Consider the following 72089-nt stretch of genomic DNA (forward strand, 5'->3'; position numbering starts at 1 on the left):
GAGTCCCTGCTCGCCGTCGAACCCATACCTCCACCGTGCCCGCGTCTGCCTCTCGACGACGATGACGACGACCCTCCGCCGTCCGATCTCCTTCTGATCCAACGCTCCTCAGTCCTGCGTACCGATTCGGTAAGTTCCGTCGCTGACAAGTGGGTCCTACCCTGTCAGTTGGCCCATGACGCGCTGAAACGTTACTGGGCCAGCCCAATCCGTCTCCCCTCATTTCGGCCCATTTGCCTTCCCGCGCAAGCCCAACACATTTGAATTCAAATTTTGGAATTCAATAATTTCCTTGCAGATGCTTTTTCAAAATTAAATAGAATCAAATCTACCCAACCAAATTTGATGAATTTTATATTGTTGGAAAGCTTATGAAAAGCTCTATCCAACCACACTGGTTTCACACCAAAATGTTTTGTAGAATGAATGTGATAAAAAGAACAAGGAAGAGACTTTTTCAACTTCAAATAATTATTCAAAATAAACCAAAAATGATATTAAGTTGATTTCAACTCTCATAGCTCACATTTCACTTACACTAATTGTTTCTGCAAAAATATGGTATGGTTACTTTGAGTGATCATGACCTAGTTTAAATAAAGGACTCTATGGCTATTTTAGTCAGATGATATTGTCCAAAACTATTATGTAAATCCTATGAAGTGTTTTGCTTCATTTAAATCTTGTCCCAAGTACTTTCATATGAAGTTGTGACCCTGGTCTAAATACTCTCACATGAAATACTTGGTCATTTTAAATCATAATTAGAATTGTTAAATTGTATGAGGTATCCTACCTCATTTAAATCATTTTCCCAAATGATGATGATGAATGGTTGACTTAGGTCAACATGATTTCATGCATGATTGTATGAGGAAGTTAAATCTTAAGAAGATTCAATGAGAGGAAATTATTTCCTCAAGAACTAAATGGAAACTATCATTTACATATGTAATGAGAGGAAATTATTTTTCTTAAAGAAAGAAAACCAAATGCACCTAATATGTTATGTGTGTAATTAGAATAGTTGTGTGAAGCCATGGTGTGCTTAGTATAGCTCTTGAACTTTGTTGGGTGATTGTATCTCGTATTCATTTTTAGACGCTAGTACCGGAGAATACCAGGAAGAGGAAGGTTTCTACCAAGAAGAGGAGGAGGAGAACTTTGATCACTACCCTCACCAAGGAAAGCTAATATTCTTGCAAAGTGCAAAGCCCTTTGGGGCAAGGCACCATTAGTCTTACCTTACTTACAATGATCCCATCCCAAGTTTTTACCGTACAAGTTTTTACTTGTTTTATGAAGAAGTTACTTTTATAGTTAACTTTGGTCTAAGTTTAGTGTGTTACTAGAGTAGCAAAGTTAGTCTCAAAGCTAGCCAAGCAAGATAGCACCCCTCATGATTAGTGCTAGTGCTAATACTAAAATTGACTACTCTAGATGGGAACTTGTGTTTTGAATTGAATTTGAAACCTTGGAATGATGAGTCATTCCATTGAAAGATCTTTTGAAGGTGAATATGACTTGAATGAGATGGTGAGTTTGGACTAAAACTGATATTGGTTTGGATGCGATACCTTTCCAATTTTTGAGTACCCCCACAATACCTGATTATGGGTAGGGCTTAACTGGAAGTTTATACATCTTAGTATGGGTTCCCTCTGAACAAGCATCATAGGGGTTATGCTGAGGCTGCCTCCGTTGTATGAGAAATGATGTGAAATGAGGTGAATTGTACGGCCAAGCCCTGTGCAGTTCCCAGGTTGGCAGTTGGTCTTCACTGGGAGGCCAAGCTCATGGGGAGAGGTGCCTATACTAGAGTTTGTAAGTGAAAGGTTATGGTTGATGATCCGCTTACTGTGTTACGATGATTCGGGGTTATCCTCGACGGATGAAATCAAATGTTGTGGCACAAGTGTGCACCCTCTGCAGAGTGTAAACCTATTCGAATAGCGGTGTCCACGGTTACAGACGGTTGGAAAGGCCATACAGTTTCTGGTGTCAGATTCTTGAAAATGTTGGTGAAGTGAATGGTGAATGGTGACTTGTTTCTGAATCACAACTGAGTTGTGGGAATGACACTAATGTTCCCACTTGAGTTAGTTAGCACATGAAAGAGTCTTTAACAAATACTTGTGAACTAAAATGGGCTTTATGCAAAATAAACTAGAGCTTAGCAACCCTTACTAGAATTGTTAGCACTTACACTAGTATTAGTTTGCGAGTACTTAAAGTACTCACGGCTGTGTCCCTGGCTATTCAAATGGCCAGAGTATGAAGAGGAGCAGAACTACCAAGGAGACGACCAGCAGGACGTCTACGACAACTAGGGACTCTTCTGACATTAGACGTTGGCCTGTGGATTAGATAGTCCACTTCTGTTACGCTTCCGCCATGTAATATGTTCGTTGATCATTAGATCAACTATTTGTGTAATATTGGATCATGTGATCTCTATTTGTAAGACGACTATGGTATGTAATGAATGATGACTTATGATATTCAACTGTTATGTCTCGCAACAACAATATTCCTGGGATTGCGAGGTATGGCATAGTAGGCATCTGGACTTAAAAATCCGGGTGTTGACATGAACTATCCGATTATGCTGCCATTAGGCGGTGCAGATGTTGTCCCAGGATGTCTGACAAGAAGAAATTGTGTGTACACCTTGGTGAATGAAGCATGGCTTCGCAATTCGCATCTGCCTGAAATATGCCGATTCAGTCTGAATCGTGAAGATTGCGCCATTGGTTTCCAAACCAACGCCTTGGAGAAAACATGCAAAACAAAAAAAGATATGTACCTGGTAAAGACACCGCTTTGGTTTATCCCAAACTTCGCCAACGCCCCGAATTGGAACAAGTGTGATGTTTAATTATGAAACAGGGCATGCAGCCATTGTACCTCCTGATAGTATGTAATTTCATAGCTAATGAATGAGGCACTTGTGGTCTACTAATTACAACTGTTTTGTAAAGAGGTGGTTTATAAGTATACCCCTCTCTTCATTGATGCATTTGTGGTATACATGATGGTACTCTTAATATATGGGTGTGGCTCCTCAACACATAATGTGGGGGTATTATTGTGTTAAAGTTGAAGGCTTGATCAACACATTACTGGGTACTCCGGTTGGCTATGTTGTGATGAACACATTGTGTTCTGTTGTTCGGTGAATACAAAACTAGAACTATGGTATGCTTATGTGTAAGACCAAGCGATGGATTAGCTTGAGATGTTAAAATTCAGATTCGAACTATTTTTTGATATGGAAATTTGAAATGTATATGGTACTGTATATGATTATGAATAGCAACAAGCGACGAAAGGGCTGATGCTCCTATTCCTTGTCGGCAGGAGGACTATGTGTGCGGTGAGTTGAGCCAAATTAGAAGGCCATAGCTATGTCGATTGGTCCTTGAAGTTGTAGGGGCTAGGATTTCGGATGAGCGGAGTGGGGGAAGTTGTTGCTCACGGAACAAAAGTCCTTAAAATAATAATGTTGGTATATACAAGGTATATACTTGTACTATTTTAGTACTATAATAGGTTTATCGGGTTCATCAAAAAGAAAATTATCTCGGGTTCACAACCACGTGGGGTCAAGGTGACGGAAAGTTGGTCAATACCTCGGAATCTGTTACCACTATATCCCCGCCCCAAGTTCTAATGAGCAAGGGTGGTTATTTTTTTAAAAGGGAAATAGCGGTTCCTCTCCCCCGGAATCATGCTCCGCATCTCCACCTCCTACTAGCGTAGTACTACTGCATCTTCTCCAAAAAAAAACCTCTTCTGTCTCTTTCTCCCGTTCACCCCTCTCTCCCTTTCATTAGATTACCAACTCCAATGAAGCAGAAGCTTAAGGTTGAGGAGATTCCTGATTGCTACCACCAGTCCATGGGGTGGGGCAACCTCCACTATCCACTAGTGGAGAACATAGCCGAGCGGGCGGATATCCTCAGCACTAGTCGCCTCGCTCGAGGCATGATCGGCATGTGGCATGCCATCCGCGGAGTGAATAAGGTTCTGTTCGGTGTACTGAGCCTACTCCACTGCGACCCCGAGACATGGCCAGATGACCGCGACAATACTGTAAGAGTGTTTATTTATTTACTCATCTCGTTTCAGCTTGTTTTTTTTCAATCAACTTTTCTTACTGCCAAACATCATGCATGTATTTAGACTCAACATCATCACCTAATTTGGGAGTCATGTAAGGTTTGATGCCTTCACTATGCACATGTACTCTTTGGAATTGCTTTATTTATCCATTACATATGTGCTTCATTTCTGCACAATCCGCTCTTCATTCTATCGAATACCTTGCATGCATAGACAATTTTGAAACAAATCCTATTTGCAGGGCATTCATGCGTTGCTGATGCCATTAGACAAGCCATCAAGTCAGTTCGCTCACCCGACGACCCTGTTGTAATTGCAACTTTGTGCAGAGTCATCTTGTAAGTTTTGTAAGAGCGAGACCCTTCGAGTACACGAGGGATTCAAGCTCTTTTTGTTTGTCTTCATAACACGGTGCACTGATATGAGCCTTTTTGTAAGTTGTATTGTTTCCATCGACTACAGCACTCGATAGTTTATCTGAGGCTTGGAAAGATTTTTGATGTATTGATAACCAGCGATCCCGATGGGAGTATTAATTAATCATCAATATTGTAGCACTTAATATCGATAACCATAGCTCCCGTTAGGAGTATTAATTACCAATATTATAAGGACACGTTGCAGCCCCCGAGTATTATCGGATAGGGTTTTGACGCATAGTTTAACTGAAGTTCCCGAAGGGATTAGTAGGCAATAAGAAGCCGAAGCATTTGAGGGATAATGTAAACTGATCAGAAAGCTTTATTCATAATATTCATCTGGCTAATAAAACTCCATGTAGCGAAGACAGTGGTCGAGTTCTATGCATAAAATCATCATAAGTGTGCAACATTCCAAGGATTCCCAACATCTTTTCCCGAAGCAGGATTCTTAAGGCGATAAGCTCCACCTGGTGTTACTTCGGTGACGATGAATGGTCCTTCCCATGGGGACTCCAGCTTCAAAGATCTTTCTTGTTTCAGCCGTAGTACTAGATCACCAACGCTAAATCCTCGAGTACGGATTCTTCGACTATGATAATTTTGTAATGCTTGCTGGTACACTGCTGTCTTGGCCAGGGCAATGTCTCGGGCCTCATCAAGAAGATCGACAGCGTCCTGTAAGGCGTGAACGGAAGTTGTCTCTGTATATGCGGCATATCGAGGTGCTTCAAAGTGAACGTCGGCTGGCAAAACTGTTTCAGCTCCGTAAACATGGAAGAACGGTGTTTGTTGTGTAGACCTGTTCGGCATAGTCCACAAACTCCAGAGTACTGATGGTAGTTCTTCGACCGAAGCTCCAGCTGCACCCGTGAGGCGTTTTTTTATACCATCGCATATTAGGCCATTAATCCTTTCCACTTGTCCGTTGGTCTGAGGATGAGCAACCGAAGCAAATTTAAGCTTGATACCATTGCTTTCGCAGAATTGTTGGAATTCCTTGGAATCAAAATTAGTTCCATTGTCTATAATGATGCTATGAGGCACACCAAAATGACAAGTTATCCCTTTGAAGAATTTGACAGCGGTTTTGGTTGTCTGATTAGTGACATGTATGGCCTCAATCCATTTGGTGAATTTGTCGACTGCCACCAATAAATAAGTATGGCCACCAGGCGATGATCTTCGCAATGGACCAACTTGATCAAGTCGCCATTGTGCAAAAGGCCAGGCCAATGGTGTTGTCATCAAATCCGTGGCGGGTGCGTGAGGTTTTGGCGCAAAACATTGAGAAGGATCGCACTTCTTAACTAAGTCCCTTGCATCGGCTGCCGTTGTTGGCCAATAAAACCCTGCTCTGAAAGCTTTAACGATAAGCGCCCTGCTACTGGCGTGATGGCCACATGTCCCTTCGTGAATTTCGCGCAATAAAGCCTTTCCATCATCAATGGCGATGCACCGCTGAAAGATGTCAGGGATACTTCGTTTGTAGAGATCACCATCGACCACAGTGTATGCTTTAGATCGTCGTACGATGCGTTTTGCTTCTACTGAATCATCCGATAACCTTTGCTTCATCAGGTATGCCAAGAAAGGTTCAGTCCATAAAGGCTCAAGGAGAAGGACTTGCTGATTAGCTCCAGTAAAATTATCTTCGGCAGCTCCTAGAGGCGTAGCCCCCGTGTCAGTAGCCGATATGTCTGGAACTGTCGAATTTTTTTACTTTGATAGACCTTTTGAGTAATGACTTCATAAAAGACTCCATCTGGTATAGGAGAGCATGTCGAGCCGATATTAGCCAGAGCATCGGCTTCCTCGTTGCTGGCCCTGCCAATATGTTTAACTCGCAACCTTCAAACTTAGCTTCCATTGATTGATACATCTGGTGATAAGCTATCATGTTGTCGCTAATAGCATCACATAGTTTCATCGACTGCATGCCTTAGCCATACGCATTCCTTAGCCATACGCATTCCATGTAGTAATGCCTCGAATTCTGCTTCGTTATTTGTTGGCAACGAGAAGTTCATCCTGAGAACATATCTCATTTTGTCTCCTTGTGGCGAGATTAGCACTACCCCAGCTCTTGCACCTGAACTGCGCTTAGACCCGTCAAAATACATTGTCCAAGAGCCTGACATGTCGGGTGCTACTGGGATTTGCGACTGGATCCAATCAACCAAGAAGTGAGGAAGAACTTGAGATTTGATTGATGTTCGATTGACGTAGGTTATATCATGTGGTGCTAGCTCGATGTCCCATTGAGATACCCTGCATGTCGCTTCTGGATTGGTGAGTATATTTTTCAATGGGGCTTCGGAGACAACAACAATAGGATGTTCTATAAAGTAATGCCATAATTTCCGTGCTGCCCTCCAGACTGTGTACGCCAGCTTCTGATTGTGAGGGTACCGCTGCTTCGCGGGTGTGAGCACCTCACTAATGCAATAAACGGGGCGTTGCACACCATGTACTCTTCCTTCTTCTTCTCATTCGACAACTAGGACGGAGCTAACGACTTGAACAGTTGCAGCTATGTAAAGTAGCATTGGCTCCTTATCCCTTGGTGTTAGAAGAACCGAGGAGGTTGATAGGATTGTTTTCATTTTGTCGAAGGCGTCTTGTGCTTATGCCGTCCACTCGAATTTTTCTGATTTTTCATCAGTTGGTAGAATGGTAAGCCCTTCTCTCCTAATTTTGCGATGAACCTGCTAAGAGCTGCCAATCGTCTTGCCAATTGTTGCACTTGTTGTAGACTTCTTGGTGGATCCATATTGAGAACACCTTTAATCTTTAAGGGGTTTGCTTCTATTCCTCGTGCTGAAATAAAGTACCCGAGTACTTGGCCTCCCGGTACCCCGAAGAAACATTTCTTCGGATTCAGTTTGATTTTGTACCTGTCAAGATTATTCAAAGTTTCCCTTAAGTCGTCAATGAGCGTGGTCACGTTTCTAGTTTTGACGACGATGTCGTCAATGTAAACCTCGATATTACGACCAAGCTTGCATGCACCGCTGATAGGTTGCATCTCGTTCTTTAATCCAAAGGTCATTACATTGTAGCAGTAAACGATGTGTGGAGTTATGAACGCGGTTAATTCCTGATCCTCCTTCTTGAGCTTGATATGATTGTATCCTGAATATGCGTCGAGGAAAGAGAGGCGATCGCAACCTGTTGTAGAGTCGACTATTTGATCAATGTGAGGCAACGGGAAGTGATCGTTCGGGCAATGTTTGTTGAGACTTGTGTAGTCGATACACATGTGAAGAGCCGTTGTATCCTTTTTTGGCACCATGACTGGATTGGCTACCCACTCGGCTTCCTTGAGCTCTCGAATAAAACCAGCTTTTTGGAGCCGATTGACTTCTTCGTCGATGGCTTTTCTTTTTGGTTCTAAAATGATGCAATGTTTGCTGCACCGGTTTGGCTTTGGGGTCAACATTAAGGGCGTGCTCAGCAAGTTCTCTAGGAATACCTGGCATGTCGGATCGTTCCCATGCAAATATTTCCCAGTGCTCACGGAGAACCTCGATGAGCACGCTTTCTATGCAGTAGTAAGGTATGCCGATATGTTGACCATTTTCTTCGGGTCAGAGGGGTGCATTTGATGCTTCTTTGCTTCCTTCGCGACATCGAACTTGTCGGGTCTGGTGTTTCGATTATTGGCAGGTGGTTGTGTATGATCAGTAATTGCATCGATTGCGTTGAGCTCCTCTCTGACTCCAAACTTGGAAGCGATCTTCTAAAATTCCATGTCGCAATTATCAGAATGAGAAAAGCTCCCATGAATGGTTAGTGTTGTCCCATTGTTGCCTGGCATCTTTAACTTCAAATATGCATAATGACGAATCGCCATAAACTTAGCGAATGTTGGCCTGCCAAGGATAGCGTGTGATGAGGACATCTCTATGATAGATACAACCAATACTCCTACAACCACATCTCAGGTACATTCGTTACTAGGAATCCTTCCTGATATATATGAGAATATGATGCTGCCTAAATCAAATGTATTTATATTATTTAGGAATAGATCTAGCATGGACGCCAAGCATTGGATTAGGAACGTGCATGGAGATGGCAGCAGACCTGCAAGGATTCAGGATGGCGTTGCAAGCGAGGATTTCAGAACATTGAAGCCACCATAGTGAAGCAATGATGATTGGATGAATTATACAAGTTACTCCATCATAAAATTCGTCCAAAGAGTTATTTATGGTGCTGCGTCACCTTATTTAATGGGCCAGGCCCATGTATTTTCGGATTAGGTATTTTAGGGTATTTTAAGAGGCCATATAAGTGGAGGAAGGCCCATTTAGGGGTGTTTTTGGCCAACCCTAGCTGGTTGGACGAAAATCCCTTGACTTCCCCCATATATATCCCTCTGTAGCCGTCATTAGAACTTGGATTTTGATTAGATTAAAAGTTAGCCATTGCTGCAACTCTCGTGTACTTCTTTTGAGGCCAACGCCCAGAACAAGACCGACTATTCAGAATCCCACCATTATCAATAAAGCTTTCATCTATATCCGCAATATTCTGATTGCATTATTAGTTCTTACTTGTTCTCGATTTCAGGTAGGAATTAAGACCCTCGCTGGTCAGGCTGATCGTGCTTCCGCAAGATCAGTAACTCCCGGAGATTGTCCTAGCGATTGCATTGGCGCACGAGCTTTGCACGTGTAGTCGGATCGTCAAGCACGAACTCCACCAACAAATCGAATTATCCACGTCTCATCGAAAGATCGGCCACCTTTGCCCTATCAAGTGGTATCAGATTTCAGGTTGCTCGGTGAGATTTACAGTTTTCCTAGTGTAGATTTGTTTTACCTATAACCCAGAAAAAGCCCCACAAAAAGAAGTTAGATTAGATCATCCGTCCCATAGCCCCTGCCAAGCCATTGCATGATCTTTTCAGTTTTTGCTTTTTGAGTCTTCGTCTGCAATCGTCGTGTCGCGTGCTGGTCTTAGCGTCAAGAGTCGTTAGAGTTTCGAGTTCTGGTCATAGTAGTCACGTCGCCGCCGCACCATCTCCGCTTGCAGTCCTCGCCATATCACCGCCACCATACACTTCCGCCACATCTGCCATCAACTCCTTGTTGTGCCTCTTTGGTTCCCATCATAGTAGGGTCTTTCTTGATCTTTGTTTCTGAGTTTTTCCGGGTTTTAGATCCGTTTTCTTGGTCAATTTCGCATTTTCCGTCGGAATTCTGATAGCAGTCTAGCTGCAAAAAAAAAAAAAAAAAAAAAAAAAAAAAAAAAAAATCGAAAAAAAAAAAAAAATTCTGGGCGCCCGACCATAGAGACCTCTATGGTCTAGCGCCAAGGGGTAGATTCCGCAAAAAAAAAAAAATCGAAAAAAAAAAAATTTCTGGGCGCCCGACCATAGAGACCTCTATGGTCTAGCGCCAAGGGGTAGATTCCAAAAAAAAAAAAAAAAAATCCGAAAAAAAAAAAAAAAAAAATCTGGGCGCCCTACCATAGAGACCTCTAGGGTCAAGCGCCAAGATTGAGTCCAAAAAAAAAAAAAAAAAAAAAACCTGGGCGCCTTACCATAGGTGCCTCTATCCTCCAGTGCCAGTTTCGCTGCCTCTTGTATCTTGTGCCGCGTCGTGATCTCGTTGGTGATTTAGGATCGCGTCTCTAATACGATCTAGCCTAGGACCAGCACAGTACCTTCGTTGAGCGTTTACTCAATTTGCATCGCTGATTTGATTACTGTGCCACCATATCACTATACTTTGCCTTCCCAGAGCTCCACAGATATCTCCACGTGCACTGTGTCGACCCCTGGTAATCGCTTTGGCAATCTTTGGAGAAGCTGATCTTTGCTAGTTGCCATATCGCCTTCCTCCTGTTTGGTAAGAACTTGTAAGAGCTTTGTATTTTGCTTGAAGAATTGCGCGTGAACCACCATATTCCGTAGTTTGTAGGCATATACATTTGTGCTTTTTGGGTACTAACCATGACAGGAATTGAGGAGCAAGCCATCGACCCGAGTACCATGACGTCTACGGAGCTGCATGTGCAACCATTTACAGGAGATCATGATCAGGTTATATCTTTACCAGTTTATGAGGGTAGATATAATACAGATGCTTATTTTGATTGGGAGTTTGAGGTTGACAATATTTTTGGATGCCATGATTTTAATGAACATGACAAAGTAAGAATTGCCGCCCAAACTTTTATTGATCTTGCTTCCGTTTGGTGGGACTGGAATTATAAAGAAAATATTGATAATACACCTACTACTTGGGTAGATTTAAAATCTGTTTTGAGATGTAAATTTGTGCCTCTTTTTCATCAACGTGAAATGATCCGCAAACTTAAACGGTTAGAACAAGGTAGTAACACCTTGCATGTTTACTATCAGGATTTTCAATTTTACATGTACCGTTGTGATATAAAGGAATTTGAGGAAAGTACTAGAAACATGTTTTTCAACGGCTTAAACCCTGATATTAAGGTTATGTTTAAGTATATTCCTCGTTCTACTATGGGTATATATGTTCGCGCTTGTGCTTTTGAGAAACACATACAGGAAAACACGGTGGACCATTTCAACTCTTTCAAGTCATGCACACTAGCACCGGTTGTTTCTTCCAACGTTCCACGCATGAATATTGTTGTGCGAGTCGCCCAGCCACAGACTTGTGACACGTCGCTGCGAACATCTTCTAAGTCGGATTTACAAGGTAAAAATAAAGGTACTGATTTCATCCCTCCACATGAGATTGATGAATGCAATGTTGATATTAATATACCATGTGTTGAGTTCGTTGATGATTTGGCCACACCGCCTATATTAGAGGTTCATACTACTGATTTGCAAGTACCATGTGATCATACCACTGAGATTGATGTTGTTGTGAGCGCAATTAGTCATGTTTTCAATTCTTCCTTGACTATGTGTGCGTCCACTGAAATTGTTAATGCTGAAATGGATTCTTCTAGTGATTTAAATACACCCACTGAATTGCATGCTACAATACCAAATGTTTTGGATGCTTCTTTTGCGGACATTCATGCATCTATCAATTCGAGTGCCCCAAATGAGTTACATGCTAAGAGAGATTTTGGGTTGGGTGTACCAATTGATCACTTTAATATGTCTTGGAATATGAGTGCACCCACTGAAAATATCATTGCTAGGACTAGCAATCTTTTTGTTGACTCTAGTTATGATAGACCTACAGATTTGTGTGTACCATGTGCTGTTTTTCGTTCCTCTATTGATATGAGTGTACCAACGGAGACTTTTGTTTCCAAGGATGACCATGTGTTAGGACATTGTGGAACTGATATACCAACTATATTGAGTACACCTACTGTACAAGTTAATTCTTCCATATCTATGAGTGTACAAACTGAAATTTTTGCTCCTGATAATGCACCTTGTGACTTGAACATTGACTCTAGTATGGATCATATAAAACTGGTTATGAACAATGAAGTGTTGGCTAAGATTTCTCATGTTAATTCTTTATTTTCTGTTGTGATGGATCCACCTATATCCTTGTCACATGCTAGAAACAAGATTGCTGAATTAAAATGTTTAAACAGTGTCTATGCCCCTGTTTTTACTTTTAATTTGGTTGGGTGGTATGACATAGCGGATATTTTTATGGTGCATAGGATTTGCATCATGTGTGATGATTCTTCTAATTCCAATAAAACTGAATTTGTAAATATGCTTTGTCATTTTGATATGACCTCCAATGTTGGTATTCATTCTATGCCAAATAACTTGCTGCAAAATTGTTTAATTCAACATTGTGTGGCTAGTAAATTTGAGACCTTACAGTTTGGTTTACCAACTTTGGGATGGTTTAATGATGAGCATTATCATTTGAAAGGAGTTAATATGTGCTTCACTTATATCTGCAAATTGAGTTGTGATAAATGTTTAATGGAGACTAATAAGCTTCTACGCTACTACAATACTGGAATATGTACAAACTTAAATGGGAAACATGAGAGATCTGTTAAAACGGATGACATATACATATACCATGCATATACCTTGTCTCTTTTGTTAGCATGTTTACAGAATAAACATCGCCGAGGACGGCTTTTCTTTCAAGAAAGGGAGGATGATGAGGACATGATTACCTGCGATTTGAAGGCATATCTTGGTGAAAAAGATGAGACTACGTCGAGGACGACTTCAATTCAAGTAGGGGAGGATGATGAGGACATCTCTATGATAGATACAACCAATACTCCTACAACCACATCTCAGGTACATTCGTTACTAGGAATCCTTCCTGATATATATGAGAATATGATGCTGCCTAAATCAAATGTATTTATATTATTTAGGAATAGATCTAGCATGGACGCCAAGCATTGGATTAGGAACGTGCATGGAGATGGCAGCAGACCTGCAAGGATTCAGGATGGCGTTGCAAGCGAGGATTTCATAACATTGAAGCCACCATAGTGAAGCAATGATGATTGGATGAATTATACAAGTTACTCCATCATAAAATTCGTCCAAAGAGTTATTTATGGTGCTGCGTCACCTTATTTAATGGGCCAGGCCCATGTATTTTCGGATTAGGTATTTTAGGGTATTTTAAGAGGCCATATAAGTGGAGGAAGGCCCATTTAGGGGTGTTTTTGGCCAACCCTAGCTGGTTGGACGAAAATCCCTTGACTTCCCCCATATATATCCCTCTGTAGCCGTCATTAGAACTTGGATTTTGATTAGATTAAAAGTTAGCCATTGCTGCAACTCTCGTGTACTTCTTTTGAGGCCAACGCCCAGAACAAGACCGACTATTCAGAATCCCACCATTATCAATAAAGCTTTCATCTATATCCGCAATATTCTGATTGCATTATTAGTTCTTACTTGTTCTCGATTTCAGGTAGGAATTAAGACCCTCGCTGGTCAGGCTGATCGTGCTTCCGCAAGATCAGTAACTCCCGGAGATTGTCCTAGCGATTGCATTGGCGCACGAGCTTTGCACGTGTAGTCGGATCGTCAAGCACGAACTCCACCAACAAATCGAATTATCCACGTCTCATCGAAAGATCGGCCACCTTTGCCCTATCAGCGTGGTACTGCAATTCCCAATCAACTACCCCGAACTCTAGCTTCTCCTTTCTGAAATTGCTTGGAGCCCTGAAGATGACATCTAGTGAAATCTTACCGAGGGGGTAAGCGGGTCTGGTTGGGATGATTCCATGGAAACTAGTATCAGATTCTTTCAACATATCAGCACATAATCCCATTGCTTTCATCGTGCTTGCAAACAAAAGATTCAAGGACTAAGGCAGCGTGACCGGGCCTGGGAACGGCTATTGGGTGATCTGATTTGCTAAACAGGATGCTCTAGTTAGACCAATCGATGTAATCGGGTACCTCTGCCATAGCTACCACTGCAATTTTTATTTCTCGTGAAAACTTCTTGGCTTCTCTCTTTGATGAACTGGTCTTATGAATCATGTTCACTTGACCTCCAGATGCAGGGTAAACTTCGGTTGGTATGTAGATATCTTCGCCTTGTGTATACTGTTGCAGGTAGTTATAAGCTACAGTGCTCTTTCCTGCCGAGCGGGCTCTTGCCTCTGACTCAGCTCTTAACTCATCGCAGAACTGCTGGATGTCGATGAACTGCCGACAATCTCTGGGTAGATGAGAGGTCTTTTCAACGTCATCCTTTGGGTCGATATAAGAGTCCATATAACATGGTGCGTCGAGCTGCTCCGTGGCCAATAGATAAGGCTTCCGGAGACGATTCTTGCTGAATTGCGGATTGCAACAGCCCTTCTCGCACTGTCGGGGGCGTCTTGCGGCTCGTTCTTCTTCCTCACGGAGTAGACTCCTTTGCCTCTTCTGTTGCTCCTCTCTGCTACCGAAGCGACTTCTGCCTTTGCCGCTGTTTTTTCATGAACCTACCGAATCTGCCAGCAGACCGATGGTTTCCGGACCCGAAGTCCTTAGGCTTGACGCGTTTAAACTACGAAGTCGGAGAAATCCTTTGGGGTCAATGATGAAGTGAACTCCTCCAAGGTTGTATCCATATCGCCGCGTAATTCTGAAGAGACCGGGTGCGAGTCCTCAACATACGGTGCGTATTCAAAGGATCCACAACGAACCGAGGTTCTTGGACTTGAAGGTGTTGGTGAAGTCAACACGAACGCTGCTGACGTGACATGGTGATGAGGACATCCCATCTGTTGATACAACCGTTGTACCTACAGCCACACAAATACAAGGACCAATCACTAGAGCTCGTGCCAAGCAACTTAACTATCAGGTACTTTCGTTTCTTGGAACTATTCCTCATATATATGAGAATATGATGCTGCCTAAATCAGATGTGTTTGTTACTCTTAGGAATGATGGTCCAAGCATGGATGAGGAGGACAAGCATTGGAGCATGATCACACATGGAGGAGATGGCAGCAAGCAGTTGAGGATTGAAGATGACGCCGCAAGTGGAGATTTCAGAACATTGAAGCCACCATAATGGAGCAATGATGCTTGGACGAATTCTACAAGTTTCCCCATCATAAAATTTGTCCAAAGAGTTATTAATGGTGCTGCGTCACCTTATTTAATGGGCCAGGCCTATGTATTTTCGGATTAGGCATTTTAGGGGATTTTAAGAGGCCATATAAGTGGAGGAAGGCCCATTTAGGGGTGTTTTTGGCCAACCCTAGCTGGTTGGACGAAAATCCCTTCACTTCCCCCATATATATCCCTCTGTAGCCATCATTAGAACTTGGATTTTGATTAGATTAAAAGTTAGCCAATTGCTGCAACTTCGTGTACTTCTTTTGAGGCCAACGCCCAGAACAAGACCGACTATTCGGAATTCCACCATTATCAATCAAGCTTTCATCTTTATTCGCAATATTCTGATTGCATCTTTAGTTCTTACTTGTTCTCGATTTCAGGTAGGAATTAAGACCCTTGCTGGTCAGGCTGATCGTGCTCCCGCAAGATCAGTAACTCCCGGAGATTGTCCTAGCGATTGCATTGGCGCACGAGCTTTGCACGTGTAGTCGGATCGTCAAGCACGAACTCCACCAACAAATTGATTTATCCCCATCTCATCGAAAGATCGGACACCTTTGCCCTATCACATGGACTACCGATGACATGCCTTGTGCTGACAGATTTCCCACAGACGGCGCCAATTTTCGTGGGTACTCCTCGGCAATGCCCACCTTGAGGGGCTTAGGGTTGACGGAATCCTGCAGGTTAACACGAGACATCGGATACCAAACAAACGGAGAGAGAGATTTACCCAGGTTCGGGGCCCTCGATGAGGTAAAACCCTTACTTCCTGCTTGTCTGATCTTGATTATTGTGAGTATCGGGTTACAACGGTGATGAGGTCTAAGACCCCGTGTGTGGCCCGATCTCGCGGATTGACTTCGAAACCAAGGGGGAAGATGGGAAAACGCGAGGAACACGAAGAACACGGCGATGAACACGAGGAACTCCGAGACTCACGCACACACACACCCCGATACACCCGATGCTTACCTCCGTGGCTCGATGGACCACGCCAATAGAATCTCCGAGGAAGAGACACGCGGTAGAATTCCCCGGGGAGAGATTGGGATTGGAGAAGAAGAGCTTGGTGAGGGAGAGAGAGTATCTTGTACTAGAATCTCACTCAACAAGTTCCAAATCAACAACCAAGGTGCCTTGATTACAGAGGGATGATACCCAAGGGAGACTAAGCTCAAATTTAGGTTTGAGTTCAAAACAAGTCTAAAGAGCTAATGAGGGGTTCCAGCTACTTATATAGTCATACATGGCCAGCAAGGGCGAACAGGTACGCGAATGGATAAGTTAAGGCAGTTTGGTGGGGCATTCTCGTCAGGTCCGGTTTGGGGCCGGTCTGACCGGGCCTGGGACCGGGCTGTCCGGTTTGGGGCCGGTCCGACCGGACCTGTGACCGGGCCGTCCGGTCATGGGTCCGGTCGACCGGGCGCAAACCGGAAACCGCGGTTTCCGGTCCTGGGTCCGGTCGTCGTCCGGTACGAGGGAGCTGGCCCGGTTTGCGCCCGGTCGACCGGGCCTATGACCGGGGCGTCCGGTTGTAGGTCCGGTCTGACCGGGTCCTGGACCGGCCAGCGTCCGTCACTTCCTTGGAGTGCTTCGTGCGACGTCGGCTTCGGCTTCATGATCATCTCCATGTCCAGTTGCTTCTCTCCGTCCCTTGACCTTGGCGTCTTCTCCTCTCCGTGGTCTTGACGCGCCTTGTACCTAATGACACATAGCACGTCGGCATGAGGTAGCAATCCATCCAAAGGGGTACCAAGATCAAGGGTGGTGAGGAGCGAGTTCACCTCATCATGAAGAGCTTTGACTCGGGCTCGTGTCATCGGTCCACTTGGGGGACTTGTTGGTCTTGGTGTAGCAACGTCGGTGACCGGGGCTACATCATCTCCCCCCCCTTGGGAAAGAGTCGTCCTCGACTCTTGCACCTCCTCATCTCCATGATAGGGTGACAAGTCCGAGACGTTGAACGTGTTGCTCACCAAGTACTTGGATGTTGGTATGTCGATGACGTAAGCGTTGTCATTGATGCGCTTGAGGACCTTGAAGGGGCCATCTCCTCTTGGCTTGAGCTTGGAGTTGCGCTCATGGGGAAACCGGTCCTTCCGGAGGTGGATCCAAACGAGGTCTCCCTCTTCGAATATCCTTGCCTTCTTCTTGGCGTTGATGTGGTTGGCTTGACGAAGAACATGTGCTTGTATGGTTGCCCTTGTCTCTTCATGTAGTTTCTTGACGGCGGCGGCGCGCTTGTCGAACTCCATGTTGATGCGCTCGTGGAGGGGAAGCGGAAGTATGTCGAGTGCCGTGTAAGGTTCGAAGCCGTAGACGACCATGAAGGGGCTCCTTGATGTAGTCTTGTGCTTGGCGCGGTTGTAGGCGAACTCGGCGTGAGGAAGGCACTCCTCCCATGACCTCAAGTTTTTCTTCACGAGGACCCGTAGGAGGGTGGAGAGGCTTCGATTGACCACTTCCGTTTGGCCGTCCGTTTGCGGGTGCGATGATGATGAGAACAAGAGCTTGACTCCAAACTTCGCCATGATCGACTTCCAAAGATAGCTCATGAACTTGACGTCTCGATCCGACACAATGCTTTGCGGTACTCCATGTAGGCGAACGATTTCCCTGAAAAACAATGAAGCAATGTGTGAAGCATCGTCGCTCTTATGGCAAGGTATGAAATGAGCCATCTTAGAGAATCTATCCACTACAACAAATATGGAATCATGACCATGCTTAGTGCGAGGCAAGCCTAGAACGAAATCCATGCTAATATCTGTCCATGGTGCAAAAGGAATAGGCAATGGCATGTAGAGACCATAAGGGTTGGAGGTAGACTTAGCTTGTAAGCATGTTGTGCACCGACGGCAAAGGCGCTCCACATCTCGCTTCATCTTTGGCCAATAGTAGTGGGTTGAGAGCATGGCATATGTCTTGTCACGGCCAAAGTGGCCCATAAGACCTCCTCCATGAGACTCTTGCAAAAGCAATTTTCGAAGCGAAGACGCGGGAATGCAAACCTTGTTGGCTTTGAACAAATAGCCATCATGCAAATAGAAATCATCTACTCCTCGCTCAACGGAGCACTTCTCAAAAATGGAAGCAAAGAAAGAATCGGAAGGATAGAGTTCTTTGATCTCTTCAAGTCCCAAAACATGAAAATCCAAACGAGTTAGCAAAAGGGTGTTTTTGCGGGAAAGAGCATCCGCCACAACATTGTCCTTGCCCTTCTTGTATTTTATCACATATGGGAAGGACTCAATGAACTCGACCCATTTTGCATGTCGTTTGTTCAAGTTGTGTTGGCTTTTCAAATACTTCAAGGACTCATGGTCGGAATGAATGATAAACTCTTTTGGCCAAAGATAGTGTTGCCAAACTTCAAGAACACGAACCAAAGCGTAGAGCTCCTTGTCATATATAGGATAGTTGAGGCGTGCGCCATCTAACTTCTCACTATAGTATGCCACGGGTGATGTAGCCCCGGTCACCGACGTAGCTACACCAAGACCAACAAGTCCCCCAAGTGGACCGATGACACGAGCCCGAGTGAAAGCTCTTCATGATGAGGTGAACTCGCTCCTCACCACCCTTGATCTTGGTACTCCTTTGGATGGATTGCTACCTCATGCCGACGTGTTATGTGTCATTAGGTACAAGGAGCATCAAAAGCACGAAGAGGAGGACACACCATGGTCAAGAGGAGGAGAGGAGCAGCTGGACGCGAAGATGGACCTGGAGCTGGACTGGAAGTCGCCCGAAGAGCGCAAGGAAGAGAAGATGGTCGGCCGGTCCAGAACCCGGTCTGACCGGCCTCCTGACCGGGCCACCCGGTCCCCAGCCCGGTCTGACCGGCCTCCTGACCGGCCCGCCCGGTCCGAAACCGGGATTTGCGCTCGTGACATCCGGGCGCCATCCAGGGGACTTGGAGCCTCGTCCGGTCACCGCCCGGTCCAGTGCCCGGCTCGAAACCGGACTGCCGGTCCACGAGCCCGGTCTGACCGGCCCCCTGACCGGCCTGCCCGGTCACAGGCCCGGTCTGACCGGCCCCCTGACCGGCCTGCACGACTTAAGTTATCTTTTCGGCCCGAACTTACCTTTTCGGCCTGTGACGCCTTGTAAGACTATAAATACCCCCAGGACGCCCCTTTAGCTCTTTAGACTTGTTTTGAACTCAAACCTAAATTTGAGCTTAGTCTCCCTTGGGTATCATCCCTCTGTAATCAAGGCACCTTGGTTGTTGATTTGGAACTTGTTGAGTGAGATTCTAGTACAAGATACTCTCTCTCCCTCACCAAGCTCTTCTTCTCCAATCCCAATCTCTCCCCGGGGAATTCTACCGCGTGTCTCTTCCTCGGAGATTCTATTGGCGTGGTCCATCGAGCCACGGAGGTAAGCATCGGGTGTATCGGGGTGTGTGTGTGCGTGAGTCTCGGAGTTCCTCGTGTTCATCGCCGTGTTCTTCGTGTTCCTCGCGTTTTCCCATCTTCCCCCTTGGTTTCGAAGTCAATCCGCGAGATCGGGCCACACACGGGGTCTTAGACCTCATCAACGGGTTTGCCCTCTTGTATAAGAACACCACCAATACCAAGCCCACTTGCGTCACACTCAATCTCAAAAGTTTTTGCAAAATTTGGAAGAACAAGAAGTGGAGCTTCGGTAAGGTGTTTCTTCAACTCATCAAAAGCATTTTGTTGGGCCTTGCCCCAAACAAACGGAACATTCTTCTTGGTAAGCTCATTCAAAGGGCAAGCAATGGTGCTAAAGTCTTTGACAAAGCGGCGGTAAAACCCGGCAAGTCCATGGAAGCTTCGGACTTGGCCAACATTTGTAGGGGTAGGCCAATTATGGATGGCCTCCACCTTGGAAGAATCAACTTCAATCCCATTAGCGGAAACCACAAAACCAAGAAACACCAATTTGTTTTGAGCAAATGTGCATTTGGGGAGGTTAGCATAAAGCTTTTCATGGCGCAAGATGCACAAGACTTCTCTCACATGTTGCACATGGTCCTCGAGGTTTTTGCTATAAATAAGAATATCATCGAAGTAGACAACCACGCTCTTGCCAATGAGAGGACGCAAGATGTGATTCATGAGGCGCATGAAAGTAGATGGTGCATTGGAAAGACCGAAAGGCATAACGAGCCATTCATAGAGACCAAGTTTGGTCTTGAATGCCGTTTTCCATTCATCACCAATAGCCATGCGGATTTGATGGTAACCACTACGCAAATCGACTTTAGAGAAAATCGTGGCACCACTAAGTTCATCTAGCATGTCATCTAAACGCGGAATGGGATGGCGGTAACGGACGGTAATGGCATTGATGGGGCGACAATCCATACACATCCGTTGCGTCTCATCCGGTTTAGGCACAAGGATCACGGGAACCGCACAAGGGCTAAGGCTTTCACGGACATACCCTTTGGCGAGGAGATCTTGAATTTGGCGGTTGATCTCCTTGGTCTCTTCGGGATTGGTGCGGTAGGCGGCACGGTTTGGGAGCGGAGCGCCGGTATGAGGTCGATGCGGTGTTCTATGCCGCGGAGTGGTGGTAGTCCATGAGGGAGCTCGTCGGGGAAGACGTCTTGAAATTCCTGCAAAAGAGACAACAAAGACGGAGGAATGTTGGTTAAGTCGTTAGTCTCCGACGAGGGTCCCTTGCATATGAGCACATAGTGCAATATGGTGGATGGGTTCTCTTGTAGCTCTCTCCACTCACTCTTGGTGGCTAGAAGGACACTCTTGGACTCACTCATATATGGCTTGTGGCGCTCACTATCTTTGTGGTGGGTCGCTCCCTCACCTCTCATCTCACTATGGTGGGTGCGGAGTTGTGCCCTCGCTAAAGCCTTCGCATTGTCCGCGATGATTTGGCTAGGAGTCATCGGGCGCAACTCGAACTTCTTGTCGTTGACCTTGAAGGTGTATGTGTTGGAGAGTCCATCATGTATAGCCTTCTTGTCATATTGCCAAGGGCGGCCAAGCAACATGTGGCACACCGTCATGGGTACCACGTCACACTCGATGGTGTCCTCATAAGGGCCGATCTTGAAGTTGACGGTGACGGTATGTTGTATCTTGACGTTGCCCTTGTCACTCAACCATTGGATATGGTAGGGGTGAGGATGCTTGCGGAGAGTGAGGTGGAGTTTCTCACACAATTCGGTGCTCGCAAGGTTATGGCAACTTCCACCATCGATGATGACCTTGATAGACTTGCCACCAATTCCGGCACGGGTTTGGAAGATGTTGCACCGTTGTTCTTCCATATCATGAGGTTGTGTGGTTAGCACCCTTGTGACCACAAGTGAGGGACTTGGGTCATGCTCACATAAGAGAGGATCTTCTCCACTTTCTTGCTCATAAGCTTCTTCACTTGCCACGGCGGCTTGCACAAGGGCTTCATATTCATCCTCATCAAGAGTCTCGATGTCACCATTCTCCATAGTGATCATGACCTTGGTGTTCTTGCACTCAAACGATTTGTGACCTTGGGTGCCACACTTGAAGCAAGTGACACTAGAGGGTCCCGTGGATGCCTTAGAGGAGGCGGTGGAGGAGACCGTTTGCTTCATGCGACTTTGGATAGTCGGTCTCTTGGATGGTGTAGAGGATGCGTCGGCCTTGGCACTTGTAGCTTGAGGAGTTGATGTAGTAGGCGGAGTCGATGTAGCGAACTTGGAGGTGAAGTAGGTCTTGGCCTTGGAGTACTTGATATCCTCAATCACTTGGCGCTCGGCCTTCGATGCTTGGTGGACTAACTCAACCATGTTGGAGTAGGATTGGAACTCGACAATCCTCTTGATAGGATAAGTAAGGCCATTGAAGAAGCGGGCAATTGTTTGTTCCTCGGACTCTTGGATGTTGGCTCGCATCATAGTGAGCTCCATCTCCTTGTAGAACTCCTCAACGGTCTTGGTGCCTTGCTTCAACTTTTGGAGCTTGTTGAAGAGGTCGGTCATGTAGTGTGCGGGGACAAAACGAGCATGCATCTCCTTCTTCATATCTTCCCAAGTGTCAATAGGAGGTTCACCCTTCTCTTCTCGAAGAGTGAGGACTTGCTCCCACCAAGTGTTGGCGTAGTCTTCAAACTCGAGTGATGCCATAGCCACTTTCTTGGCACCGGAGTAGTTGTGGATGCGGAAGATCTTGTCCACCTTGAGTGCCCATGAGAGGTAAGCTTCGTCGTCTTCACCTTTGAACTTGGGCATGTTGAACTTGAGCTTGCCATACATGTTCTCTTCATCCTCCAAGTTTCTTCTACGAGGAGGGGCGCCGTCAACTCTTGCGGCTAGAGGTGGAATAGGAGGTCTTCTACGGCCAACCATAGCATTGGGTTGGTGGTGGAGTTGAACACTTGCTTCACTTGGTTCACGGTGAGGATGTGGTTGAAGATCTTGTCGCGGTTGAGGATGATGCTCAATGTTGGGTCTCTCATCTTGATCATGGTGAGGCTCTCCTCGTCCACGTTGGTCATGGTGAGGGTGGCGACGAAGATCTCGCCGAGGTGGATCTTGAGGATCTTGGTCTTGGGGATGGCCATCACGCCCATGGTGAGCATGGCGATCCGCTTGGTGACGATCTTGTTGAAGGCCTTGAGCTTGTGGAGGACGCTCATGTGGACGAGCATGGCGATGTATTTCTCCACGCCTAGAGTTGGAGCGGGAGTCTTCATGACGAGCATGTGAGCGATGAGGTCGATGATGGTCTTCACGCCTTGAGGAGGAGCTTGGGGACGAAAGGCCACCATGAGAGTAATGGTCTTCATGCCTTGAGGAAGAGCTTGATGAAGAGGAAGTAGAACGGTGTCGACGATGGCGACCCAAGTTGGTGATGGCGCGTTCGAGGCTATCCATGCGCCGCTCCATGTTGGCATCATTGGCCGCCATTTGGCCATTCAAGTTGTCCGTAGCTTCACGAAGGAGGGCCAAGTCGTGGTTCACGGTGGAGAAGTTGTGAGCCACTTCATCGTATTGCTCATCGATGCGCGTCTCGAAGAGAGAGAGTTGCTCCTTGAACTCTTGTCGTTGCGTCCATAGGTTGTGTTGAGTAGCCAACCTCTCGGTGTTGCGAAGGATTTCTTCATCCCTATTGGTATCTCCGTTCCTATCCATGATGCAAAGACAAGCACTATGTTGTGTATGTTAGTGGAAGGAGACTACCTCGCACTCTTACCAAGGTAAGATAGTATTGAGGCAATCCACCAAACCGAAAGCAAGATCAAGTGTATCGGGAACACACGCAAAACCACACGCAAAAGCTAGCAAATATGGTGTTAGGCGAGTGTTGTGGAAAGCCAAAAGACAAATCCAAGATCGAGTATGTTGTCAAAAGTGGGTGAGGTCCAAAAATCCAAATGTCAATGTGAAGATCACTATAAACACGGAAAAAGTTGTGGAACACACACACGAGATAAACGGGGTTAGTGCAACCAAAAGTGAGCGGAAAAGTGTATGTATAAGTGCTCGGTGTCACACTAACACAAGGAGAGCCAAAGCTTTGGTTGCAAAGGAAGAGACAACAAGATTCACACGTGGCCTCTCTTCTCCTATCTCTCTTTGCTCATAAGCTTGTTCTCTTTTGTATATGGCGGCACTTGCACTCGTTTGTATCTTTGGTGGCACGTGGACACTTTGTATGTATGGGCGTATGGATGTATGGATGTATGGATGTATGGTGCTACTCGCACTCTTTTTGTGTTTTTGGGGCTTTTTGACGCACTATGTTAGCGTTAGCCTCGCTTTTGCTATCTTGCCACACGAGTGTTTGCTTGGGTGCCTTACTCAACGCGACACACACACCTCACAATGCGGGGCCACGTGCAATGTCTCGCAACACTAGACAAGCAATGCTCGATGGGATAGATCGCAAAAGGAAGAGGGGTTACAAGGTGACCTGCAAGTTATACCTGCGATGGTGGTGGTGGTGGTGGTGGTTGTGGTGGTGGTGGAGATCGCCGGATGTCGAGGTCGAAGGAGGGGGCGTTGCTGCGCCCGGTCTGGGGTCCGGTTGGACCGGCTCCTGGACCGGCCTGTCCGGTTGCCGCCCGGTCGACCGGGTTCTGTGCTGGGCCGTCCGGTCTGTGGCCCGGTTGACCGGGCTCGAAACCGGATTTCGCGGGATGAAGGTTTCTCTCTCCTGTTCTTCACGAAAACCAAGCCAAATCGACCAAAACGAAGGGAAACGATGGAATTGGAGGCTAAAAGTTGGGGAAATAGTAGATCAAGCACAACAACACCAGATCCACGGACCAAAACCACTCAAAACGCAACCAAATCACAGATCGGTCAAGAGGCAATTTAGGGCTATTTTTGGGGATTTTTTGGAAAATTTTCTAGGGACGAAATCGGGTGGGTGGGAGGTCAAATCCGCGGTAACCAAGAGCTGCTATTTTTGGGGATTTTTTGGAAAATTTTCTAGGGACGAAATCGGATGAGTCGCGGATTGACTTCGAAACCAAGGGGGAAGATGGGAAAACGCGAGGAACACGAAGAACACGGCGATGAACACGAGGAACTCCGAGACTCACGCACACACACACCCCGATACACCCGATGCTTACCTCCGTGGCTCGATGGACCACGCCAATAGAATCTCCGAGGAAGAGACACGCGGTAGAATTCCCCGGGGAGAGATTGGGATTGGAGAAGAAGAGCTTGGTGAGGGAGAGAGAGTATCTTGTACTAGAATCTCACTCAACAAGTTCCAAATCAACAACCAAGGTGCCTTGATTACAGAGGGATGATACCCAAGGGAGACTAAGCTCAAATTTAGGTTTGAGTTCAAAACAAGTCTAAAGAGCTAATGAGGGGTTCCAGCTACTTATATAGTCATACATGGCAAGCAAGGGCGAACAGGTACGCGAATGGATAAGTTAAGGCAGTTTGGTGGGGCATTCTCGTCAGGTCCGGTTTGGGGCCGGTCTGACCGGGCCTGGGACCGGGCTGTCCGGTTTGGGGCCGGTCCGACCGGACCTGTGACCGGGCCGTCCGGTCATGGGTCCGGTCGACCGGGCGCAAACCGGAAACCGCGAAGTTTCCGGTCCCCGGGTCCGGTCGTCGTCCGGTACGAGGGAGCTGGCCCGGTTTGCGCCCGGTCGACCGGGCCTATGACCGGGGCGTCCGGTTGTAGGTCCGGTCTGACCGGGTCCTGGACCGGCCAGCGTCCGTCACTTCCTTGGAGTGCTTCGTGCGACGTCGGCTTCGGCTTCATGATCATCTCCATGTCCAGTTGCTTCTCTCCTTCCCTTGACCTTGGCGTCTTCTCCTCTCCGTGGTCTTGACGCGCCTTGTACCTAATGACACATAGCACGTCGGCATGAGGTAGCAATCCATCCAAAGGGGTACCAAGATCAAGGGTGGTGAGGAGCGAGTTCACCTCATCATGAAGAGCTTTGACTCGGGCTCGTGTCATCGGTCCACTTGGGGGACTTGTTGGTCTTGGTGTAGCAACGTCGGTGACCGGGGCTACATCAAACGGGGTAGCCGAAGGCTTTGACTAAGAACTCGACGAAAAGCCAGATTTTTGTATGACCTAACTCTCGACTTACGGTGGCTATGGCTAGATTGATTGTCCCCCTCGGCAACCCCTCTCATGGCCCTTATAGTGTGAGCCAGGTCTCGAGAGGTCTGTTCGAGTACGACTAGGTTACAAAGAGTGCTACATCTAAACTTTCCTTGTTTCTTCGTCTCCTTGCCTTGTTCTTCAAGAATCCTTCACGGGAACCGACATGGCGGCCCACCTTGATTGGTAGATGATGTTCATGGGCCCCTGGTTGGGCCGTAGGAGGTAGCACAATATTAGTTACCCGAAGGGTAATGCCCACATCAACGATGGTCCTAGCCAAGTTTCGGCTGGTTTCCGTAGCAACAATGGTAACAACCACCGCGATGATTATCACAGGAGCAGTGGGCAGCAAATTGACAATAAAGATACGCCCAATTCTAGCAGGCAGAGGAATCGATCTAGGTATCCATGAGAGTACAACATGTCACCAGAAGAAATCTTGAACGGTCCATGCCAGATGCACTTTTACATAGATCCTGAAGGAATGAGCGCGTCGGGTCACTTCCAACGGATTGTCGAACATTTCAGGATCTATGAAGGATCACGTAAAACACACAAGCCGAAGCAGTCAACAGAGGATACGCGCCAGGGCTAAGGAGTGAGGTGCACGTACCACCACCACCACCAGCAATTACCAAAGGGAACCAGCAAAATTTGCTGCAGATCACTTGTCCTTAAAATGCCAATAGCACATATACGCAGCCAAAGTGATCAGTATCAGTAGTGATGATCTAGAAGGGAAGGCCAACAAACAGAGCGCAAATGATGATTACCCGACAGGTAAACATGGCAACACTATCGCCACCAGCAAATGTCGAGTACCTCAATTGTTCAGATCAGCCAATAGGATTCAGCAGAGAAGATTACCCACCCCAGGTTCCGCGGCCAAGACATTCAGCGTTGGTACTACCGGAAGTTATCAAAGGGTACGAGATCCCTCGAGTATTCATAGATGGAGGAAGCAGCATATCTAATCTACGCGGATATATTAAGAAAGATGCATATTTCGCTGGCCAATCTGAACGCCAACGAACACATGTTTTCATGTAATAACGCGCGAGAAGCCAAACTACCCCTTAGGCAAAATAGCTCTGGACGTACAGTTCGGGACAATGGAGAACTTTAGGAAGGAAAAGCTCGAGTTTGAGGTCATGGACTGGCCATCACAGTACCACGCCCTCCTGGGGCGACCCGCGTATTGCCAAGTTAATGGTAGTGCCGCATTATGCATACCTCTTGTGGAGAATTCTTGGACCCAGCGGCCCAATAACAGTCAGTGGAAGCTTCACCTTGTCAGATAAGTGCGACAAGGATTTCAACAGAATATCCAAGTCGTTTGGAATGCATGCTGAGTATGAGACGACAAAACTCACCACCAACCATGATGTGTTGCCAGACGCGGTAGATCCTTGCAAGAGCAATCTTTCGACACCTCCAAGGACTCCAAGGAAGTGCAGGGTCCACCCAACAGATCCCAAGAAGACAACATCCATCGCGACCAACCTGGACCGTGCATAGGAAAGCGCGCTCGTCGAGTTCCTCCGTGAGCGCTGGAAAATCTTCGCACGGTGTCCAGCTGACATGCCATCAGTACCCAGGGAACTTGCCGAGCACGCATTAAATCTAGATCCAAGAGCTAGACCAATACGACAACCTTTACACCGCCTCTCCGAGGAAAATCGCAAGGCCATGTTGTCAGAAATTCATCGCCTTGAAGACGTCGGATTCATCAAAGAGATAAACACCGAGGCCACTTGGTTGACCAATTGATGTTGTACAGAGCACGCAGTTGGGAAACCCTGAGAGGAAGGTATGATGAGCACATCAACAAGTTTTCCCTCAGTAAGAAACCAAGGTTTAATCGACCAGTAGGAGAAAGAAATCACTTCTGAAGGTGTTGCTGGCTGACTTTGGAAGGGTGCACTACCGGTGTCAGCAACAACGTGGAACCTGCACACAAAACAACCAAAATACTTTGCCCCAACTTACAGTGAGGTAGTCTGTCACACCCCAACTTTTGCAACCTTGATTAGTTGTCCATATTGCGAAAATGAGGGGGAACGAAAACTTTTTCTTAAGAATAATTAGATGAATTTCCTTGATCTGTTTGATATGATGAATGGATTTGATCTGTTGGTAGATGTATTGTCTTGTTTTGCTTGTTGAGTTTTGTCTTGAGCTACCTCAAGGAACAACACCCCTAGTGGTAAAACAAACAACTCACCTAATAAAACACATGTGTAAAATAGTTTTCCTTCTTACTACGCCAAACCTCTCTACTTATGGCAACATGAGTGTGCCAATTTGAAGTTCCTCTTGGTGTTCTAAATCTAGCTCAAATCATCCTTAACTCAAAAATTGGGATCATCTACCCCTTGCCACATCCTTCTCTTATACCCACTTATCCTTGATGGTTTTAAAGCCAAGTCAATATGATGTTTTGGCAGGCTTAAAATGTTCAAACTTTGGGAGTTGATCTCTAAGCACCCACGACTGTTACTGGTAACCTCAATGCATGGATCCCATCTATGCAACACTCTCTTCAACCTCCATGTAACGACCCATAAAAAAAACCATATATTAGATTTTTTCCGGTGCTTTTTTTTCGTTTCGTTCCAAGGATCATATGCATCATGCATCATATCATCCACCATACTTTATCAAATAAAAATTATTTTTAATAAAAACTATTTGTGTTTTCCCCTCATATGGTTCTTTATACACTAGTGGAAAACGGGGCTATAGGCCCGGTTCGTATGGGCCTTCAGTCCCGGTTTCCAAACCGGGACCAACAAGGCGGGACTAAAGGGTCCCCCCTTTAGTCCCGGTTCAAAGTTGCACCGGGCCTAAAGGCGTCGCCACGTGGTGCGGCCAGGGCGCTCGCGGTGGAGGACCTTTGGTCCCGGTTTGTGGTACGAACCGGGCCTAGAGGTTCTCTGCCGCGGCAGAAAATTTCTATTTCTCTGCCGCGGCACAGGTTTAGGGTGGAGCAGCGTTTCTCTGCCGCGGCAGAGAAACAGGGCGTTTCTCTGCCGCGGCAGAGTTTCAGCAATGCATATATCATTCAAGAAACCACAAAATAAAGTCGTGAATATATAGACATCGTCAACAGTACACGTAATGCATGCATATTTACAATATAAAGCTAGTCGGATCTCTTTACTAAATCTAGATGCCTTTACGAAGTTGCTCCATATCTACGACCTTCGCATAGTGCTCTCCACCTGGGGCAATGACCTCGGTAAGAAAGAATCCCGCGATTTCCTCTTGAATTGCTCGTATGTGATCCTCCGTTATGAGAGTGTCCCGCAGGCGTATCATCTATATTTAAAAAGGAGATCAATATATATATATGAATGGAACTCAATACAATTGATGGTACTAAGATTAATTTTGAAAATTTATTATCGTACACGAGTGTGGAGTATAGCGGCATCCGCACCCCTGGGACAGGCCATGTCACGAATGAAGTTGCAAACGTAGTATCAACATAAGTTATTCCCGGGTTCCTGCCTCATACACTTTACGAAAAAATAGTTCGATCAAACTAATAATCAAGCATCGTATTGAAAGTAAATATCATATACAGAGTTTCACGGACATAGCTATATATATAGTACTACTTACAGGGTAATCTTTAAATGTAAGCTCCGGTTTCCATTTACCCGGAACAGTATTGATGAACCGTTTCCAAGCCCTGCCCGGCAAAAAATAATGAGTAAATGAGTTATTGATTAGTTGATGATATCGTTGAATTAGAACAGATGAAGATGCCAATACGAAATTGATTGAAATTACCTCTGGAGGATGGCAGCCATGTCCGCCCATTCCGCATGTTCTTTACATTTCGAGTCCATGACATTTAAGACTCCTTTGTGAAGATCAATGATTAGGAGAATAAAGTGGAATCTGCACAAGCATAACTCAATGATTACGAGAATAAAGTGGAAGCTGCACAAGCATAATGTATGTTATAACACTCACTTGAAGTTGTAGGGAAAGAATATATCCTCTTTGTTTGCTTGCTTCACTAAAAAACATTAGCATGTTGTCCTCTGTGTCCTTGGGGTACTGTAGAACCGTAACTTCATGAACTGTGTCTGGGTCAATGAACCCCAGCTCGTGGAGCTTGCCTCTTTTGCATTCGAGCTTCTTCGTTCTGCATAATTAAATATATAGCGTACACAAAGAATATAGTGAGGATAATTGTTAGTGCAAATGAATGAGCTGAGCTACAGACTTAATTACATAAATAAATCACTTACAGGAAGTAGCAACTGATGACAGCTTTGTCGAGGGCATCTTGATTGAATAACTGAAACAGTTCTTCTAACTCATGGTTTATGTCCTCCCGCCCCCGGAAGTAATGCTCATCTCTAAGATACACCGTGAGGTAGCGATCACCTCTTCGACAGGCTTTCAGGTACCATTCATGCAACCTTCGCATCTGAGTCCCTAGACGCGCGAGCTCGCCAGGTTTGACGAGATCAGATCCGTATCTATATTTGTTTACGACTTGAGCTGTTGGATTGTAATCTTCGTACTCAACTGATGCTCCCTGAGCTCTAGCCTCCCGTTCGATCATCGATGCCGTCTCTGGATCATCATAGGACTGCACGACGAAGTGGGGTATGGACTGAATGTCCTGCTGTCCAAGCTGGGCGACATTTTTTGCTTTGCCCGCTCTATAGGACTGTCCAAGAGAGCGGTCATAATCACTTCTCGGCTCAGCTCTCTTTATTCTCGTCTCGGCAAAGTGCTTCATTGTATGCGGTGCAATAAACGTCTTCTTCGGCGCAAGAAACGCCTTTTGCTCTTCAGTCTGCTCATGTGGTAACAACTCTAGAGTCTGTGCCCTCATCGGAGTTGATGATCTCTTCGAAGCTGTAGGAGGTGCCGCGGTTAGCTTCCTCTTTTGCTTAGGTGGAGGCGGCGGAGTCTCCTGACGAGGAGGAGGAGGCGGCGGAGTATTTTCACGCGGAGGAGACTGCTCATGCACATGGGAATCATCATCGCGCAGAGGAGAATCATCACGCGGAGGAGACTGCGCAGGTGGCGGAGGAGGCGGACGAGGTGGCCTGCTTGGTGGCTTCTCACCTGGAAACACAATGTTCTCCTTCCGCCATTGCACGGTGGTTCTACGGGCTTCTCCCAGTTCTTTGATTTCCCCATCTTCACCTGCAGGGTGCTCAAGCACCAACCCCTCATAATCTATCAACACTTCATCCACCATCACAACAGCAAAGTCGTCTTGGACAGGACGGCAATGGTAAGACCTTGTAGGTAAGAGGATGCCGACCACCGCCTTGAAGGATAGGTTGAAAACTTTAACATGCAGCTCACAAGGACGGCTCTCAGTGAGATCATCCACGGGGGGGTAGCGAGGAGGCTCGACCACCCGGTCATCATCATCATTATACACCTGCTGACTGGAAGCCACGCTGCTTTTCCGGTGTTGTTGAGATTGCAGCGGGACGATAGCATTGAGCAATGCAGAATCTACAGCCTGCCCCTGAGCCATCTGGGATGTAAGTACTTGGGTTACTATGGTTAATTAGGCTTTCATGGTGCTCATAGAATCCTCTAAGGACGCTACGCGGTCTGTTTCCCTTGCCTTTCTCCTCTCATGGCTTTTAGCAGGAAATCTCTTCCTTTCCTCAGGAAAGCCATACTTCCACGGAACGGAGCCTTCTGTGCCTCGTGTTCGTCCGCCGTGTTCTTTGTTCCCAAGGGCGCGTGTCAGCTCATCATTCTCTCTTTCGGGCTGGAACCTCCCCTCCTCCACGTCCTTATGTGCTTGTTCCAGGGCTTCAATGGGAAACTTCAGCTGAGCTTTCTTATAGATGCACTTCCATGTTTCTGGATGCAACGTTCCCCCAATCCCGTAGAACCACTCCTTCGACCGTTCGGTCCAACCGTGTGTCCCTAATCTGATCCCTTTCCTGGTCAGTTCCGCCTCAGCTGCCTGCCAATTAGGACGGTTAGCCCTGTATCCACCTGGACCCAAAATTTGGTGATATATCTTCAACGCAGCATTTGCCTTATTTGTTTCCGACCTTTTCTTAAATTCTTCTGACTCCGTGCTGTACTTCACGAATTCATCCTAGTGATTTTTTACCTTCTCACTGTCCGGAGTCTTGTCTTTCTTGATAAAGCCGCGCAATCTTTTCTTGTGGTTCTGGAATAGTTCGGCCATCTTCTTCTTGGCAAAGTCGCGGAGGGCCTACTCTATCTTTGCCTTTTCAGCGGCATCCCCCTCTAGAGGTACTATGTTGAAATGTGCCATGAGCTTCGTCAGAATGCTGTCTTTGGCTACATCATCGATATAAAGACCTTGAGCTTCTTCCTCTGCAGACAGCACTAGTCCCTTTGGCTTGTTCCATTCTCGAACGGTGATCGGGACGTGGTCCCTAACAAGCACTCTGCATTGAGCTATAAATGACTTTGCATTTTTTCTCTGGAGCAATCGGTTTACCATCCTTAGCGATATGGGTGATGTCGTGCCTAACACCGTCGTCCAACTTTTTGGCCGGGCCTCGCTTCTTCGACTTTACAGAAGAAGTACTCGATCCGGAGGGCTAAAAAAGAAATAATTCATATTCAGTTCAATTTAATGCATCTAGTCGATCAGCAGCGGCTTAATTTATATACATGGGTGATAACTACGGTTTCGGAGCCATTATGATGATTTTCTTCCTCACCGGCGCCATTAGGATCTTCTTCCTCAATATTCTCCGCTCCCTCACCGGAGTCATTCAAAAAAGTTGCGGTGACATCGTCACCGCCATCATCTGGAATAACGTCGTCATCGCGATCATCCAGAGTACCGTTGGCTATGAGGTCAGCCATGAATTTTTCTGAAACTTCATCTCTGTGTCCCACCATGCTTTCTACAACGACTTGCAAGCTATATATAGGAACTATCATATGATCAAATTAAGGATAATGCAGAAACTGAAAATGGAGTTACATATGTAGTTCTTAACTAAGGATCGATAATATAGTGTTGAAAGCAGATAGTGCAGTTACATGCATACATAGATCGGGTTCATGTTTATTTAACCCTAATACATCAATCAGTACTACAACCTCTCAACCGCGCCGACCGGGTCCTATAACGCGCCGACCGGGTCCTGAGCCGCGCCGGGTGAACCCCCAAAGCCACGGAACAGTCACGGGAGCATAGCTAACATGAGATCCCAGCATAACTGACCATCCGGTCCTATACATGGTGTCTAACGCATACATGTAACGGCGAACGTGCTCGTCCTCCGCTGCAATGCGCTGAGCTACCTCCTCCGGCGGGGCCAGCTCCCTCTGAAACGACCGTGGCCCATAAGACCTCCACCAGAGAATATCCGGGTCGACGACGGGACCCGGATTCCGCACCAAGGTGCGCGACCCGGAAGCTAAGACCTCCCAGTGCCACCCTGGCGGAGCCCAGTCCCGGACCTCCCCCATCTGCTGCATCTCCTCTAGAATAGTTATACCACAACGCGGCGGCTATCGCGGCATCGTAGCTACGAAAAAAAAATCATATATGCACTAATATAAATAAAAAAACATGATATTGTGCTAAATAAAAAAAACTTCAGAAAATTTCTAGTGAATATTTCGATATTGATTTGACATGTGTGAATATTTCTATATTAACACATAAATTTGGTCAAACTTAAAATTGACTAAAGCTTAGGCGTCTGCAAAGTGTGGCACCCCAAAATTAGCAATACGTAACCAAGCGTGTGGGTTGTGCGGCCTCCTAGTTAGCTAGTTGATGTATCCCTACCCAAGGTCGACACTACATCAAGACCGACAAGCCCTCCTCGTGGCCCAATGACACGAGCTCGAGCCCAAGCCCTACACCAAGAGGTGAATTCGCTCCTTTCCACGTACGCATTTGATACCCCTTTGGATGGCGTGCTACTTCATGCAAATACCCTATGTTCAATCAGGTACATCGACCAAGACGCGAGCCATGGAGACCAAGCAAATGGAGAGGGAGCTGGAAATGATGAAGATGGAGCTACAACGCCCAGGCCGGAACTTCCGCCCCCCAGGACCGGAACTTCCGGCCAGATGCCTTCCAGCGCCCAGAGAAATGGATCAAGCCGGAACTTCCGCCCCGAGGGACCGGAATTTCCGCCCACCGGAACTTCCGCCCAAGTTCCGCCCTACTTCCGAAAATGCGCCAAAACAACACTGGATGTTACTGCGAGGAAATGGGCAATTTCCGGAACTGGGCCGGAAGTTGGCCGGAACTTCCGGCCCACAAGACCGAAACTTCCGCCCGTGACCGGAACTTCCGCCCAGGACGACCGGAACTTCCGCCCCATCGAACTTCAGCACACCAGCACTTTTCAGCGTGTAACTTATCCCTTCGCCCCCACCTATAAATAGCCTTGTTGGCTCAGATCTGAGATTAGACTTGATATGAAATTAAACCTGAGCTTAGCTCACCCTTGTGGGAACCCTACCTAGATCTTCGATCTTGTACCCACCCGGGCTCCTTATCGACTCGTGAAGATCTCTTTGGTGACTTCTAACGATTTGTTGGTCTTTTGCTTGCACTTCTACCTATTTGGTCTTTTGCTTGCACTTCTATCAACCTTCCGGTCTTTTCACCCTTCTTGATCTCTCGAGCTTCGATTTGTCGATCTCTTTGCGGGACTTCTACCGGAAGGTCTTTTCCTGCAACCTCTATCGAGTTGGTGGTTCGGGCCAACGAGGGAAAACCGATTTGTGTGCGTGTGTGTGTTGTATCCCCACGATTCCCCTCCGCGTTCTTCGTGTTCATCCACCTCCCCCACGAATTCCACCCGAATCCGTGAAGATCGGGCACATCCTTGGGCTTAGCCCTTATCATATGGTATCAGCAGCTCTTTGGTTGCCACAGATTTGACCCCCACAACCCCCAATTCCACCAATTTCACCCAAACAAAATTCCAAAAAAATTTCCCAAAAAATAGCCCCAAATTGGCCTTGGATCGATCTCGCGATTTGTTGAGTTGTTTGTGGTTTTGCTCCAATAGAAACTTGTCTTTGGTGTTGATCTGCAATTCCCCCACCTTCCCACACCTTTTAGTGCCAAATTTTCCTCGAATTCGAAGGATTTCGGCCCGGATTTCCGCCCAAATCGACGAACAGCCCGCAGATCTGATTGCGACCGGAAGTTCCACCCGGCAGGACCGGAAGTTCCGCCCGGGACCGGAAGTACCGCCCCTCAGGACCGGAAGTTCCGGCTGGCCGAATTTTTCACAGCTCCCTTCGTTTTTCGTTTTGGCACTAACCCCCTTGTGTTTGGACTTCGGTTTGAATGCCATTTCAGCTACCACAAAGCTTCCGCAACATCAACAACGACGACGGCACCCCGAGGATCCAAGCGGTTCATTTGACACCTCCACCACCATCGCAAGTTCAAGATCGTCGGCCACCATCATCAAGTGGTATAACTTGCTCCTAACTTGTAGCCCTAGCCTCTTTTGCGTACCTTTCCTATCGAGAGTGGCTTTCTAGTGCTGCGAAGCATTGCACAAGCATCCCGACCGTGAGGGTGTGCGTGTGTTGAGCAAAGCTACGAAGCAAGCTCGTGTGAAAAGATAAGCAAAAGAAGTGTGACATACTTACATAGATAGTAGTATCCTTGCATAGTGAGAAAAGGAAAGAAAAATACAAAAAAGAAAAAGAAAAAGGGTGTGAGTGACACCTATACACAAAAGAGTCCAAAGCTTATAAGCAAAAGAGAGAAAAGAGAAGAGAGGCGTCTTGCGCAAATCTTGTTGCTTCTCAGTTTTGCAACCAAGCCACGGTCTCTCTTGCGTTAGCGTGACACCGAGCTAGTAGTCTTCGTTTGGACCATTTTGTTCTTGCTCATTTTCTAAGTCGCGCTAACCCCATTTTGTCCCACGCGTGTGTTCCTCCTTGTGTATGCCTTTTGTGATCACCGCTTTCGACTTGTGACTTTTGGATCTTACCCACTTTTGACAATAGACTTTTCGTTTGGTTCTTCCATTTGGCTTTCCACATCCATACCTAACACCATATAGAGTTTTTGGTTTTGTGTGTGTGCATACTGCTTGTGACGGTACAGCACGCGTCCGTTGGGAACCCCAAGAGGAAGGTGTGATGCGTACAGCGGCGAGTTTTCCCTCAGTAAGAAACCAAGGTTATCGAATCCAGTAGGAGTCAAGAAGCACGTTGAAGGTTGTTGGTGGCGGAGTGTAGTGCGGCGCAACACCAGGGATTCCGGCGCCAACGTGGAACCTGCACAACACAATCCAAATACTTTGCCCCAACTTAACAGTGAGGTTGTCAATCTCACCGGCTTGCTGTAACAAAGGATTAGATGTATAGTATGGAAGATGATGTTTGCAAAGAACAGTAAGAACAAGTATTGCAGTAGATTGTATTCGATGTAAAAGAATGGACCGGGGTCCACAGTTCACTAGTGGTGTCTCTCTGATAAGAAATAGCATGTTGGGTGAACAAATTACAGTTGGGAAATTGACAAATAAAGAGGGCATGACAATGCACATACATATTATGATGAGTAGTGTGAAATTCAATTGGGCATTACGGCAAAGTACATATACCGCTATCCAGCATGCATCTATGCCTAAAAAGTCCACCTTCGGGTTAGCATCCGCACCCCTTCCAGTATTAAGTTGCAAACAACAGACAATTGCATTAAGTATCCTTAGACATAGCATTGATGTTTTATCCCTAGTGGCAACATCACATCCTTAGACATAGCATTGATGTTTTATCCCTAGTGGCAACAGCACATCCACAACCTTAGGGGTTGCTGTCACTCCCCCAGATTTAATGGAGACATGAACCCACTATCGAGCATAAATACTCCCTCTTGGAGTTACAAGTATCAACTTGGCCAGAGCCTCTACTAGCAACGGAGAGCATGCAAGATCATAAACAACACATAGATGATAGATTGATAATCAACATAACATAGTATTCCATATTCATCGGATCCCAACAAACGCAACATGTAGCATTACAAATAGATGATCTTGATCATGTTAGGCAGCTCACAAGATCGAACAATGATAGCACATGAGGAGAAGACAACCATCTAGCTACTGCTATGGACCCATAGTCCAGGGGTGAACTACTCACACATCAATCCGGAGGCGATCATGGCGATGAAGAGTCCTCCGGGAGATGATTCCCCTCTCCGGCAGGGTGCCGGAGGCGATCTCCTGAATCCCCCGAGATGGGATTGGCGGCGGCGGCGTCTCTGGAAGGTTTTCCGTTTCGTGGCTCTCAGTACTGGGGTATTCGCGATGAAGGCTTCTTATAGGCGGAAGGGTAGGTTTAGGGGCGACGCGAGGGGCCCACACAATAGGGCGGCGCGGCCCCACCCTTGGCCGCGTGGCCCTGGCGTGGCGGCGCCTCGTTGCCCCACTTCGTATCCCTTTCGGTCTTCTGGAAGCTTCGTGGAAAAATAAGACCCTGGGCGTTGATTTCGTCCAATTCCGAGAATATTTCCTTTGTAGGATTTCTGAAACCAAAAACAGCAGAAAACAGAAACTGGCTCTTCGGCATCTTGTCAATAGGTTAGTGCCAGACAATGCATAAATATGACATAAAGTGTGTATAAAACATGTGAGTATCATCAATAAAGTAGCATGGAACATAAGAAATTATAGATACGTTTGATAAGTATCAAGCATCCCCAAGCTTAGTTCCTACTCGTCCTTGAGTAGGTAAACGATAACAAAGATAATTTCTGAAGTGACATGCTATCATAATCTTGATCAATACTATTGTAAGCATATGTAATGAATGCAGCGATTCGAAGCAATGGTAAAGACAATGAGTAAACAACTGAATCATATAGCAAAGACTTTTCATGAATAGTACTTTCAAGACAAGCATCAATAAGTCTTGCATAAGAGTGAACTCATAAAGCAATAGATTCAAAGTAAAGGTATTGAAGCAACACAAACGAAGATTTAAGTTTCAGCAGTTGCTTTCAACTTGTAACATGTATATCTCATGAATAGTTGTCAACATAAAGCAATATAACAAGTGCAATAGGTAAACATGTAAGAATCAATGCACACAGTTGACACAAGTGTTTGCTTCTAAGATAGAAAGAAGTAGGTAAACTGACTCAACATAAAAGTAAAAGAATGGCCCTTCGCAGAGGGAAGCATGGATTGCTATTTTTGTGCTAGAGCTTTTATTTTGAATACAAGAAACAATTTTGTCAACGGTAGTAATAAAGCATATGTGTTATGTATAAGATATCCTATAAGTTGCAAGCCTCATGAATAGATTACCAATAGTGCCCGCACCTTGTCCTAATTAGCTTGGATTTAAATGGATTATCATTGCATAACATATGTTTTAACCAAGTGTCACAAAGGGGTACCTCTATGCCGCCTGTACAGAGGTCTAAGGAGAAAGCTAGCATTGGATTTCTCGCTTTTGATTATTCTCAACTTAGACATCCATACGGGGACAACATAGACAACAGATAATGGACTCCTCTTTAATGCATAAGCATTCAACAACAGATAATATTCTAATAAGAGATTGAGGATTGTTGTCCAAACTGAAACTTCCACCATTGATCATGGCTTTAGTTAGCGGCCCAATGTTCTCCTCTAACAATATGCATTCTCAAACCATTCAACTCATGATAAATCACCCTTACTTCAGACAAGATGAACATGCATAGCAACTCACATGATATTCAACAAAGGTGAAATAGTTGATGGCGTCCCCAGGAACATGGTTATCGCTCAACAAGCAACTTATTAAGAAATAAGATACATAAGTACATATTCAATACCACAATAGTTTTTAAGCTATTTTTCCCATGAGCTATATATTGCAAAGACAAAGAATAGAATTTTAAAGGTAGCACTCAAGCAATTTACTTTGGAATGGCAGAGAAATACCATGTAGTAGGTAGGTATGGTGGACACAAATGGCATAGTTTTTGGCTCAAGGATTTGGATGCACGAGAAGTATTCCCTCTCAATACAAGGTTTAGGCTAGCAAGGTTATTTGAAGCAAACACAAGTATGAGACGGTACAGCAAAACTTACATAAGAACATATTGCAAGCATTATAAGACTCTACACTGTCTTCCTTTGTTGTTCAAACCCTCACCAGAAAATATCTAGACTTTAGAGAGACCAATCATGCAAACCAAATGTCAACAAGCTCTACGGTATTTCTTCACTAATAGGTGCAAAGTACATGATGCAAGAGCTTAAACATGATCTATATGAGCACAACAATTGCCAAGTATCAAATTATTCAAGACATTATACCAATTACCACATGTAGCATTTTCTGTTTCCAACCATATAACAATTAACGAAGCAGTTTCAACCTTCGCCATGAACATTAAGAATAAAGCTAAGAACATATGTGTTCCTATGCAACAGCGGAGCGTGTCTCTCTCCCACACAATGAATGCTAGGACCCAATTTTATTCAAACAAAACAAAAACAAGAACATAAATACGCTCCAAGTAAAGCACATAAGATGTGACGGAATAAAAATATAGTTTCACTAGAGGTGACTTGATAATTTGTCGATGAAGAAGGGGATGCCTTGGGCATCCCCAAGCTTAGATGCTTGAGTCTTCTTGAAATATGCAGGGATGAACCACGGGGGCATCCCCAAGCTTAGAGCTTTCACTCTCCTTGATCCTATTGTATCATCCTCCTCTCTTGATCCTTGAAAACTTCCTCCACACCAAACTCAAAACAAACTCATTAGAGGGTTAGTGCATAATCAAAAATTCACATGTTCAGAGGTGACATAATCATTCTTAACACTTCTGGACATTGCACAAAGCTACTGAAAGTTAATGGAACAAAGAAATCCATCAAACATAGCAAAACAGGCAATGCGAAATAAAAGGCAGAATCTGTCAAAACAGAACAGTCCGTAAAGACGAATTTTTCTGGGGCACTAAACTTGCTCAGATGAAAATGCTCAAATTGAATGAAAGTTGCGTACATATCTGAGGATCACTCACATAAATTGGAAGATTTTTCTGAGTTACCTACAGAGAATACTACTCAAATTCGTGACAGCAAGAAATCTATTTCTGCGCAGTAATCCAAATCTAGTATGAACCTTACTATCAAAGACTTTACTTGGCACAACAATGCAATAAAATAAAGATAAGGAGAGGTTGCTACAGTATTAACAACTTCCAAGACTCAAATATAAAACAAAAGTGCAGAAGTAAAATCATGGGTTGTCTCCCATAAGCGCTTTTCTTTAACGCCTTTCAGCTAGGCGCAGAAAGTGTGAATCAAGTAACATCAAGAGATGAAGCATCAACAGAGGGGTTTGGAGTTTTCTCAACTATGCATTGTATCTTATCTATGTAAGTTTCAGGGGCTTCTTTTTCATTACTCTTAGGCTTGCTATTCTCATCAAACAAATTTTCAGGAACAAGCCAGTCAAAATTCTTTTCTAGTGCCTCGCACATTCCTAAGTGCTTGCACGGTATTGATGTGTTAATATCCCCCTCATAATTAACTTTATTAGTGTACTTTTGTCTATCTTTTTCCATCTTTTCAAGGGTACTAGCAAAGTTGGTATAAGAGCCAAGCATCTTATATTTAGTAAAGACTTTTCTAGCTTCTCTTGCTACATCGCCAAATTCTTTAAGAAAGGTTTCTAAGACAAAATCTTTCTTTTCTCCTTCTTCCATATCACAGAGTGTAAGGAACATATGTTGCATTGCGGGGTTGAGATTAACAAATCTAGCTTCTAACATGTGTACTAAAGAAGCAGCAGCAATTTCATAGGTAGGAGCAAGTTCTACCAAGTGTCTATCTTCAAAATCTTCAACCGTACTAATATGAGTAAAAAAATCTTCTATATTATCTTTTCCAATGATAGACCCTTGTCCTACCGGTACATCTTTAAGAGTGAACTTAGGAGGAAACATGATGAAATAAGTAAAGTAAATGCAAGTAACTAATTTTTTTGTGTTTTTTTTAATATGGAGAACGCAAACAAGATAGTAAATAAAGTAAAGCAAGTAACTAATTTTTTTGTATTTTGATATAGGAAAGCAAACAAAGCAGTAAATAAAATAAAGTAAAGCAAGACAAAAACAAAGTAAAGAGATTGGAAGTGGAAGACTCCCCTTGCAGCGTGTCTTGATCTCCCCGGCAACGGCGCCAGAAAAAACGTTGCTTGTGATGGTACAGCACGCGTCCGTTGGGAACCCCAAGAGGAAGGTGTGATGCGTACAGCGGCGAGTTTTCCCTCAGTAAGAAACCAAGGTTATCGAATCCAGTAGGAGTCAAGAAGCACGTTGAAGGTTGTTGGTGGCGGAGTGTAGTGCGACGCAACACCAGGGATTCCGGCGCCAACGTGGAACCCGCACAACACAATCTAAATACTTTGCCCCAACTTAACAGTGAGGTTGTCAATCTCACCGGCTTGCTGTAACAAAGGATTAGATGTATAGTATGGAAGATGATGTTTGCAAAGAACAGTAAGAACAAGTATTGCAGTAGATTGTATTCGATGTAAAAGAATGGATCGGGGTCCACAGTTCACTAGTGGTGTCTCTCCGATAAGAAATAGCATGTTGGGTGAACAAATTACAATTGGGAAATTGACAAATAAAGAGGGCATGACAATGCACATACATATTATGATGAGTAGTGTGAAATTCAATTGGGCATTACGACAAAGTACATAGACCGCTATCCAGCATGCATCTATGCCTAAAAAGTCCACCTTCGGGTTAGCATCCGCACCCCTTCCAGTATTAAGTTGCAAACAACAGACAATTGCATTAAGTATGTGTGTAATGTAATCAACACAAATATCCTTAGACATAGCATTGATGTTTTATCCCTAGTGGCAACAGCACATCCACGACCTTAGGGGTTGCTGTCACTCCCCCAGATTTAATGGAGACATGAACCCACTATAGAGCATAAATACTCCCTCTTGGAGTTACAAGTATCAACTTGGCCAGAGCCTCTACTAGCAACGGAGAGCATGCAAGATCATAAACAACACATAGATGATAGATTGATAATCAACATAACATAGTATTCCATATTCATCGGATCCCAACAAACGCAACATGTAGCATTACAAATAGATGATCTTGATCATGTTAGGCAGCTCACAAGATCGAACAATGATAGCACATGAGGAGAAGACAACCATCTAGCTACTGCTATGGACCCATAGTCCAGGGGTGAACTACTCACACATCAATCCGGAGGCGATCATGGCAATGAAGAGTCCTCCGGGAGATGATTCCCCTCTCCGGCACTTCGTATCCCTTTCGGTCTTCTGGAAGCTTCATGGAAAAATAAGACCCTGGGTGTTGATTTCGTCCAATTCCGAGAATATTTCCTTTGTAGGATTTCTGAAACCAAAAACAGCAGAAAACATCAACTGGCTGTTCGGCATCTTGTCAATAGGTTAGTGCCGGAAAATGCATAAATATGACATAAAGTGTGTATAAAACACGTGAGTATCATCAATAAAGTAGCATGGAACATAAGAAATTATAGATACGTTTGAGACGTATGACATACATATCGGTTACCCTCCGCCTTGAAACACCTTTTCGATTTTGGTTTGCAAGTTTTGACACTTTTGGTAGTCTTTCCTAACCACCCACCACATAGTTCTTGTTTTAGTTGTAACCATGTCTAGTGGAGAAGGGAACCAACTACCGATGACGCGGCACCAACATTGGATAGCTACTCAAGCCATCCACGCCAAGCTCAATCAATTTGAAGCCGTGATCAAGGATACCAACGTCCGCTATGAAGAAAGAACTCAAGTGCAAAGGATAGACCTCAACAACCAAGTTCGAGACCTCAACGAGAAGATTGAAACTCAAGGCAACGAGTTGAAGGCAACACTCGCCATACAAGGTCAAGAGACAAGAGAAATGAAGACGGCGTTGGACAATATCCTTCATACACTCAACCGTCAAGAAGATAGAAGACACCACTCAAGGTCTTCGCGCTCTCATAGTTCAAGGTCACGAGCTCCTACACTGTCTCACCATGATGCCAATGAAGACCCACGCCACCATAATGTGGATGTTCAAGTGCTTCACCAACAAGCTCAAGAAGAGGAGCAAGCTCGACTTCGACTTGTCCAAGAACGTCAACGCCTTGAAGAAGAGCGCCTTCAACAAGAGAATCTCCATGCTCAATTCCAACAAGAGCAAGAATGCCTTCGACATGATCAAGAGCTAGTTCGAGCAAGGGAACAAGAGCGTCTCCGCAATGAACAACAAGCACTTGAAGAACAAGAACGGCAACGACAAGTACAAGAAGCTCAAGCTAGAAGACAACGACTTCATGAAGAGGAACAAAGGCAAGCGCACCAAGAGCACCAAATCATCAATGTTGTTCATCCTCAACGCCCTCAAGGTCAAGATAATCGCCGCCATCATGATGATTGACCTCATGCTAGAAGACCACCTCCAAGGGCAAGAAATAAAGAATCAAGTCATCACCAAGCATCAAGTGAAGAAAGTGTCATGCCTCGACGCTTCCACAACAATGATGATCAAGATGAAGGTCATGGAAGACCACCCCCTCGTCAACAACATAGCAATGACCGCAACGAGGAAGAACTTTGGGAAGCTCATGTTCACCATGCCTAAGTTCCACGGAGAGGAAGACCCCGATGCATACTTATCTTGGGCACTCAAGGTTGACAAGATTTTACGCATACACAACTTCTCCGAAGCAAAGAAAGTGGCCATGCCATCACTTGAGTTTGAAGGATATGCAAATGTTTGGTGGGAAGAAGTGAACAAGAAGCGTGACAAGGAAGATCTAGAGCCTATTGACACATGGGAAGAGATGCAAGAAGTCATGCACAAACGCTTCGTGCCCAACCACCACAAACGTGACCTCTTCAACAAGCTCACTCAACTCAAGCAAAGCTTCAAGTCCGTTGAGGAGTACTACAAGGAGATGCACATGACCATGATGAGTGCCAATGTGGATGAGCGAGAAGAGCAAACAATGGCAAGATTCTTGAATGGATTGAACATTCCCGTCAAGAGGATAGTAGAGTTCTTGCCTTACACCAACATGGTTGAGTTGCTTCATCAAGCTACAAGAGCCGAGCGCCAAGTGCGAGAAGGCATATCAAGTGCAAAAACAAAGTCCTTCTTCGCCGCGAGAAATGCAACAAACACCTCCTCAAGCATCAAAAACACAAGTGCTATTGCCTCCAAGGATCCTCCCAAGCAAACGAAGAGTGCCTTCAAGACAACAAGCTTCAAGCCGGAGCAATCAACTATGTCCTCCAAAGCATCCACGGGATCTAGTAACATCACTTGCTTCAAGTGTGGGGCTCAAGGACATAAATCCTTTGAATGCAAAAACACAAGAGTTATGATAACTCAAGATGATGGAGATGTGGAGTACTTGAGTGAGGGTGAATATGAAGCCTTGGTACAAGCTGCAACCAATTATGAAGATGATGACTTGGATGACCAAGAGCAAGTCCTATGTGTGCATGATGCAAGCCCATCACTTGTAGTGACCAAAGTGTTGACAACCCATGCATTCCCCAATGAAGATCAAAGATGCAACATCTTCCAAACAAGAGCCGGAATCAATGGCAAGTCAATAAAGGTTATCATCGATGGATGGAGTTTCCACAATCTTGCAAGCACCGAACTATGCTCCAAGCTCAACCTCACACTCCGGAAACACCCCCACCCTTACCATGTGCAATGGCTAAGTGACAATGGAAACGTCAAGATACAACACACCGTCACCGTATCCTTCAAGATTGGCGCCTATGAAGACACCGTTGATTGTGATGTAGTGCCCATGACGGTGTGCCACATGCTACTTGGTCGCCCTTGGCAATATGACAAAAGAGCAAGCCATGATGGCTACACAAATGCCTATAGCTTCAAGGTCGGCGACAAGACATTCATCCTACGCCCAATGACTCCTAGCCAAGTAATTGCGGACAATGCAAAGGCTTTAGCGAAGGCTAAGGAAGCTACAATCAATAGTGTGATGAGTGGTGAGAGAGTGACCCACCAAAAAGAAAGTGAGCGCCACAAGCCATATATGAGTGAGATGAAGAGTGTCCTCATAGCTACCAAGAGTGAGATGAGAGAAGTGCACCACAACCCATCCACCAAATTGCACTATGTGCTAATTTGCAAGGGACCATCATCGGAGACTAACAACTTAACAACACTTCCTTCGTCTTTGTTGTCTCTTTTGAAGGAGTTCCAAGATGTCTTCCCCGACGAGCTTCCTCATGGACTCCCACCGCTTAGAGGGATTGAGCACCGCATCGACCTCATACCCGGCGCCCCTCTACCAAACCGCGCCGCCTACCGCACCAACCCCGAAGACACAAAGGAGATCCAACGTCAAATACAAGACCTCCTCGAAAAAGGGTATGTTAGTGAAAGCTTAAGCCCTTGTGCGGTTCCCGTGATTCTTGTTCCTAAACCGGACGAGACGCAACGAATGTGTATGGATTGTCGCCCCATCAATGCCATTAACGTTCGATACAGCCATCCCATTCCGCGCTTAGATGACATGCTTGACGAATTGAGTGGTGCCACGATTTTCTCTAAGATTGATTTGCGTAGTGGCTACCACCAAATTCGCATGGCAATAGGTGATGAATGGAAGACGACATTCAAGACCGAACTTGGTCTCTATGAATGGCTTGTCATGCCATTTGGTCTTTCAAATGCTCCATCTACTTTCATGCGTCTCATGAATCACATCTTGCGACCTCTCATTGGCAAGAGTGTGGCTGTCTATTTCGATGATATTCTCATTTATAGAAAAAATCTCGAGGACCATGTGCAACATGTGAGAGAAGTCTTATGCATCTTGCGTCATGAGAAGCTTTATGCAAACCTCCCCAAGTGCACCTTTGCTCAAAAAAAGTTGGTTTTTCTTGGATTTGTGGTTTCCGCCAATTGTATTGAAGTTGATTGTTCCAAGGTTGAGGCCATCCACAATTGGCCTACTCCTACAAATGTTGGTCAAGTCCGAAGTTTTCATGGACTTGCCGGTTTCTACCGCCGCTTTGTGAAAGATTTTAGCACCATTGCTTGCCCTTTGAATGAACTTACCAAAAAGAATGTTTCGTTTGTGTGGGGCAAGGCCCAACAAAATGCTTTTGATGAGTTGAAGAAACGCCTTACCGAAGCTCCCCTTCTTGTCCTTCCAAACTTTGCAAAAACTTTTGAGATTGACTGTGATGCGAGTGGACTTGGTATCGGTGGCGTTTTTATGCAGGATGGAAAACCCGTGGCATATTATAGTGAGAAGTTGGATGGCGCACGCCTCAACTATCCTGTTTATGACAAGGAGCTCTATGCTTTGTGATGAGGTCTAAGACCCCGTGTGTGGCCCGATCTCGCGGATTGACTTCGAAAACCAAGGGGAGAGGTGGGAGAACGTGAGGAACACGAAGAACACGACGAACACTGAGACTCACGCACGCACACCAACCCGATACACCCGATGCTTACCTCCGTGGCTCGATGGACCACGCCAATAGAATCTCCGAGGAAGAGGCACGCGGCAGAATTCCCGGAGAGAGATTGGGGTTGGAGAGGAAGAGCTTGATGAGGGAGAGAGAGTAACTTATACTAGAATCTCACTCAACAAGATCAAAGTCAACAACCAAGGTGCCTTGATTACAGAGGGATGATACCCAAGGGAGACTAAGCTCAAAGGTAGGTTTGAGTTCAAAACAAGTCTAAGGGGTAAAGGAGGGGTCCAGGCTACTTATATAGGCACACATGGCCAGCAAGGGCGAACAGGTACGCGAATGGATAAGTTAAGGCAGTTTGGTGGGTCATTCCCGTCAGATCCGGTTTGGGTCCGGTCTGACCGGGCCTGTGACCGGGCTGTCCGGTCGTGGGTCCGGTTGACCGGGTGCAAACCGGGAATCTGCGAAGTTTCCGGTCGTCGTCCGGTACGAGGGAGCTGAGCCGGTTTGCGCCCGGTTGACCGGGCCTGTGACCGGGGCGTCCGGTTGTGGGTCCGGTCTGACTGGGTCCTGGAACGGCCAGCGTCCGTCTCTTCCTTGGGGCGCTTCGAGCGACGTCGGCTTCGGCTTCATGATCATCTCCATGTCCAGCTGCTTCTCTCCCTCCCTTGACCTTGGCGTCTCCTCCTCTCCGGGGTCTTGATGCGCCTTGTACCTAATGACACATAGCACGTCGACATGAGGTAGCAATCCATCCAAAGGGGTACCAAGATCAAGGGTGGTGAGGAGCGAGTTCACCTCATCATGTAGAGCTTTGACTCGGGCTCGTGTCATCGGTCCACTTGGGGGACTTGTTGGTCTTGGTGTGGAGGTGACCGAAGGCCACCCCGCATCATCTCCCCCCCCCCCCTTGGGAAAGAGTCGTCCTCGACTCTTGTTCCTCCTCATCTTCATGATATGGCGATAAGTCTGCAACGTTGAATGTGTTGCTCACCAAGTACTTGGAGGTGGGAATGTCGATGACGTAAGCGTTGTTGTTGATGCGTTTGAGGACCTTGAAGGGGCCATCTCCTCTTGGCTTGAGCTTCGAGTTGCATTCATGAGGGAACCTTTCCTTCCGGAGGTGGATCCAAACGAGGTCGCCTTCTTGAAATATGCGTTCCTTCTTCTTAGCGTTGAGGCGGGTAGCTTGACGAAGCACATGTTCTTGAATGGTAGCTCTTGTTTCTTCATGAAGTTTCTTCACGGCGGCGGTGCGCTTGTCGAAATCCATGTTGATCCGCTCATGAAGGGGAAGCGGGAGTATGTCGAGTGCCGTGAGCGGCTCAAACCCGTAGATGACCATGAAGGGACTTCTTGATGTTGTCGAGTGCTTGGCGCGGTTGTAGGCGAACTCCGCGTGTGGAAGGCACTCCTCCCATGACTTCAAGTTCTTTTTCACGAGGATGCGTAGGAGGGTGGAGAGGCTTCGATTGACCACTTCCGTTTGGCCGTCCGTTTGCGGGTGCGAGGATGATGAGAATAAGAGCTTCACTCCAAACTTTGCCATGAGCGACTTCCAAAGATAACTCATGAACTTGACGTCTCGATCCGACACAATGCTTTGCGGTACTCCATGTAGGCGAACAATTTCCCTGAAAAACAATGAAGCAATGTGTGAAGCATCGTCGCTCTTATGGCAAGGTATGAAATGAGCCATCTTAGAGAATCTATCCACTACCACAAATATGGAGTCATGACCATGCTTAGTGCGAGGCAATCCTAGAACAAAATCCATGCTAATATCGGTCCATGGTGCATATGGAATAGGCAATGGAGTGTAAAGACCATAAGGGTTGGAGGTAGACTTAGCTTGTAAGCATGTGGTGCACCGGCGGCAAAGGCGTTCGACGTCGCGGTACATTCTTGGCCAATAGTAGTGGGTTGAGAGCATGGCATATGTCTTCTCTCGACCAAAGTATCCCATAAGACCACCTCCATGTGACTCTTGCAAAAAAAAATTTCGAAGCGAAGACTCGGGAATGCAAATCTTGTTAGCTTTAAACAAGTAGCCATCATGCAAATAGAAATCATCCACTCCTCGTTCAACGGAGCACTTCTCAAAAATTGGAGCAAAGAAAGAATCGGAAGGATAGAGTTCTTTGATCTCTTCAAGTCCCAAAACATGAAAATCCAAACGAGTTAGCAAAAGGGTGTTTTGCGGGAAAGAGCATCCGCCACAACATTGTCCTTGCCCTTCTTGTATTTGATCACATATGGGAAGGACTCAATGAACTCGACCCATTTTGCATGTCGTTTGCTCAAGTCGTGTTGGCTTTTCAAATATTTCAAGGACTCATGGTCGGAATGAATGATAAACTCTTTTGGCCAAAGATAGTGTTGCCAAACTTCAAGAACACGAACCAAAGCGTAGAGCTCCTTGTCATATATAGGATAGTTGAGGCGTGCGCCATCTAACTTCTCACTATAGTATGCCACGGGTTTGCCCTCTTGCATAAGAACACCACCAATACCAAGCCCACTTGCATCACACTCAATCTCAAAAGTTTTTGCAAAATTTGGAAGAACAAGAAGGGGAGCTTCGGTAAGGCGTTTCTTCAACTCATCAAAAGCATTTTGTTGGGCCTTGCCCCAAACAAACGGAACATTCTTCTTGGTAAGCTCATTCAACGGGCAAGCAATGGTGCTAAAATCTTTCACAAAGCGGCGGTAGAAACCGGCAAGTCCATGAAAACTTCGAACTTGACCAACATTTGTAGGAGTAGGCCAATTGTGGATGGCCTCCACCTTGGAAGAATCAACTTCAATCCCATTAGCGGAAACCACAAAGCCAAGGAAAACCAATTTGTTTTGAGCAAAGGTGCACTTGGGGAGGTTAGCATAAAGCTTTTCATGACGTAAGATGCACAAGACCTCTCTCACATGTTGCACATGGTCCTCGAGGTTTTTGCTATAAATGAGAATATCATCGAAATAGACAACCACGCTCTTGCCAATGAGAGGACGCAAGATGTGATTCATGAGGCGCATGAAAGTAGATGGAGCATTGGAAAGACCGAAAGGCATAACGAGCCATTCATAGAGATCGAGTTTGGTCTTGAATGCCGTTTTCCATTCATCACCAATGGCCATGCGGATTTGATGGTAACCACTACGCAAATCGACTTTAGAGAAAATCGTGGCACCGCTTAACTCATCGAGCATGTCATCTAAACGCGGAATGGGATGGCGGTAACGGACGGTAATGGCATTGATGGGGCGACAATCCATACACATCCGTTGCGTCTCATCCGGTTTAGGCACAAGAATCACGGGAACCGCACAAGGGCTTAGGCTTTCGCGGACATACCCTTTGGCGAGGAGATCTTGAATTTGGCGTTGGATCTCCTTTGTCTCTTCGGGGTTGGTGCGGTAGGCGGCACGGTTTGGAAGCGGAGCGCCGGGTATGAGGTCGATGCGGTGTTCTATGCCTCGAAGTGGTGGTAGTCCATGAGGGAGCTCATCGGGGAAGACGTCTTGAAACTCCTGCCAAAGAGACAACAAAGACGGAGGAATGTTGGTTAAGTCATTAGTCGTCGACGAGGGTCCCTTGCATATGAGCACGTAGTGCAATATGGTGGATGGGTTCTCTTGGACCTCTCTCCACTCACTCTTGGTGGTTAGGAGAACGCTCTTGGTCTCACTCATATATGGCTTGTGGCGCTCACTATCTTTGTGGTGGGTCGCTCCCTCTCCTCTCATCTCACTATGGTGGGTGCGGAGTTGTGCCCTCGCTAAAGCCTTCGGATTATCCGCGATGATTTGGCTAGGAGTCATCGGGCGCAACTCGAACTTCTTGTCGTTGACCTTGAAGGTGTATGTGTTGGAGAGTCCATAATGTATAGCCTTCTTGTCAAATTACCAAGGGCGGCCAAGCAACATGTGGCACACCGTCATGGGTACCACGTCACACTCAATAGTGTCCTCATAAGGTCCAATCTTGAAGGTGACGGTGACGGTATGTTGTATCTTGACGTTGCCCTTGTCACTCAACCATTGGATATGGTAAGGGTGAGGATGCTTGCGGAGAGTGAGGTTGAGCTTCTCACACAACTCGGTGCTAGCAAGGTTATGGCAACTTCCACCATCTATGATGACCTTGATCGATTTGCCACCAATTCCGGCACGGGTTTGGAAGATGTTGCACCGTTGGTCTTCCATAGCTTGAGGTTGTGTTGTTAGCACCCTCGTGACCACAAGTGAGGGACTTGGGTCATGCTCACATAAGAGAGGATCTTCTCCACTTTCTTGCTCATAAGCTTCTTCACTTTCCACGGCGGCTTGCACAAGGGCCTCGTATTCATCTTCATCTAGCGTCTCGATGTCACCATTCTCCATAGTGATCATAACCTTGGTGTTCTTGCACTCAAACGATTTGTGACCTTGGGTGCCACACTTGAAGCAAGTGACACTAGAGGGTCCCTGATGAGGTCTAAGACCCCGTGTGTGGCCCGATCTTGCGGTTGACCCGAAATCCAAAGGAGGGAGAGAGGGAGAACGCGAAGAACACGATGAACACGATGAACTCACGCACGCACACCAACCCGATACAATCGATACTTACCCCGTGGCTCGATGGACCACGCCAATAGAATCAACCCGGAAGAGACACGCGGTAGAATTCCGAGCGGAGAGATTGGTGAGGGAGATGAATCTAGGAGTGGGAGAGAGAGTGGGTAACACTAGAATCTCACACACCAAATCCAATCATCCAACATGGGTTGCCTTGATACAAAGGGGATGAAACCCTAGGGAGACAAAGCTCATCTTCATGTTTAAGCTATCATCTTGTCTAAGGGGTAAAGGAGGGGTCCTAGGTGCTTATATAGAGGTACAAGCCAGCTTGGGCCGAAAAGGTACGCAAGTGGATAACTTAGGCAGCTTGGGGAGTCATTCCCGTCGGATCCGGTTTGGGGCCGGTCAGACCGGGCCTGGGACCGGGTGGTCCGGTCCTGGGGCCGGTCGACCGGGCGGCAACCGGACAGTCCGGTCATGGGGCCGGTCCAACCGGGTTCTGGGCCGGCCAGCCTTCTTCTCCTCTTTCCTTCTTCTTCTTCTTCTTCTCTTCTTCTTCTCTTTTCCTTGCACCATGATGAATGGCTCCTCTTCCCTTCCCTCGCTTACGTGCACCATGGGTGTTCCTCCTCTCCGGTCCTCGATGACTCTTGTACCTAATGACATATAACATGTCGACATGAGGTAGCATTCCATTCAAGGTATCTACGAGGTCGAGTATCGAGAGGAAGGAGTTCACCTTGTCGCGTGTAGCGTGGGTGAGGGTTGAAGGTCCACTTGGGGGACTCTTTGGCCATGGTGTAGCGTCGACGATAGGCGGGGTTGCACTTGATGGTCTTGGTGTAGCGACGTCGGTGACCGGGGCTACATCATCTCCCCCCCCTTGGGGAAGAGTCGTCCTCGACTCTTGTTCCTCCTCATCGAAGAGGTAGTCCATGACGGTTGTCCCATGTAGATTTGGGTAGTCGCGGTCGAAGAAGAACTTGGAGAAAAACCACTTGCGAAGGGAAAGCTCCAAGAGGCATTTGGCAAAAATGGGAACCAAAAGAGTGTGGGTGTATCCAACATGTGGAAGGGCAAAAATTTGTGCATGTAAGAGTTGTATGGTGTCAAAAATGTGTGGTGTAGCGTTATCCCAAACAAGTGGAACAAACAAAAGGCAAGTGTCGGCGGCAAAATTTGGGGCAAAATTGTTATGTGCAATGGCAAAGCGGTGGAAACTTCTAGCTTGGGAAAGTATGGTTGGCGTGAGCCTAGTATGGGTATCCTCAAGTGTCAAAGAATCCAATGCAAATGCCAAAGATGAAATGAAAAATCCAAAGAAGCGCAACTTTTTGTGTGACATGTGGCACAAGATGCATAAGGTATCTCTCACATGTATGACATGGTCCTTGAGAATCTCGGAGTGTATGATGAAAGCATCAAGACATACAACAATCATTGTGCCAACAAGATGTTTCAAGATAAGTTGCATAAGAGGCAAAAGGGGCGACGAGGAGTTGGACCAAACCGGAAACTTGACAAGGCAAGTCGGAAACACATGAGGGCGAAGGCTTGTGGGAACATACCCTTTGGTGTGATTCCCGCGGGTTAGGTCCTTGTTGGGGTAGCTCTCAATTGCGCGTTTCGTGAGCTCATGCTCCGTAGCGGTGGAAGTCGATGGTCGGGTACCTACACATGGAATGAGCAAAACAAAGAGCGTATGTGCATGGTAGAGGAACACATCATCCATCATGATGTTCCAAGACTTGTGCACATCACCATTAGTGTCAAGCAAGATAGTATGAAATGCATGGCGATAGTGCAAATGGCATGAAGGTGCATGTGTGGTATGTGGGTACTCATGATCATCAAAAATGGAGAAGGCTATGGGGGCCATCTCATGGACAATGAAATAAGCATTCTTGCATACCAAGCATAAGAAAGAGCAATTGTGCACAATCTCGGATGCAAGGATCATGGAGTGGTGCAAACATTTTGGGCAAAGCATGTTCAACATGTTATCATTGTTGTCGACAACCCTATGTAAAGAGCAAGTGTTCATCAAGGGTGTCACAACACAAACATGATCATAATCATTATCATTGCTAGCAAGCGGGGAAAATGTGAAGCTCTCATAGCATGGCATGGTCATGGTATCACACGCAATCAATTCCACATGATCAACAATGTTATCAAGCAAAGCATCACATGGGAAAGTGAAAGTAGCATGTGACGTAGCAAATGGGTCATCAAGATCATGCATGCATTCATGAGTCATCATGTCCACTAGTGGGACCATGGCATCATCAACACCTATGTTGTTACCTTTGTAGGCCGACTCATTTGAGGTAGGTGTTGTGGAAGTAGGAGGATCCATGTGGTCGACATGTCCATCTTGGAGCAAGCATGGTGAGATATCATCATCTTCATGCACCATGTACATCGTCTCCATGAGCGGGAACTCGTCCTCCGTGGAACCTAGTGCAACATAAGAAGATACAAACGAGGGAGAGGTTAATGTGTTAGAAAATGCGATGTCCTCCATGGACCTATCATCTACCTCTCTCAACTCATTTTGTGTATCACTCATGTCCTCCAAACGGAAGCACTCAAACTCACATATGGGGTGGAAGTCACTCAACTCACTATCACTCTCACTCAAGTGGGCTAAGTGGCTCTCATGCTCACATGGGATTGGTACCAACTCATCAATGAAGCATAGGGGAGTAGGCTCGACTTTCTCATCTCCATGCGCCTCCTTGGTTGAAGGGAAATTCCCATGCTCAACCATCTCAACTCCATGCGCCTCCATAGGTGAAGGGAGAATCCCATGGTCACCATGCTCAACTCCATCGCCTCCCAAGTCATCCTCAAGTGGTGGCGCCGTAGTGTTGATGAGAGCTAGGCTCGGCTCAACTTCACCCTTGAGTTCACCTTGGCGATCTTCATCTTGAAGTGTTGGCGCAATAGGCATCTTGGGGATTTGTGCTTGTAGCTTGTCGAAGTAGAGCGTCTTGGCACTTGGCGTTGTGCATTGCCATGCCACGTGACCCTTGGCCTTGCACACCTCACATAGGAGATTGGGACATTCCCGTGGAGGGTGGCCTTGTTGCTTGCACTTGTAGCATCGGAGTCCATAGGCACGTGACGAGGTAGATGCCATTGTGGTGGTGGCACAAGAGGTGGAAGTCGCCTTATGAGGAAGGTATGCTCGATGTGCACTTGTCATCCTTGGAGTGGAAGGCACCCTATCATGGTGTTTGTCGCCTTCATGTCGAGGCTCTCGTCTTCGTGCATCATCACCATGGCTTGAGTGGTGTCGTCGAAGACTCGTGGAAGATGTTGGTCGATGGCGATCATGAAGTGGCTTGTGGCGGCGAAGCTCATGTGGTGACGTATGTCGATGACGGTCCTTGCCATGCCTAGATGATGGCTCATGCGACTTGGCATGTTGCTTGCCGCGCCTTGTGGAGCTTGGAGAAGAGTGTCGATGACGCCCATGATGGGGACGCTCTTGATGCTCCATATGGTGTACTTGAAGTCGACGATCTTGTGCATAAGCACTCTCATGGTGGCGCCTTGTGGAGCTCGAAGAAGTGTGTCGATGACGCTCATGATGGGGACGCTCTTGATGATCCATATGATGGTGCCATCGTGGAGGTCCTCTATCTTCATATGTGGCTCCATTGGCGACGTAGGTGTACTTGGGAGCATCGTCTTTGCTCATCGTGGAGCGTAGGTGAGGCTCCGCCATGGTGTCGATGTCGTAGGCGTGGCGTTGCTCCACCATGTCGTCGATGCTTGACGAGCCATTGTCGATGTAGAGCTCGTCGATGTTGTCCTCAAGGTGGTGCGCCACCATGTCGTCGATGCTTGACGAGCCATTGTCGATGTAGAGCTCGTCGATGTCGTCCTCAAGGTGGTGCTCCACCTTGTCGTCCATGCTTGAGGAGCCATTGTCGATGTAGAGCTCCTCGATGTCGGTCATGTCGGTGATGCTCGCGGAGCCATAGTCGGTGTCGAGCTCCACATGTTCCTCCACATCCGCGGTGCTTGAAGAGGAATCCTTCTCGAAGTGCTCCGTGTACTCCTCCGTATCCTCATCTTCGCTATCCATGTTAGCACGATGGTATGTATATGGTGTATGTTAGTGGAAGAACACTACCTCGCAATCTTACCGTGGTATGATAAGATCGGGGCGATCCAACAAGCCGAGGTCAAAGTAAATTGTATCGGGCACTCACACAAAAACACACGCAAAAGCTAGCAAATATGGCGTTAGGTGAGTGTGGTGGAAAGCCAAAAGACGAAATCCGAAATCAAGTATGTTGTCAAGAGTGGGTGAAATCCAAAAAATTCAAATGTCAAAGCGATGATCACTATAAACACGGAAAAGATGTGGAACGCACACACGAGATGAACGGGGTTAGTGCGACCAAGGAATGAGCGGAAAAGTGTAAGAAGCCCTTAAGCGAGGGTGCTCGGTGTCACACTAACACAAGAAGAGATCAAAGCTTCGGTTGCAAAGGAAGAGACAACAAGATTCACACGTGGCCTCTCTTCTCTTATCTCTCTTTTGCTTAAAAGCTTTTTCTCTTTTGTATATGGTGGCACTTGCACTCTTTTGTATCTATGGTGGCACTTTGTACACTTTTGTATGTATGATGGCACTTGCACTCTTTTGGTGCTTTTCTTTCTTTTTCACGCTCTATGTTAGCGTTAGCTCACTTTTGCTATTTTGCCACACGAGTTTTGCTTAGAAGCTTTACTCCACACGACACACACACCTCACAATCGGGGCCACGTGCAATGTCTCGCAACACTCAATAAGCAATGCTCGATAGGATAGATCGCAAAAGAAGAGGGGTTACAAGGTGGGGTGCAAGTTATACCTAGATGTTAGGCGGTGTCGGAACACACAACTTGCGATGAAGGCGGTGATATCAAGAGTACGTTTGCAAGTCCGGGGTGCCTCGGATGTCGTCGCTTGCTTCGGAGCTGCGTGTTAGTTTCACAAACAAGGCACTCAAACCGGAACAAGCAAACACAAGTTAGCGGAAGAAAACGGTCAAAGTAGCTTGGCGGTGGTGGCGGTGGTAAGCCGGTGGTGGTGGTGTCGATGCTTTTGCGGATGCGGCGGTGTTTGTTGGGGCCGCGGTGGTGTTTGCCGTTTGTTGGGGATGATGGCGGTGCTTGCCGGCGGAGGAGAGGGTGGCGGTGGTTGGCGGAGGTGGTGGTGGAGGTGGCGCCCGGTTGGCGCCCGGTTGGCGCCCGGTTGACCAGGCCCTGGACCGGCCTGTCCGGTCTACAGCCCGGTTGACCGGGTTCTGGCCCGGTTGGCGCCCGGTTTGCGCCCGGTTGGCGCCCGGTCTGGCGCCCGGTTGACCGGCCCTGGTGCCAGGCTGTCCGGTCACTGGCCCGGTTGGCGCCCGGTCGACCGGATTTCGCGGGGCACACTTTTTTCTCTCTCCTGTTCTTGAGCGAAATCAAGCCAAATCGACCAAAACGAAGGGAAATGATGGAATTGGGGGCTAAAAGTTGGGGAGATAGTAGATCAAGCACTCCAACACCAAATCCATGGACCAAAACCACTCAAAACGCAACCAAATCGCAGATCGGTCAAGAGGCAAATTAGGGCTATTTTTGGGGATTTTTGGGGAAAATTTTTAGAGACGAAATTGGATGGGTGGGGGGTCAAATCCGCGGAAACCAAAGGCTGCTGATACCATATGATGAGGTCTAAGACCCCGTGTGTGGCCCGATCTTGCGGTTGACCCGAAATCCAAAGGAGGGAGAGAGGGAGAACGCGAAGAACACGATGAACACGATGAACTCACGCACGCACACCAACCCGATACAATCGATACTTACCCCGTGGCTCGATGGACCACGCCAATAGAATCAACCCGGAAGAGACACGCGGTAGAATTCCGAGCGGAGAGATTGGTGAGGGAGATGAATCTAGGAGTGGGAGAGAGAGTGGGTAACACTAGAATCTCACACACCAAATCCAATCATCCAACATGGGTTGCCTTGATACAAAGGGGATGAAACCCTAGGGAGACAAAGCTCATCTTCATGTTTAAGCTATCATCTTGTCTAAGGGGTAAAGGAGGGGTCCTAGGTGCTTATATAGAGGTACAAGCCAGCTTGGGCCGAAAAGGTACGCAAGTGGATAACTTAGGCAGCTTGGGGAGTCATTCCCGTCGGATCCGGTTTGGGGCCGGTCAGACCGGGCCTGGGACCGGGTGGTCCGGTCCTGGGGCCGGTCGACCGGGCGGCAACCGGACAGTCCGGTCATGGGGCCGGTCCAACCGGGTTCTGGGCCGGCCAGCCTTCTTCTCCTCTTTCCTTCTTCTTCTTCTTCTTCTCTTCTTCTTCTCTTTTCCTTGCACCATGATGAATGGCTCCTCTTCCCTTCCCTCGCTTACGTGCACCATGGGTGTTCCTCCTCTCCGGTCCTCGATGACTCTTGTACCTAATGACATATAACATGTCGACATGAGGTAGCATTCCATTCAAGGTATCTACGAGGTCGAGTATCGAGAGGAAGGAGTTCACCTTGTCGCGTGTAGCGTGGGTGAGGGTTGAAGGTCCACTTGGGGGACTCTTTGGCCATGGTGTAGCGTCGACGATAGGCGGGGTTGCACTTGATGGTCTTGGTGTAGCGACGTCGGTGACCGGGGCTACATCAGTCCCGTGGATGCCTTAGAGGAGGCGGTGGAGGAGACCGTTTGTTTCATACGACTTTGGATAGTCGGTTTCTTGGATGGTGTAGAGGATGCGTCGGCCTTGACACTTGTAGTAGGAGGAGTTGATGTAGTCGGAGGAGTTGATGAAGCGAGCTTGGAGGAGAAGTAGGTCTTGACCTTGGAGTACTTGATGTCCTCAATCACTTGGCGCTCGGCCTTCGATGCTTGGTGGACCAAATCAACCATGTTGGAGTATGGTTGGAACTCCACAATCCTCTTGATGGGGTAATTGAGGCCATTGAAGAAACGAGCAATGGTTTGTTCCTCGGACTCTTGGATGTTGGCTCGCATCATAGTGAGCTCGATCTCCTTGTAGAAATCCTCAACGGTCTTGGTGCCTTGCTTCAACTTTTGGAGCTTGTTGAAGAGGTCGGTCATGTAGTGCGTTGGGACAAAGCGAGCATGCATCTCTTTCTTCATTGCTTCCCAAGTGTCAATTGGAGGTTCACCCTTTTCTTCCCTAAGAGTGAGGACTTGCTCCCACCAAGTGTTGGCATAATCTTCAAACTCAAGCGATGCCATAGCCACTTTCTTGGCACCGGAGTAGTTGTGGATGCGGAATATCTTGTCAACCTTGAGTGCCTATGAGAGATATGCCTCGGCATCTTCTTCACCCTTGAACTTTGGCATGGTGAATTTGAGCCTTCCAAACATGTTTTCTTCATCCTCCAAGTTTCTTCTACGAGGAGGGGCGACTTCATCTCTTGCAGCTTGAGGAGGAATAGGAGGTCTTCTACGGCCAACCATAGCATTGGGTCGGCGTTGAAGTTGAACACTAGCTTCACTTGGTTCACGGTGATGTTGTTGAAGATCTTGTCGAGGTTGTTGACGAGGCTCATTGTTGGCCCTCTCATCTTGATCATGTGGTGGATCTCCTCTTCCACGTTGATCATGGCGAGGATGGCGCCGGAGGTCTCGTCGAAGTGAATCTTGAGGACCTTGGTCTTGGGGTTGGTCGTCACGCCCATGGTGGGCATGACGATCCGCTTGGTGATGATCTTGTTGTAGGACTTGGTCTTGTGGAGGACGCTCATGTGGGCGAGCATGGCGATGGATTTCTCCGCGCCTAGAGTTGGAGCGGGAGTCTTCATGACGAGCTTGTGAGCGATGAGGTCGATGATGGTCTTCATGCCTTGAGGACGAGCTTGAGGACGAAAGGCCACCATGAGAGTAGTAATCTTGTGGCGAGCTTGAGGAAGAGGAAGTAGAGCGGTGTCGGCGATGACGACCCAAGTTGGTGATGGCGCGCTCGAGGCTATCCATGCGCCTCTCCATGTTTGCATCATTGGCCGCCATTTGGCCATTCAAGTTTTCCGTAGCTTCACGAAGAAGAGCCAAGTCTTGGTTCACGGCGGAGAAGTTGTGAGCCACCTCATCGTATTGCTCATCGATGCGCGTCTCAAAGAGGGCTAGTTGCTCCTTGAACTCTTGTCGATGCGTCCATAGGTTGTGTTGAGTCACCAACCTCTCGGTGTTGCGAAGGACTTCATCATCCCTTGGGGTATCTCCGTTCCTATCCATGATGGAAAGACAAGAACGATGTTGTGTATGTTAGTGGAAGGAGACTACCTCGCACTCTTACCAAGTTAAGATAGTATTGAGGCAATCCACCAAGCCAAAAGCAAGGTCAAGTGTATCGGGACACACGCAAAACCACACGCAAAACCTAGCAAATATGGTGTTAGGCGAGTGTTGTGGAAAGCCAAAAGACAAATCCAAGATCGAGTATGTTGTTAAAAGTGGGTAAGGTCCAAAAATCCAAATGTCAATGTGAAGATCACTATAAACACGGAAAAGTTGTGGAACACACACACACGAGATAAACGGGGTTAGTGCAACCAAAAGTGAGCGGAAAAGTGTATGTATAAGTGCTCGGTGTCACACTAACACAAACAGAGCCAAAGCTTCGGTTGCAAAGGAAGAGACAACAAGATTCACACGCGGCCTCTCTTCTCTTATCTCTCTTTGCTTACAAGCTTTTTCTCTTTTGTATATGGTGGCACTTGCACTCGTTTGTATCTTTGGTGGCACTTGGACACTTTTGTATGTATGGATGTATGGATGTATGGTGCTACTCGCACTCTTTTTGTGTTTTTGGGGCTTTTTCACGCACTATGTTAGCGTTAGCCTCGCTTTTGCTATCTTGCCACACGAGTGTTTGCTTGGATGCTTTACTCAACACGACACACACACCTCACAATGCGGGGCCACGTGCAATGTCTCGCAACACTAAACAAGCAATGCTCGATGGGATAGATCGCAAAAGGAAGAGGGTTACAAGGGGACAGCTGCAAGTTATACCTGCGATGATGGTGGTGGTGGTGGTGGTGGATGTCGCTGGAAAACGAGCTCGAAGGAGGGCGCGAAGATGCGCCCGGTCTGGGGGCCGGTTGGACCGGACCGAGGACCGGCTGCTCCGGTTGCCGCCTGGTCGACCGGGTTCTGGGCTGGCTCGTCCGGTCAGGGGTCCGGTTGACCGGGTTCTCAACCGGGTTTCACGATTTCGAGATTTCTCTCTCCTGTTCTTCCCCAAACCAAATCCAAAAGAGCAAATCGATGGGAAAACGATGGAATTGGAGGCTCAAAGTTGGGGAAATAGTAGATCAAGCACAACAACACCAGATCCATGGACCAAAACCACTCAAAACGCAACCAAATCACAGATCGGTCAAGAGACAAATTGGGGCTATTTTTTGGGGATTTTTGGGGAAAACTTTTCAGAGATGAAATTGGGTGGGTGGGGGGTCAAATCCGCAGTAACCAAGAGCTGCTGATACCGTATGATGAGGTCTAAGACCCCGTGTGTGGCCCGATCTTGCGGATTGACTTCGAAAACCAAGGGGAGAGGTGGGAGAACGTGAGGAACACGAAGAACACGACGAACACTGAGACTCACGCACGCACACCAACCCGATACACCCGATGCTTACCTCCGTGGCTCGATGGACCACGCCAATAGAATCTCCGAGGAAGAGGCACGCGACAGAATTCCCGGAGAGAGATTGGGGTTGGAGAGGAAGAGCTTGATGAGGGAGAGAGAGTAACTTGTACTAGAATCTCACTCAACAAGATCAAAGTCAACAACCAAGGTGCCTTGATTACAGAGGGATGATACCCAAGGGAGACTAAGCTCAAAGGTAGGTTTGAGTTCAAAACAAGTCTAAGGGGTAAAGGAGGGGTCCAGGCTACTTATATAGGCACACATGGCCAGCAAGGGCGAACAGGTACGCGAATGGATAAGTTAAGGCAGTTTGGTGGGTCATTCCCGTCAGATCCGGTTTGGGTCCGGTCTGACCGGGCCTGTGACCGGGCTGTCCGGTCGTGGGTCCGGTTGATCGGGCGCAAACCGGGAATCTGCGAAGTTTCCGGTCATCATCCGGTACGAGGGAGCTGAGCCGGTTTGCGCCCGGTTGACCGGGCCAGTGACCGGGGCATCCGGTTGTGGGTCCGGTCTGACCGGGTCCTGGACCGGCCAGCGTCCGTCTCTTCCTTGGGGCGCTTCGAGCGACGTCGGCTTCGGCTTCATGATCATCTCCATGTCCAGCTGCTTCTCTCCCTCCCTTGACCTTGGCGTCTCCTCCTCTCCGGGGTCTTGATGCGCCTTGTACCTAATGACACATAGCACGTCGGCATGAGGTAGCAATCCATCCAAAGGGGTACCAAGATCAAGGGTGGTGAGGAGCGAGTTCACCTCATCATGTAGAGCTTTGACTCGGGCTCGTGTCATCGGTCCACTTGGGGGACTTGTTGGTCTTGGTGTGGAGGTGACCGAAGGCCACCCCGCATCACTTTGGTTCGTGTTCTTGAAGTTTAGCAACACTATCTTTGGCCAAAAGAGTTTATCATCCATTCCGACCATGAGTCCTTGAAGTATTTGAAAAGCCAACACAATTTGAATAAACGACATGCAAAATGGGTTGAGTTCATTGAGTCCTTCCCGTATGTAATCAAATACAAGAAGGGCAAGGACAATGTAGTGGCGGATGCTCTTTCCCGCAAAAACACCCTTTTGCTTACTCGCTTGGATTTTCATGTATTGGGACTTGAAGAGATCAAAGAACTCTATCCTTCCGATTCTTTCTTTGCACCAATATTTGAGAAGTGTTCCGTTGAACGAGGATTTGAAGATTTCTATTTGCATGATGGCTACTTGTTTAAAGCTAACAAGATTTGCATACCCGAGTCTTCTCTTCGAAAGTTGCTTTTGCAAGAGTCACATGGCGGTGGTCTTATGGGACACATTGGGCGAGACAAGACGCTCTCCATGCTATCTACCCATTACTATTGGCCAAGAATGAAGCGAGATGTGGAGCGCCTATGCAACCGTTGCACGACATGCTTACAAGCTAAGTCAACATCCAACTCTTATGGTCTTTACACACCGTTGCCTATTCCTTATGCTCCTTGGTCCGATATAAGCATGGACTTTGTGCTAGGATTGCCTCGAACTAAATATGGTCATGATTCAATTTTTGTAGTGGTTGATAGATTCTCCAAAATGGCTCATTTTATACCATGCTCTCGAACGGATGATGCTTCACACATTGCCTCCTTGTTTTTAAGGGAAACTGTGAGACTCCACGGTGTACCAAGAAGCATTGTTTCGGACCGAGATGTCAAGTTCATGAGTTACCTTTGGAAGACACTAATGGCCAAGTTCAACGTCAAGCTTTTGTTCTCGTCATCCTCGCACCAACAAACCGATGGGCAAACCGAAGTGGTGAACCGAAGCCTCTCCACACTACTACGAGTACTTGTCAAAAAGAATTTGAAGTCATGGGAAGATTGCATCCCGCATGCGGAGTTTGCCTACAACCGCGCCAAGCACTCTACAACAATGAGAAGCCCGTTCATGGTTGTCTACGGGTTTGAACCACCTACGGAGATTGACCTCATTCCTCTTCCGCTACATGAGCAAGTAAACATGAACATCGACTAGCGAGCACAATACATGAAGAAGCTACATGAAGATACAAGGGCAACAATCGAGCAACAAGTTCTTCGTCAAGCAACACGCCTCAACATGAAGAAAAAGGCACGGATCTTCAATGAAGGAGACCTAGTGTGGATACATCTTCGCAAGGACCGTTTCCCTCAAGAAAGAAACTCCAAGCTCAAGCCCCGAGGCGATGGTCCCTTCAAGGTCCTCAAGCGCATCAACGACAACACCTACGTCATCGACATACCAACATCCAAGTACTTGGTGAGCAACATATTCAATGTGTCCGGCCTCTCACCATATCATGAAGATGAAGAGACCATAGAGTCGAGGACGACTCTTTCCCAAGGGGGGGGGAGATGATGTAGCCCTACCCAAGGTCGACACTACATCAAGACCGACAAGCCCTCCTCGTGGCCCAATGACACGAGCTCGAGCCCAAGCCCTACACCAAGAGGTGAATTCGCTCCTTTCCACGTAAGCATTTGATACCCCTTTGGATGGCGTGCTACTTCATGCAAATACGCTATGTTTAATCAGGTACATCGACCAAGACGCGAGCCATGGAGACCAAGCCAATGGAGAGGGAGCTGGGAATGATGAAGATGGAGCTACAGCGCCCAGGCCGGAACATCCACCCCCCAGGACCGGAACTTCCGGCCAGATGCCTTCCAGATGCCTTCCAGCGCCCGGAGAAATGGATCAAGCCGGAACTTCCGCCCCGTGGGACCAGAATTTCCGCCCACCGGAACTTCCGCCCAAGTTCCGCCCTACTTCCGAAAATGCGCCAAAACAACACTGGATGTTACTGCAAGGAAATGGGCAATTTCCGGAACTAGGCCGGAAGTTGGCCGGAACTTCCGCCCCGACCAGAACTTCCGGCCCACAAGACCGGAACTTCCGCCCGTGACCGGAACTTCCGCCCAGGACGACCGGAACTTCCGCCCCATCGAACTTCAGCACAACAGCACTTTTCAGCGTGTAACTTATCCCTTCGCCCCCACCTATAAATAGCCTTGTTGGCTCAGATCTGAGATTAGACTTGATGTAAAATTAAACCTGAGGTTAGCTCATCCTTGTGGGAACCCTACCTAGATCTTCGATCTTGTACCCACCCGGGCTCCTTATCGACTCGTGAAGATCTCTTTGGTGACTTCTACCGATTTGTTGGTCTTTTGCTTGCACTTCTACCTATTTGGTCTTTTGCTTGCACTTCTATCAACCTTCCGGTCTTTTCACCCTTCTAGATCTCTCGAGCTTCGATTTGTCGATCTCTTTGCGGGACTTCTACCGGAAGGTCTTTTCCAGCAACCTCTATCGAGTTGGTGGTTCGGGCCAACGAGGGAAAACCAATTTGTGTGCGTGTGTATGTTGTATCCCCACGATTCCCCTCCGCGTTCTTCGTGTTCATCGCGTTCATCCACCTCCCCCACGAATTCCACCCAAATCCATGAAGATCGGGCACATCCTTGGGCTTAGCCCTTATCACTAGTAGGACGAATTAAGCACAACCAGAGAAGTTAATTAATTTTGAGCCAGTTTTGAAACCAAAACGAAACAAGGTACAAAAATTCAAAAAGAAAAAAACTTAACCTACGTACGCGACCACCCAGTACGCATGCCGCACACCGAAAATTTGAACCAAATTTGAAACCAACCAAATAAGGTTTTAAAAAATGTAAAATTGTGAAACACGCGCATGGAGCCATCACATGCCATCTTGCTAGTATATTGTAAAAACACCAAAGCTTACATATACTCTTGGAATACTGTTTTGGGTGATTTGTCATTCAAAAAATTGGTATCATTCGGATCGGAGGAAGTATAGTTGGAGATGAATGGCCCACCAAGTCTCTGCCTTGAAGTTTGCTCTTTGACCAGATAAGTATTACTACTACTCGCGAGGAGCCGAGGAGACGGGGAGGCCAAATTTAAGGACAACCTTTGCTCTAGCCATCTTCCTCAGTTCACCACTTTGTTTACCTCTTGGAATACTACTTCGCCACCATGACTGGGAGCAAGTCTCGCCACAGAAGGGCTCGTGCGGCTACGGCGAAGCTGGGGGAATCCCAGCAATTGCGTCCCTGTGCTGCTGTCAAGGTGCCTTCTGTGCAAGAGTCTTCAAGGGCGTCGCAGCCCGCGACTGCTACCTTCAGGCGATCCTCCGTTCTTGCGCATCTTTCTATGTCTTTCACAACTTATCATCCCCTCCTTTTCTTACCTTCTCTCAATCGTATTTTCAGGTCGGGCGGCCTTAGTTTTCCCGCAGCCCTCCTGCGTGCGGAAACATCTTCCACGGATCCAACTTCTCAAAGCAGCGAGGTATAGACATTCGTGCAAATTGGGATTCCCATTCTCTCTTTCTTGGTAGTTCTCTGGGTACACTTCTGATTTTGTGCTCCATCCCCATCTGATAGAAGCCCCGCTACGAGATCGGGACAATTTTAGAAATGGTTATGGGCGATTTTTGCATCGAGACGGAGGGCAGAAGCGCCCTCGCCGATGAGTGCATGAGACTTTATTCTGAGCTCGTCACTGAGAAGATCCGGATTCGCATTCTCGACGATATCGCCATGAAATCGTTCACTGAGAGTAAGGAGATCCAGCGGCGGAGCCTCGGCCAGGCGAAGACCATGGACAAACTCGCCGGACTGATCCTGAACCTCACGGTTAGGACAGACAAACTAGAGGCCGAGCTGTCACAGGAGAAGGCTCTCAACTCCGAGCTGAAGCGTCAAGCAGGCTCAAGGTAGATCTTGACCGGGTCACTGTGTACCACTAGCTGCAATCCTTGATGACTGCTGTGTCACCTGGCTTCCGAATTTCTGAAGGTTAATTTTCGAAATTTTGTTCGTAAAATTGGCCTGTGGAAATGTAAACAAACTAGTACTCTTACTTTATTATATTAGTACTTGTGTCCATGTACGGAGTTGTATTATTATTATGGTGGTGTACTTGTGTTCATGTACTTGTTTGAGACAGGTATTGCTGTTTTGGTGAAGGAGACATGCGTCACCCTTTTTTGGTGGGGTTAATTGGTTCTATGCCACTCCCATATTCACAAGTTGTGTTTATGCCATTAAAAAACTGAAGTTGTGTCTATGCCACTCTCAATTCTCAATACCCCTTTCTGATGCGGGCTAAGCCCGAGGGTGTGCCCAATCTTCACGGTTTGACCCGGGTGAGTGTGATTGCGGAGGGGGATTCGCGGGGAAGTGGATGAACGCGAAGAACACGATACAAACACACGCACACAACACAATCGGTTTGTTCTCGTTGGCCCGAACCACCAACTCGATAGAAGTTGCAAGGAAAAGACCTTTCGGTAGAAGTCCCGCAAAAAGATCGACGAATCGAAGATCCTGTGAATCTAGAAGGGTGAAAAGACCAAACTCAATAGAAGTGCAAGCAAAATACCAAATAGGTAGAAGTGCAAGCAAAAGATCAAGATTGGTAGAAGTCACCAAAGAGATACAATAGGATTCGATCGGAGCCCGGGTGATACAATAGGAATTAACCTAAGGTGGGGGTTTCCCAAATCCACTAAGGGATAATAGAGGCATAAGCCAATTCATCTAAAACATCATCTCTCCCTCATGAAGGTGGGGGTAGGTGTCTATTTATAGGCAAGGGGATGAAGGGGTAAGTTACAAGCCAAAAGGGGCTGAGATCTGGCTGAGGCTCGACAGGGCGGAAGTTTCGGTCCCTGAGGGCGGAAGTTCCGGTTGGGGGGCGGAAGTTCCGGTCGCAGTTCTTCAGTGCGAGCATCTTCAGTCTTGGATGGAATCTGGGCGGAAGTTCCGGTGGTGGTGGGCGGAAGTTCCGGCCTGGAGCGTCCAGCTCCTCTTTCTCCTTCGCTTCCATGCTTCCGTGACTTCGGCCTTGCGTCCTCGGGTCTCCATGGCATCCTCTCTTCCCTCCGTACTTGTCGTCGAGTTCCTATCATCAAGGTATGACGGAGTATGAAGTAGTATATTGTTCCACATAGGTGATTGTAGGCACGCATAAAGGAGAAGATTCACCTTTGCGTGTCGTCTTGGCGATGAAGCATATGATGCGGTGAAGACCGAAGGTCGTGCTGCATCATCTCCCCCCACTTGAAAAAGAGTCGTCCTCGACGATAAATCTTCATGAATGTGTAGAGGAGGTAGATGACACCAATGCTTGAATGTCGCTTCACTTGTCAAGGGCCCTATCAATAGCACAAGAAAAGCCAAGCAACACTCAAAGCATAGCCAATGTTCCACGGGTTTAGCAAGATAGCGCAAGTAGAAAGAGGTCACCTTAGCAAGATGTCGGTGTGCTCTCATTGAGAGATCTTGGGTCGTCGAAGTATGTGGGCGGAACCACTCATTGACGCTCATCCACAAGTCACTTGTACCTTCACACAACAAAGACCAAGCAAAGTATATGTGTGCGTGATAGAGGAGCATATCATCAACGACATGTCCATTCATGTTCACAACACCGTTAGCACAACACAAATATATCAAGAATAATGCATGTGCAAGGTCAATGTGTAAGAACTCCATATGAACATCTTCCAAATGCGGGAACACAAAAACTCCAAATTGTGAGACGACCATGATGTCCATCTCATGTAGAAACTCATGTGCATTGTTGCACTCAAGGCATCGGAAAGAGAAATTGTTCAACATCCTTGAAGCAATAAGTGGAGAGTTTGGCAAAAACACATACGGAAGAGTGTCCAAAGTATCATCAACATGTGTGCACACAAACCATTGGAAAGAGAAATTGGTCCTCATATTTGGTGCAACACACAACATATCATCCAAAAAGTTCATCAAAGAAACATTTGCACAACCGTGTGTGCCAACAAACCAAAGGAAAGAGAAATTGCTCAACTTGTTTGAGGCAACACCAACGGTAAAAATCACATCATCATGCTTGCAAAAGAACCACAAGAAAGAGAAATTGTTCGGCATGTTCAATGCAAAGCATGGGAAAGGTATTAGAGCCGGGTTCGATCTTGAACTTACGTGTATTATGCTCTCTAGAGCTCTTTTTGTCAACTCGTGCTCAATCGAGGTTGACATTGGCGTTCTTGTACCTACACACACAATAGGCAAAGCAAAGAACGTGTGTGCATGGTATATGAACACATCATCCATCATGATGGTCCATCTCTTTTGCACATCACCATTAGCGTTAAGCAAAGCATCATAATAGATATGGTGAATATGCGGAGTAAACATGGGAACATGCTCAACATGGATATATGCAAAGTCTCCAAAATTTGAGAGAGCTATGGGGGCAATCTCATTTACAAGCATATTAACATCATTGCAAACCAAGCATTGGAAAGAACAAGTATTCAACATTTTGGTTGCATTAATGGGAGAGTATTGCAAGCATCTAGCACAAAACATGTTCAACATTTTATCATTGTTGTCGACAAACCTAGGGCAAGAGCAATTGTTCATCAAGGTTGTCACAACACAAGCATTAGCATCATCATTTTCATTGCAAGCAATACATGGGAAAGAGCAATTGTTCAACATATTGCAAGCAATAGGAGAGAAAGTGAAACTCTCATAGCATGGCATGGTGATATTATCATAAGCAACTAATTCCACATGATCAACCATAGTGGTATCACAAGTATCACAAGGGAATGTGAAAGAAGCATATGACATTGCAATAGGATCATCCAACTCATGCATGCATTCACAAATCATCATGTCCACTAGTGGGATCATAGCATCATCAACACCCATATAGGTACCTTTGTAGTCCGACTCATTTGAAGTGGGTGTTGTGGAAGAGGTAGGCTCCATGTGGCCTCCATGTTCATCTTCAATCAAGCATGGTGTGATAGCATCATCTTCATGCACCATGTACATCTTCTCCATGATCGGGAACTCGTCATCCATGGTACCTAATGAGACACAAGGAAACACACTAGAGGTAGAGGGTAAGTTGTTAGAATTCGAAATGGCCTCACATGACCTATCAACTACCACTCTCATCTCACATGGTGTATCACTCGTGCTCTCGAAGTGTATGCACTCAAGCTCACATATAGTGGATGCACTCATCTCACATATAGTGGAGTCGCTCATCTCACATATAGTGGAGTCACTCATCTCACATATAGTGGAGTCGCTCATCTCCATGGTAATGACGTCGTCGATGTCCGAGCAACCTAGCAAAGAGGAAGACAACACAAGAGGAGTAGAGGTTAATGTGTTAGAAATCAAAGCGTCCTCACTCAACTCATGTGGTGTGTCACTCTTGCTCTCAAAGTGTTTGAAGTAGGATTTGCACTCGGCTTTATCTTGGAGGGTCATGTTGGCTATTTGATCATCTAAGTTGGGAAAGTAGGCTCTCATCTCGGCTTGTTCTTGTGGTGTCATTTTGGGTGGCTCTCACTAGGAAGGGTGTATGTATGGTGGAAAGAGAACTACCAAAAGGTCAAAACTCGCAAACCAAAATCGAGAAAATGGTTCAAGTTAGAGAATAACCGATATGTACTCACACACACACTCAAAGCACACGCAAAAGGCTAAGAACTCTATATGGTGGTAGGTGAGGAAGTGGATAGCAAACGAAAAGAACCAAAGAAAATGTCTATTGTCAAATGTGGGTAAGATCCGAAGTCAAATGTCAAAAGCGGTGATCTATGTCAAGGAAACACGGAAACACACACAAGGAAGAACAATGGGGTTAGCGCGACCAAGGAAGTGAGCAAGTGACAAGATGGTCCTAACGAAGACTATTAGCTCGGTGTCGCGCCAACACAAGAGAGACCGTAGCTCGGTTGCATATGAGAGAAGCAACAAGATTTGCACAAATGCCACTCTTCTCTTTTCTCTCTTAGTGCTTACAAGCTTTGCACTCTTTTGTATCGGTGGACACACACTCTTTTTGTATTTCTTTTTCTTTTTTTCACTTTTTTTTCTATGCTTAGAAGCTTTATTTTTCTCTATGTCACACTTTTCTTCTTTTGTGTATCTTTCTCACCGAGCTTGCTTTGGAGTTTTGCTCAACACAAGGCACACACACACCCTCTCACGGTCGTGACACTTGTGCAATGCTTCGCAACACTCGGAAAGCCACTCTCAATGGGACAGGTACACAAAGAAAGAAACGGGGCTACAAGTGGTGGGGCAAGTTATACCTATTGATGTTAGGCGGTGTCAAACACATGAACTTGCGATGATCGAGGTGGTTTCGAAGTTGTTCCGAGATCCGGGGTGCGAAAGGTGTCGTCGCGGTGTTGGTGTAGGCGCGGAAGCGAAATAGACAACCAATGCACTCCAAATCGGAAACCGAACACACAAGTCAATGCCCGAAAAGTTGGGTCAAAACGAGCGATCGAAGTGGTCAAAATTTTGGAGTCAAGATGGTGGTATTATGGTCAAAATTTGAAGTCAAACGGGTTCCGGAAAGTTGTCAAAAGTTGGGTCAAAGTTGGGGGTCAAAAGTTGCTGAAATTTGGGTCAAAAACTGCGCCGGGCGGAACTTCCGGTCAAGTTCTGGTCAACTTCCGGAAATAGACAGCATACAACCAGGGGTTACTGCGAGACAAATCATGCAATTCCGGAACTTGGGCGGAAGTTGGGCGGAAGTTCCGCCAGGCCGGAAGTACCGCTCGAAATACCCGGAAGTTCCGGTCTGGGGAATTTTTTTTCTGGGAACTTTGCTATGTTACGCGGAAACGAGCGAAATTGAGGCAGAGCTGGGGTGTGCGCGGCGGTTGGGGCACAGAGATCGAGCGTGGCAACTCGTGCGTGGTTGGCCTGGGCGTGAGCGCGCTCTGCGGAGGGCGTGGTGATGCAGCGTGGGCGTTGCTGGCGATTGCGGCGGCAGCTGTTGGCGAACGAGCGCAGCGTGCGGTGGTGGTTGGCGATCTGCGCGCGGCTTGGGACGAGCGGAAGAATTGGACCGGCGGCGCTGGTGGGCCAGGCGAAGCGGCCGAGCAGGGGTGGCGTGCGGTGGGCCAGGCGGTTGCTGAGCGGAGCGGAGGCGCGTGGTGCGGGCGCTTGCGCGAGGTGGACTAGGCGGCCAGGTGCGAGCGGGGCCTGCTGGCGATGCGGTTGCGGCGTGTCTCGTGGCGCGGGTGTGGTGTGCAGCGTCAGTTGCGGGCGGCAGGGGCGGCTAGCGAGCGGATTTTGCGAGCTGCGCGCGGTGTGGCCGGAGGTGGGTCAGGCGGGGTGGAGGCGTGGTGTTTCAGGCGGGGTGCAGCGAGGAAGAAACTGACCAGATCGAGAAAAATCGTCCAAGCGGAAGTTCCGCTGCCTCACGCCGGTACTTCCGGAAATACACGATTGTCCAGATCTGGATCTGGATCTGCGCGAACAGCACGAACAACACGAACAAGGGGCGGAAAAATGGATGGGAAATGATGGATTTCAAGGGGGAATTGATGGAATTTGACGGAGAAAATTGGAGGGATGATAGATCAACACCAATAACACAAGATCTGTGGACCAAAACCACAAATAACGCAACAAATCCTGAGATCCAAATTCGAGCTATTTTTGGGGAAAAAATTTTGGGCAAATTTTTGGGCGAAATTGGTGGAATCGGAGGGTCAAATCCGTGGAAACCTTTGCTCTGATACCATATGATGCGGGCTAAGCCCGAGGGTGTGCCCAATCTTCACGGTTTGACCCGGGTGAGTGTGTTTGCGGAGGGGGATTGATGAGGTCTAAGACCCCGTGTGTGGCCCGATCTCGCGGATTGACTTCGAAATCAAGGGGAGAGATGGGAGAACGCGAGGAACCCGAAGAACACGACGAACACGAGGAACCCCGAGACGCACGCACGCACACCAACCCGATATACCCGATGCTTACCTCCGTGGCTCGATGGACCACGCCAATAGAATCTCCGAGGAAGAGGCACGTGGCAGAATTCCCGGAGAGAGATTGGGGTTGGAGAGGAAGAGCTTGGTGAGGGAGAGAGAGTAACTAGTACTAGAATCTCACTCAACAAGATCAAAGTCAACAACCAAGGTGCCTTGATTACAGAGGGATGATACCCAAGGGAGACTAAGCTCAAAGGTAGGTTTGAGTTCAAAACAAGTCTAAAGAGTAAAGGAGGGGTCCCAGCTACTTATATAGGCACACATGGCCAGCAAGGGCGAACAGGTACGCGAATGGATAAGTTAAGGCAGTTTGGTGGGGCATTCCCGTCAGATCCGGTTTGGGTCCGGTCTGACCGGGCATGTGACCGGGCTGTCCGGTCATGGGTCCGGTCTGACCGGGCCTGTGACCGGCTGTCCGGTCATGGGTCCGGTCGACCGGGCGCAAACCGGGAAACTACGAAGTTTCCGGTCCTGGGTCTGGTCGTCGTCCGGTACGAGGGAGCTGGCCCGGTTTGCGCCCGGTTGACCGGGCCTGTGACCGGGGCGTCCGGTTGTGGGTCCGGTCTAACCGGGTCCTGGACCGGCCAGCGTCCGTCTCTTCCTTGGAGCGCTTCGAGCGACGTCGGCTTCGGCTTCATGATCATCTCCATGTCCAGCTGCTTCTCTCCCTCCCTTGACCTTGGCTTGTCCTCCTCTCTGGGGTCTTGATGCGGCTTGTACCTAATGACACATAGCACGTCGGCATGAGGTAGCAATCCATCCAAAGGGGTACCAAGATCAAGGGTGGTGAGGAGCGAGTTCACCTCATCATGTAGAGCTTTTGATGAGGTCTAAGACCCCGTGTGTGGCCCGATCTTGCGGTTGACCCGAAATCCAAAGGAGGGAGAGAGGGAGAGCGCGAA

This window comes from Lolium perenne, chromosome 1 (assembly GCF_019359855.2).
Source record: "Lolium perenne isolate Kyuss_39 chromosome 1, Kyuss_2.0, whole genome shotgun sequence".
Lineage (NCBI taxonomy): Eukaryota > Viridiplantae > Streptophyta > Magnoliopsida > Poales > Poaceae > Lolium > Lolium perenne.